Raw genomic sequence first — 60948 nt, forward strand, 5'->3', positions numbered from 1 at the left:
CCTTCTTTGAATGTGAGGAACACAAGAAAGTCTGTAGGGGCACGATTAGGGAAGTAGGGTGGGTGGAGTAAAGTTTCCTAACAAAATACTCCTGGCACAGTGCTTGCCACTTTTGACAAATGAACAGATAGATCCATTGTTTTGATGGAATTCCCTCCCCCACCAGTACCACTTTCCTGCATCCACATAGGCCTCCACTTTCTTAAAACATCTTCCTAATAAACCCCCGTGATTGTGTCCTTCGAGAAAATCTCTCACAAGAGTACTCCTAAAGAATTCCAAAAGACAGTTGCCATAACCTCCTGAGCTGATCTTTCCGCCTTGCATTTCACTGATCGGGCAGATCCCCTCAGAAGTTACGTAATTGTTTGGACTTTTTTGTTTTGTTTTTTTGACACCTAATGGATCCCTGGTGGTGAAGTGGTTACAAGGTGGGCTGCAGTTCGAGACCACCAGCCACTCTTGACCAACAGCTGCTCTTCTGGAAAAAGAAGAGGTTTTGCACTCCAGTAAAGAGTCACAGGCTCAGAAACTCAGGGGCAATTCTACCCTGTCCTGTAGTCACTCTGAGTTGGCATCTAGCGATAGCGGAGAATTTGAAAGAGACTAAAAGGAGTGGTATCACTGAGAATCTTGTCCGCAGCCATCCCCGATTACAGAAACATGTTTTAACACTTTTGATTTTCAATAATCCCAGGCTCATATGAAAGGAAGTTCCAGCAGCAACAGTTTTGACTTACCCTCCTATGCCCTGTCGGCTAGAATAACCATTGTGAGGGTGGCGCAGGAGTTGGCAGCATGTCATTCTGGTGGACATAAGGTTGCTATGAGATGGAGCTGACAGTGTCTCCACCTACGGACAAGGAGTCCTGGTGGTGCAGTATTTAAGTGCTTGGTTGCTAACCAAAAGCTTGTTGGTTGAAGGCCACCATCGTGTGCACAGAGGTAAGATACAGCACGTTGCTTCAGGAAAGATGGCAACCCTTTGGGAGGGGGCACTCATGGGGCAGCTGGAGCCAGAATGGATTCTACAGCAATGGTTAAGGAGAGGGGGAGAAGAGGTTATTATGTGTTATGTTAACTAAATTATTATCTCTGTAGGGTGAGTCTTAAACTAGTCACTTTTGAGGTTAGACCCAGAGGTGTAAAAATACACTAAGGGGTCGCAAGATCCCACACCTCCAGAGGATCATCAAGGAGGCTCCAAAGAGTCAAGCTCCATCTCCCAGAGCCCACAGAGATGCAAACCCTGCTCCTGGAATGTTTTCACAGTCATCTGTCAATTCCGACCCCACAGTGACCCAGCGGGCCTGGTAGAACTGCCCCATGAGCGTCTGAGACAACTCCTTACGGGAAGAGAAAGCCCCATTGTCGTTCTCCCTCAGAGCTGTCTGGTGGTTTCGCACTGCTGACGTGACGTGTAACCACTATGCCACCAGGTTCCTCTGAAGAGACCAATGTGTATTTGTGAAAGCCACTGACTTACAGTATTTCTGTTATAGTAGCACTAGATAGCTAAAACCTCAGGATAAGACATTTTTCAAAGTGGGTTAATGTAGCTATTATTTAATATTTGATCATATATATATATATATATATATATGAAACAATGTGTATCTTAACAAGGCTATGACGGTGATTAGGAAAGACTTTCCAACATGGTGATAATCCCCTTATTTCCCAGGCTTATCCACTCCAAGTATGGTATCTTTTTGGAGGCATGCTTGACATTTTTTCTCTTTTTAAAAAAAACACAGGAACAATAAAGTTTATTGGGCTGTACAGATGCTGGGGTTGGCCCTTGGTGCTCTTCGTGGACAAAGCACACCCTCCTGCCACGTCTTCTTTAGCAACGAAGCCAACAGGTTGACAGCCGGCATGTTCGCCTCTGTCATCTATATACGTTTTTCATCTGGAACTTGATGGTGGCCTTCACCTCATCGACTTTGGCCACCAAGTTCTCATGGTGGGCCAGCAGGGAACGGAATTTGTCGGCCTCATTCAGGCCTGGCCCCAGAATTTGAGGAATCTGCTTGATCAGAGACTCTGAGACCAGAAAGGCATCAAACTTCTTGGCCAGCATTTTTGACGAGCTTCTTGTTGAGATTTTTCAGCACCTCGGTGTCCATGCGAGGGATATCCACATAGCCTTGGCTTCACCGTAGTGCTGCTGGTATCCCCAAGGACATACTCAGAGAACTTGGGGTGGTGTGTGAACTTAAACCTGGTGGTTCCAGAGAAGCGTTTGTCCTTCTGAAGATCATGGGTTCTTCAAGCTGATCTGCCCCTCCACCATCTCTAAAAACTTCCCGCCCCACCTCAGAGAGGGTGTCATGATTCACTGTGCTACCCCTGCCCCGTAATTATCAAAGGAAGGCAACACTGTTCTACAAGATCCAAGGCGAAGAGCTCTGTACAGAGCAGATCTTCTCCAAACAGCTGACCCTGGAGCTGCAGGCACCCAGAGAGACCATGGCCAGTCCGTGGTGGCTTCTGTACTCGGGGGCAGCAGGGGTGGCCCTGTGAGAGAACAAGGTGTAACAGTCGGAGGGCTGGGAGGACCTCCAGGGACAGGATGACAAGTCCAGGGAGGAAGGGGGCCTAAGAAAGGTGGAATTGGCAACAATATTGGATGCAGTAAAGGTTCAGTTGGATTGGGGATAAAGAGTTGAGAAACTAGAAGCTTCTGGTAAAAATAGATTCCGTGAGAAAGTACACAATGTTGCTAGGAGCTCATGAAGAGGTAAATAAATGGTGAAATATGCTCCGTGCTCATGGAACAAGAGTGTGTCTATATACATACATCCTTGGTGGCAAGGTGGTTACCTCAAGGTGAGCAGTTCCAGACCACCAGCCGCTCTGCATGAGAAACATGAGGCTTTCTACTCCTGTAAAGAGTTCTTGGAAATTCCCAGAGGCAGTTCAACTTATAATGTGTTTGGGTTTTTATTTTGAGATATACACGCACATGCATCATATATCTCTGGGTAAACTAGGGAAACAAATCCACAGAAACTCATATGTATAAGAGAGAGTTTTATAGAAAGGGTAAGTGCACATCAAGGAAATATCCCAACCCAGTACTGCCCAAGCCCGCAAATCCAACATTAACCCATATGCCTGACACCAATCCACAAAGTCCTCCTCCATCTCACAAAACACACGCAATGTTGCCGAGCACAAGAGAAGCTGAATCAGTGAGCATGTAAGCATCTCAGCGCTGGCAGGGTCTCCACAAGGATGCTCCAGCACCCAGGATTGCATCGGGGTAGGTCCATGTGGCTTCGCCTCAGTAATGTCTTGTAGGATGTGAGCCTTGCAAGCTGAAGCGGGGGACTGGTTAAGGCAATTGAACCTTGGTCCGACCATCAGAAAGCAAGAGACCCGAGAACTAGAAAGGTGAGGTTCACTGAGCCATTTATCCCTCCGCTCTTCAATTAACCCCACATGTGTTTATCAGCCAGTTTGACACAATAAACTAACTATCTCAGACATCAAGTCAATTCTGACATACAGTGATCCTTTAGAAAGTTTCTGAGGCTGTTGATCTTTATGGGAGCAGACAGCCTCATCTTTCTCTCTGGGAATGGCTGATGAGCTTGACCCTGACTGTTACCATGGAGATGAATGAGCTAGCTCCACTAACTTCTGCACGCAGATACCTGAACTTTACAAAAGCCCCTCCTTTTTCTCCTTCAGTAATGCTCAGTAGGTCTGCTGATGCACCCCTTGTTGTAGAATATAAAATTTTGGAGAAGGGACACTTACAAAGTATTTGACTCCCAAGATTTAAGACGCACTTAAATCTTAGACACACCTAAAAGCTCAAATCCAACAAAATAAAACAAAGTTCTTGGAGAACTGCTTCTGAGATGCAAGTGGACACTTGAGCCTTTCTGTTACCAAATCTGTACCACTGAGTACATATCTAAAGAGACCTGGTGGTGAAATGGTTATGTGTTGGGCTGCGATACACAGGGCTGACAGTTTGAAACCAGCAGCCACTCCTAGGGAGAAAGATTGGGCTTTTTACTCCCGTCAAGAGTTACAGTCTGGGAAACCCACAGGAGGTCACCAGGAGCCAGCACTGACTCGATGACAGAGAGTACATATGTACATATTGTTTTCTATAAACAATATTTTTCACCATTCTCCTAAGATTTATTTGAGAAGAGTTCAAAGTCAAATCTGTTAATATAAAAACACACACATACACACTGTGCATGTCTTTGTCCTGGCAATTCCTTCTAGGGCTCTGTCCCCCATGGGAGCTGCTTTACAGGTAACAGAGACTCTGGAAGCATGTTCCCCACATGGAATGGGAGTAACTCAGATCATAGTGCCCACCACGGAGATGCTGGCTGTCACTCTTCTCTTCAGGCACCTTGCTGAGGTGGACAGTGATCATCTTGAGCCCTGCCATCACAAGGAAGAGTTCTCATGCCCCCTGGCATCTCCACTTCCCTTCTCCCTGGGACACATATCCCAAGACAATCTGTTCGTTGGCTTTCAGCATGTCCCTGTTTGGGGTTAGACATCTTGTCCTTATTCCTGCACGGGTCAGCCAGCAGTGCTTGGGCCAATTCCATTCTCATTTATCAGAGCATCTAAGACACAGGGCTGCTGCAGACCTGGCCACAGGGAACCAGCAGCTGTCAAACATGCCGAGCTTTTTATTTGTTGACTATTGACTCCAAAACAAAACAAAACTCGCTGGCCCAAGAGGAATTGACAGAAGGGCGGAAACGAAGGGCGGAAACATGAGAACCATTGGGAGGCTGGCACAGAATGGGCTAGTGTCTGGTTCCATTGTACATAGGACACTATGACTCTGAACCGACTCAATGGTGTCTAACAATGACAGCAAGCACACAATGGCAAACAACATTCCTTTATTCCCCATGTCCCTATAGCCCAACATTTTGATGACTGCCAAGCCCAGCAAAATCTTCACACGTCCACATCTGACAAGAACATGCAGATACTCTACAAATCCATAAAACACACCTGTCTTGGAGGAAGAACAGCCAGAATGCTCCTCAGAAGAAAAGATGGCAAGACTTTATCTAATGTACTTTGGACGTGTCATTAGGATAGACAAGTCCTTGGAAAAGGACATCATGCTCAGTAGATGAGGGGAGAAAGGGAAGGCCCTCCACAAGATGGATCAACACTGACGCCTGTGGTGGCCTCAAACATGACAGATAAGAGTTGTGAGGATGGTGCAGGAACGGACAGGGTTTCCTTGTGTTGTTCACAGCATTGTTATGAATCAGAACCAACTGGATGGCATCTCACAACCACAACTTCCTGGGTGTTCGCTTTTTAAAGTGACCAATACTCTGCACAGTCCAGTGCGGTGATCCATTTTCACTTGCCACCTTACTTGACCCATCAGCAGTGTGGCTCGAGCCTTTCTCTCTTCTCCTGGATGTTCTTCTTCCCCTGGTTTCCAGGAAGCCATTCTTTCCAGACTGTCTTCTTACTTCATCGGCATTTCCTTCTTGGCTTCTATTTCTTTTAAAAAATGCTTTTATTGGGGGCTCTTACATCTCTTCTTGCAATCCATACATTCATCCAGTGTGTCAAGCTTACTTGCGCATATGCTGCCATGATCATTTTCAAACATTCTCTTCCCGCTTGATCCCCTGATATCAGTTCCCCATTTCTCTCCCCTCCCTCCCTCACAAACCCTTGATAACGTATAGGTTATTGTTTCCGTATGTTACATCGTCCGTCCTCCATTGCCCCTCACCCACTTTTCCGCTATTCGTCCCTCTGGGAGGGGTTCTAGATCGATCCTTGTGATCGATTCCCCCTTGACTTCCTCCATTTCTTTCTTTTTTTTTAAGCTTTTATTGTAAATTGGGTGAAGGTTTACAGAGCAAATCATTTTTTATTCAACAATTCCATATACATTTTGTTCATGCACATTGCAGTTGTCACTGATTTCCATACCTACAGTGTGACATACCTTAGTTCCCTACTTCCCGGCGTTTCCCCTTTCTCTTTTTCCTTCCTGACTCTTGTGAACCTTGTCCTCGGGCTAATGCTCCTCTTTTGATAGCAAATGTTGATGATTGGAAGAAGTCCATGCCTCCTTTGAGTTGTGGTTCACCTTCTGGAACTGTCTTTTGTTTGGCTGACAATGGAGGCGAGTTCAGTTAGCAGCCTGAAGGGTAACTAAGGACCATAGTTCCCTGGTGTCCCACTAGTCCCTCTGACTAGTAACTCTCATCTTTATTATGGTGTGAGGTTTTGTTTCACATTTCCCACCACTCTATTCAGGGTCTTCTAATGGGATCCCTTTCAGAGCAGCCAGTAGTGGTAGCCGGGCACCATCTAATTTTTCTAGTCTCAGGTGGAAGCTGAGATTTGTGCGGCCCATTCATGCATTGCACTCATAAAACCACAAATTTCTTAGAAGAAAATGCAAGTGCAGTGCTGTAGGCGAGTCCAGCTTTCAACAATGGAATAGCTAGTGTAATAGTGAAAGGACAAATGATCCCTCTCCTGCTCTGGCTTTTGGTTCGGCTGCTGCCGCTCCTCTGCCACTGCCTGTGGTCACAGCTCTGCCTACTGGACTGAGAAGTTTCATCATGCCGGGTCTCTGGGTCCAGAAGATATGCTCTGCTCCTGTGTCTTCTTTCTAGATGGCATTCGGCTTCTACTTCTTGACTACTCTTCTCTTCACCTCTTAATGTTGAACTACCCCATGGCTCACTTCTTTATCTACACTCCTTAGGCAATTTCATGGCTTTAAGGATCTTCTCTTTCATTGAGAAGGATCCCCCTCTGCCCCTGTGGCCTACTGGGTTATACATCGAATTGCTAACTGCAAGGTTGGCAGTTCAAGCCCACCAGCCCAGCCACGCCTCAGGAGAAAGAGGTGGCTTTCCACTCTCGTAAAGCTTTACAGCCTAGGAAACCCTAGGGAGCAGTTGACTGCCGAATATTGATCTCCAATCCACACTGCTCTCTCCAACCTTAATCTTGTGTTTGACTCTCAATGCAAAATCTCCACTTGGATGTTTAAAACCCAACCAAACTTACTATCATCAAGTCGATGCTAGCTCATAGCAGACCCTATAAGACAGGGTAGAACTCATTGGGCTGAGCTGAAGCAGGTAAGGGCCCCACTTCCCTGCAAGGCTGCAGAGGTGAGCAGCTGCCCCCCTGAAATGAGGAGACTGAAGAATCATGCATGGATTGCCTGACTCCCTGAGAACCGGTGGGCCTGCCCGCCAGAGCTGATAAACTACATCCTGGGCCATAAACCTTGCTGCTGCAGCATGGAGCTCCCTCTCCCCACTTTCCTTTAAAAGCCCCAGACCCCGGGCAAAGCCTGGGATTCCCCTGGGCTACTTGCCAGGCCATGGGGTTTCATCCGGGAGCTTGCCCCCAGTAAAGCTATTTCTGTTTCTGCTCTCCCTCTGTCCTATCAGCCATCTTTGTCCATCTCTCTCTGTGCCTCAGTTTACCTCTCAAGAACTGCTCCCTGGGAGTTTCCAAGATGGCAACTCTTTACCAGAGTAGAAAGTCTTATCTTTCTCTGTTGGATGTTTAAGGACATATTAAATTCCACAGGCCTCAAGCGAAACCCTGTATCCCCTACCCCGAATTTACCTACCAAAAGCATGTCATGCCAATCCTTCCAGTTATTCAAGTCATTCCAGACTCCGTGCTTTTCTCATTCCCCACATTCTGCGGCTCTACTTTCAAATATATCCCAAACCAAACAGCTCTCATCTTTCCCCTACTAAGACTCTGGTCCAAATGGCTATCACGTCTGACCTGGATTATTGCAGTAGCCTGCTACCTGGTCTTCCTGCTATTTCGCTGTCCCACTCTCACCGTAGATACACATCATGCCTACTGGTCAGATCATGTCACACCTGGGCTCAAATGCTGTAGTGGTTTCAATTTAAGCCAATGAAAGCCAAAGTATTCCCAGTGGCCTGTAGGGCCCAATATTCCCCTTTGCTCCCTTGGCTGTAGCCAATTTGCTCTGTCTTGGCCTGCTCTCTTGAAGTTCCCTAACATCCCACAATGGGTACCTTAGTTATTCCTGTCATTTCTACTTGCTGGACTGTCAGCTGCATGAAGTGCAGCCCAAGAACGGTGGTGCCTGGCACTTAGCAGGTGCTCTGGGGCTGTCTGATGAAAAAAATGAATTTAAACAGATAGGGATTTTGATGAACACCATTGGGTGTATGCTCACCCTTTCCCCAAAATTGGTGTTGCACATTTCTTAACAAACTATGAATCTGTTAGGGATTGAATTGTGTCCTCCCAAAATCCGTGTTGAAATTTTATCCCTGAATCTGTTTGGAAATAGGATTTTCTCCCTTATGTTCATGAAGGCATATCCAAGGAGGAGGAATTATACAGCATGATGTGGCTGGATACAGAAACACGAAAGGAAAGGAAGACAGAAATGGAGACAGATGCATCTGCAGGGGCCACGGGGAGTCATTCAAGTGCCAAGCTCAAGGCTGTGGAGTTCATTCTGATAGATAATGATCCTGTAGGACAGAGTAGAACTGACCCAGGGAGTGGGGGGTGGTTCTGAGACTGTACTTAAAAAAATAAATCATTTTATTGGGGCTCTTATAGCTCTTATAACAATCCCTTGATCAATTGTATCAAGCACATTTGTACATTTGTTGCCACCATCATTTTCAAAACATTTTCTTTCTACTTGAGACCTTGGTATCACTCCTCTTTTCCTCCCTCCCTCCCCCACTCTCATGACCCCTTGATAAATTATAAATTTTTATTATTTTCATATCTTACACCATCTGCTGTCTTCCCCCACCCATGTTTCTGTTGTTCGCCTCCTCAAGAATGCACATTTTTATGGGAGTAGAATGCTTCTTTCTTCTGAGGAGCAGCCAGTGGTTTCAAACTGCTGACCTTGGGCTTAGCAGCCCGACATGTTAGCCACCACACCACCGGGCTCCTGTGGCAGAAACTGACATAGATAAGGAAGGACCTCACAACTCCTCGCTATGACCTGAATTCTGACTTTTAGTTTCTTGAACTATGAGAATATAAACTTTGATTCTCTAAACAAGACACCCACAAATGGTATTTGCATTAGGACAGCCAGGGTACCTGCGACACTATCCCATGATGGTAGTGGAATCAAGGACTCTACTCGGAGTCTAATTGAAGAGAGCAGTGAGAACCGATTGCATGAAAGCATCGCAACTCTATTTATTTCCAATACTGTTTGTCCCCATTTTCTCTCTTCTAGTACTTTTTCTTTTTAAAGTTATTTTATTGGGGGATGTACAACTCTTTATTTATTTATTTATTTATTTATTTATTTATTTATTTATTTTAACAATTTATTGGGGCTGATACAATTCTTTTCACAGTTCATACATATTACATACATCAATTGTATAAAGCACATCTGTACAGTCTTTGCCCTAATCATTTTTTTCTCTTTTCTTCTTTTACATTTTATTAGGGACTCAAACAACTCTTACCACAATCCATACATATACATACATCAATTGTATAAAGCACACCCATACATTCCCTGCCCCAATCATTCTCAAGGCATTTGCTCTCCACTTAAGCCCCTTGCATCAGGTCCTCTTTTTTTTCCCCTCCCTCCCCCTTTCCCCCCTCCCTCATGTGCCCTTGGTAATTTATACATCGTTATTTTGTCATATCTTGCCCTATCCAGAGTCTCCCTTCCCCCCTTCTCTGCTGTCCCTCTCCCAGGGAAGAGGTCACATGTGGATCCTTGTAATCAGTTCCCCCTTTCCAACCCACTCACCCTCCACTCTCCCAGCATCGTCCCTCACACCCTTGGTCCTGAAGGTATCATCCACCCTGGATTCCCTGTACCTCCAACCCTCATATGTACCAGTGTACAGCCTCTGTCCTATCCAGCCCTTCAAGGTAGAATTCGGATCATGGTAGTTGGGGGGAGGAAGCATTCAGGATCTGGGAGAAAGCTGTGTTCTTCATCGATACTACCTCACGCCCTAATTAACCCATCTCCTCTCCTAAACCCCTCTATGAGGGGATCTCCATTGGCCGACACTTGGGTCTTGGGTCTCCACTCTGCACTTCCCCCTTCATTTAATATGATATATATATATACATATATACACATACATATATACATATACACATATATACACATACATACACACACACATATCTTTTTTTTTTTTTTGCATGATGCCTTATACCTGGTCCCTTGGGCACCTCGTGATCGCACTAGCCGGTGTGCTTCTTCCATGTGGGCTTATTTGCTTCTGAGCTAGATGGCCGCTTGTTCACCTTCAAGCCTTTAAGACCCCAGACACTATCTCTTTTGATAGCCGGGCACCATCAGCTTTCTTCACCACATTTGCTTATGCACCCATTTGTCTTCAGTGATCCTATCATGGAGGTGTGCAGTCAATGATATGATTTTTTGTTCTTTGATGCCTGGTAACTGATCCCTTTGGGACCACTCGATCACACAGGCTGGTGTGTTCTTCCATGTGGACTTTGTTGCTTCTGAGCTAGATGGCCGCTTGTTTATCTTCAAGCCTTTAAGACCCCAGTCACTATCTCTTTTGATAGCCGGGCACCATCAGCTTTCTTCACCACATTTATTTGTTCACCCACTTTGGTTCCAGCCGTTGTGTCGGGAGAGTGAGCATCATAGAGTTCCAATTTAATAAAAGAAGTTATCCATGCATTGAGGGAGTGTTTGAGTAGAGGCCCAAGGTCCGTCTGTCATCTTAATACTTGACCTATAAATATAGACACATAGATCTATTTCCCCATCCTCCTATATATATTTGCATGTACATGTCTTTGTCTAGACCTCCATGAATGCCCTTTGACTCCTAGCTCTTTCCTCCATCTCCCTTGACCTTCCTCCTGCCCTACTACCATGCTTCATCGCCACCTGGGCTAGAGTATACCTCTTCTCTAAGCAACCTTACCCTTGATCATTTCCCACCAGGCCTGCCACTCCCCCTTCTCTACCATTTGGGGTCCCATGTTTTTCCCTTGTCCCTGGGTTTGTTAACACCACTTCCTTACCCCCCCTACCTCCCCACCCCAAGTCCCCCCGGAACTGTCGGTCCCGTTGTTTTTCCTCCAGATAGTTCATCCAGCCTGTCCTATTCAGACCGACCTGTGGAGTCACTAACATGCACGAAAACTAGACAGAGGAAAACAAAGCAACAGTATACAACCAGACAACAAAACAACAAAAACAAACCACTGACAAAGAACAGAACAAAACAGTTCACAAGAGAAAAGCTTGTAGTTAGTTCAGGGATCGTTTGCTGGCCCTTAGGAGCATTTTCCAGTCCAGTCTGTTGGGGCACCACGCCCTGGCCCCAAAGTCCACTTTCAGCATTCCACAACTCTTTTTTAAAATCATTTTATTGGGAGCTTTTACAACTCCTATCACAATCCATCCATCCATCCTTGTGTCAAGCACATTTGCACATACGTTGGCATCATCATTTTCAAACATTTTATTTCTACTTGGAGTCCTTGGTATCAGTTCTTTCCCTCCCTCATGAACCCTAGGTAATTTATAAATTATCGTTTTTTTCCTGTCTTACACTGACTGCTGTCTCCCTTCATCTACTTTTCTGTTGTCCATTAACCTGGGAGGGGTTTATATATAGACCATTGTGATTGGTTCCCCCTTTCTCACTTGATCTTCCCCTTTTTCCCTTACTATCACTACTTTCATTAGTGGCCCTGAGGGTTTTATCTGTCCTGGATTCCCTGTGTCTTGAGCTCTTTTCTGTACCACTGTATATGCTCTGGTCTAGCCAGATTTGTAAGGTAGAATTTGGATCATGATAGTGGGGAGGGGTAGGAAGCATTAAAAAACTAGAGGAAAGTTTTATGTTTTGCACCCTGACTGGCTTGTCTTTTCCTTGTGACCCTTCTGTGAATTGTTTACAGGAATTTTGGTCTCCACTCCAATCTCCCCCTCATTTAAATCCATATGATTTATTGTTCTGAGTCTTTGATGCCTGATACCTGATCCCATCGATAGCTCATGATCACACAGGCTGGTGTGCTTCTTCCGTGTGGGCTTGGTTGCTTCTCAGCTAGATGACTGCTTGTTTATCTTCAAGCCTTTAAGACCCCAGATGTTATAGCTTTTGATAGCCGGGCACCATCAGCTTTCTTCACCACATTTGCTATGCACCCATTTTGTCTTCAGTGATCATGTCAAGAAGGTGACCATCACAGAATGCTGGGTCATTAGAACAAAGTGTTCTTGCATTGAGGGAGTACTTGAGCAGAAGCTCAATGTCCATATGCTACCTTAATATTTAATATTATGTACATCGATCTATTTCCCTGTCATTATATATATATATATATATATTCATATGTACATTCCTGTATTTAGACTTCTATAAATATCCATTGCCTCTTAGTTCTTTCCTCTATTTCCTTTTACTTTCCTCTTGTCCCACTATCGTGTTCGACTTTCATTCAGGTTACAGTAATTGCTCTCAGCTACATTGCACTTAATCAAACCCCACCAGGCATCCTATGCTATCCTCGCCATCGATTTTAGATCACTTGTTCCCTTGTTCCTGGGTTTGTTGGCACCCCTCTTCCTTTCCCCTGCCTCCCCCTCTCCTGTGTCCCTCCAGAACCGTCGGTCCCATTGTTTTCTCCTTCGAATGGTTTCCTGCCTATCTCATATAGATAGATATTAAAAAATAATAAGCACAAAAGCAAAGCAAAACAACAAGAAGAACAACAAAACAGCAAAAAGCAAGCATATAAATAGCTCCAGGTCAGTTTGTTGACCTTTATGAGATGAGTGTTCTCCGGTCGAGTCTGATGGGGTGCCATGCCCCGGTCCCAAAGGCTATTTTTGGTATTCCCCAGGGACTTCATTATACACCCTTAGTGTTTTGCCCCGGTGTGATGAGGTCAAATCAAGCACAATTCCCACACTGTGTCTTCAGTGTGGTCCTCTGTAGTGGTATTTGTCAGTGAGGGACCTTGTATCTCATGGTGGGTCCAGCCCTATGGTCCTCTCTGTGCATTGGCTGCTCCGAGCCAGAATATCATCCTTGGGGCTCGGTGGGCCAGGACGTGTTTCTCTCTCTCTCTCTCCTTCCCTCTCAGTTTGCTCCTGTGTGCTCCTCTCCCTGAGCTGTAGCTTCAGTGCTGTCTTCTGTAGTGGATTCTTCTGGGGTGGGGGTGGGGAGTGTCTTCTAGTACATTTTCAAAGAGCTTCAGACTTATAAACAAAAACTACAACAGAAGTGCACATGATAAGTTTTATCAGTATATATCTTTTCTGAATTAGAAAAGATATGAAAAGCTAATGCCAATTAAAGAAATCAATGACGTTCATTCTGATTTGATTCATTTTAATTATTCTCAAAGCTGCACAGTGGCAGCTAACTTATACACACTCATATGGCTACCATGAGTTTACTGTGCACTTTGTGCCATAAGAAATTTATCATTTTGGTTGTGTGTTATATTGAAACACAATAATTAAACAATGAAAAGCAACATTTGGTTTGTCTTTTCATAACTTACTATGAAATGGATAAAAAGTTGTTACCTTCACATCCACAGTCATTTTAGCAATAGTCACATTTGCAAAAAGACGCAAACCACCCAGGTGCCCACCAGTGGATGACAGGATAAATGAATTGTTGTCTTGTTGTTAGGCGTGGTCAAGACGGTTACAACCCTACGTACAAAGAATGAAATACTGTCCCCTCCTATGTCATCCTCACAATTATTGCTATGTTTGTGTCCATTGTTATAGCTGCTGTGTCAATTCATTTTTTCGAAGGCCTTCTCTTTTTTTCTTTTGCCCATTCTCTACTTTACTAAGCAGACTGTCCTTCTCCAGGGACTGGTCTCTTCTGCTAACATGCCCAAAGTGCACAAGCGGGAGTTTTGTCATCCTCACTTCGAAGGAGCATGCTGGCTATACTTCTCCCAAGATGGATTTGTTTGTTCTTTTGACAGCTCATGGGATATTCCATATTCTTCACCAACACCAACATTCAAAGGCTTCAATGCTTCTTCAGTCTTCCTTACTTGAGGTCCAGCTCTTGCTGACCTATGAGAAGACTTTTAAGAAGTTCCTAGAAAAATTGAGTTAAAAATAAAATTACAAAATATAAACTTTATTTCCCACCATGAGCTAGTTCCATGAAGTTCAAGACACTCTTGTAAACAATGACATGAACCATTTAGTCCAGCCCTGGTGGCATAGTGTTTACATCTTGCGGGGCTAGTTGCAAGGTCTGCAGTTCAAAACCACCAGCCACTTCTTGAGAGAGAGAAGAGGGGTTGGGGCAATTCTATTCTATGAGTTGGCATCGACTCGATGGCAGTGAGGTTTTTATATATAAAGATTAGGAAACAAAAAAAGAGTCAGAAAGAGTCAAAGCAAGATAGTAAGGTTGATACCAAATGATTGCCCTTGGAAAATCTTACAAACTTGCTCGTTTGGTGAGAGGGATGAGCAGCAGCATTGTCATGGTGGAAGAAGGGCTCTCTCAGGAAGCTTTTCCTGGGCATTTTTTGCCACTGTTTTGGGAAACTTTCTCAAAACACTCTCCTAAGAAACGGACAATGAGCCCTGGTGCGGAGTGGATCATGAGTTGGGCTGCTATGTTAGACAGGGTTCTCTAGAAAACAAAACCAGGACACTAATGATTTTATATATATTTATAGAGGTAGAAAACATAAGAAATAAACAGTTAATTAATCTATAAAGCAGTACAAATGGCTCAGTGTAACTCACTTCCGCGAGACAGCTAGTACACTGGCAGTCCTGCAAGTCCTGAGGGTCGCTGGATAGTCCTCTGTAGAGCAATTCAGGTTATCCAGGCACAGGCAACAAACAGCAAGGCAGGTCACTACAGTCAGCCAGATGACAGGGTCTGACAGTCCCCAGCTCAAGAGCGGTATACTCCAGTAGCATGGAGAAGCGGGTCTTGAAGGCACCTCCAACTACAGTGACACAGTCCTCAGGTTAGGTGTCCCACAGGTAGTGTAGCTTGCAAACTGAGGCAGAGAACAAGCAAGGCAGCCACACACTGGCCCAATCATCAAAGAGCAAGAGACAAGAAAGGCAAGGCTCACCGAGCCATTTATCTCTCTACCCTTCCATTAATCCCACATGCATTTACTGGCCACGGTGGCACAAAGAACCTACCTATCACAGCTGCTAACTGCAGTGCAAAACCGGGAATCGATCTGTGGGAGAAAGGTGAGGTTCTCTGCTTCTGTATAATGTCCAACTTCAGAAACCCACAGGGGCAGCAGTTCTACTCTGCCCTGTGGAGTGGCTATGCGTTGACTCAATGGCAGTGAATTTAATAAGCAAATTTTATTGTTCTTTGGCCCTCCAGAAATCAACAAGAAAAATGCCTTAAGCACCCCCCAACCTGTTGTCATAACCTTTGCTTTGGATCAGTCCACTTTTGCAAAGTAGAAGGGCAGACGGGAGCATTTCTAACTCTTGGTAGCCATGCTTTGATTGTGCTTTATCTTCAAGAATCTCCTGTTACAGTTCTTCGAAGAAATGCTTCCGGATCTTGATTCCACTTGTTTAACATTTCCATTGGAAGCTGTTTTTGTCTGCGGCTGCTCTTGGTGCCACCTTTTTGGTTTGCATTCAATGGAAAGTTTGTTCAACTTCAATTTCTCAGTCAGAATTATGTGAACTGAACCAGTTTAGCTATCTATGGTGTGGTTATTGTTTCTGCTGGGATTTACTGGTCCTCTTCAATTAGGGAATGAACAAGATTAAGGTTTCCCTTAAAAACTGATGTGCATAGCTTGCCACTGTGGGCTTCATTTTCAACATTGTCTCGTTTCCTCTTGAAGCTGCTGATTTTCTTGGGACATTGTCTCATAAAGCATCAATCATTTCCCCTTTCTTTCATCCACGCTTCATCATAAATTTCCTGTTGGTCCTTGCTTCAGTTATAGCAAAATTCATGTTGCTTTGATAGACTTTTCTTCAAAATGTTGTCCTACCCTCTCTGTCTCAAGCTAGATTCTGTTCAGACATTATAATAGATTAATACAAGTGTGCTGTGGTGAGAGGGAAAAAACCAAAATCCATGCATAGTTTTTCATAACATATATTTTTCTGTAGACTTTTCAAAGAACTATTCTTGACTTTTTATTTAAATGTTATACAACATTTGTCCTTTGTGATTGACTTGAGGGATGTAGCATAAAGTCCTCTATAGTTATCCATATTATATGATGTTTTGCAGACACATTATTTTTTATGGTTGCAGAGTATTTCATTGTATGCATATACCACAAATTTAAAGCATTGATTCTTTTTGGGAAAACACTCTAAGAATATACAAGGAACATATGTTCTCCATCTACAAATATTTACATACATGCAGACACACCCCAAATCAGTTACAGGAGCAAAAAAAAACTATAGATGCTCCGTTTAAAATGCAGAGCATATAAATAAAATGAACAGCTAAGAGTGGAGGCCCTGTGGTGGGAGCGAAGTCACAGGCATGTGGGACCAATCAACACGTACATTGTGGGTATCTGGATGCGTGTGAAAGTTGGACGTTGAAGAAGGAAGCCTGAAGAAGAATGGAGGGAGGCATTTGAGTTATGGTGCCGGTGAGGAATAATGGAAGTACCACGGACCGCCAAAAGAACAAACACATCTCTCTGCCCAAATGCTCCTGAGGGAAAGAAGACTTCATCTCAGGGCACTCTGGACATGTTGTCAGGAGAGGTCAGTGCCCGGAGTAGGAGGTCATGCTTGGCAGCCAGTGGAGAGGGAGAGACCTTCAACAAGATGGATTGACACCGAGGCAATAACGAGGGGCTCCAGCACAGGAACAATTGTGGGGGCGACAAAGGACCGGTCAGTATTTGGTTCAGTTGTGCATAGGGTCGCAGCCGACTCGATGGCACCTAACAACATAATACGGGTAGGGTCGCTGAGGCGCATGGCTAGGAACGGACAGGTAGGCCTATGGAACCTGCTCTGCCACGAAGATGTGGCAACCGGCTTCCGTAAGTATTCTGTAGGTTTTTCTCGGAGTCCCTTAGCAAGCCTGGGTTTGTGACCCAGGTGGACACAGGAGGCGGACTTCCAGGTGGAAAAGGCCACGGGAGGAACGACGGCCAGGGGGCGCTCGTGCACGTCTCCGAGTCCGTGGCGCCCCCTGGAGCCGCGCGGCCGCTCGGCGCCGCAGCCCCCGCGCTTCCTGCCCGGCGCGCCTGCCGCCTCCGCCCCGCCCGCCGCCAGGGGGCGCCGCAGGCTGCCCGCCGCGCGGCTCGTGGCCCGGGAGCGCCGGCGCGGGCGGGCGGGCGAGCGAACGGGCGAGCGGCGGAGGCCGGCCTGGCGGCCATGGACCGGTTCCTGTGGGCCAGCGGCCTCCTGGAGATCAACGAGACCCTGGTGATCCAGCAGCGCGGGGTGCGCATCTACGACGGCGAGGAAAAGGTAAGGCGGTGGCCCGGCTGGCGGAAGAGGCCCCCGGGCCGGCGCGGGTCGCAGCCGCCTCGCTCTTCCGCCCGCCCCGGCCGCCCGGGCCTCGCCCAGGCCCCTCCGCGTCCCCGCCCGCGCGCGGCCTCGCTGGCCCGGCGCGTCTGTGCGGGGGCAGGAGAGGGCCCGCCTCGCCCCGCTCGTCGCCGGCGCCCACACCCCGCGGGCCCGAGCGCTGGGCGCCTCCCCCGCGCCTGCCACCCGGCCCAGTCCGCCGCGCCGTCTCCAACTTTGGAAGCGTGCCCAGCGAGCGCCCAAGGTGGCACCGTCCCCTCCGCGCCCACCCCACGCAGGGATGCCCCTGGTCCCGCAGCCTGGGTCTGCCCGTGCGGATTCTGCTTTGTTTTCACGCCGTGGACGAGCGCCGGACCACAGCGGTCTCTGGCAGGAGTTCAGAACCCCTAATTGCCCCGGGGATGCAGCAAGAGAACCGGGCCCGGCCTGTCTGCAGCCGTTTGCTGGGAGAATGCGTGTCCGCGGCTGGGAACCCACCCCAGCGCAGCGGGAGCTTCAGGTGGCCCCTTCTGGGAGCCGATCCGATCCGTCCCTGGGGAAGGAAGAGGGCGGGGGATTCATTGGAAAGGGTTTCTGAAAAAGTTATCCGTCTCTTTCCTCGTCGGACCGACTTTGCTAAAAGGCCCTTGGCTTATTACTGTGCTTTTTAAATTACTGTAGAGAAAGCGTTTTGAGCGTTGGTTGTTTTCCCAGAGTAAGACAGAAACAAGCCTTAGGAGACGCATTTGCAAATTCAGAGGAGAAATATTAACTGGAAGTAAACAGTTTTGTGAATACTGGTGTGAAACGCCCAAATCTCATCCTGTTCTGCATGGAAGGAATTAGCTCGCGTTTCAATGTATTTATTACCCACAACCAACCTCTTTGATCCCCAGAAGTTAGCACCCCTTCTCTCTCCTCCCTTTTTGTGTATGTGCCTTGATTCCTAGCTTCTCTTGCTTAATGCTTGTAGAAGCTTTCATTCTCCTCCTTGCAGAGGTCAGGGATCCACAGCGATTGAATGGCACCCCTGAAATCGGTGCCAGGTCCTCGGACTCCCTTAGGGCATTTAAAACTTTCACACACTCACACACAAACGCAAACAAACAAAACGTCTTGACACACTGGGGTTATTCAGAGTCAGGGTTGGCTTGACGGCAGTTTTGTAAGCCACCAGGCTTTTCTTCCTAGTCTCTCTTGACCAGGAAATGCTCCCAAACCTATTATTGCAGGTTAGTGCTCTTCAAGCCTCTGCTGAAGGTGTCTGGAGATGGAACCTGAGTCACTCCAGTTTGCTGCCTCCACACTTTTATGAACCAGATCTCAAATTGAGTTACACTTTTGTGTTTTGAGTAGAGTGACAAGTTGCTTTTTAAAATTTTTCCCCCACCAGGTTTACACCTTTGGGATGGTTTTAACTGAGCCTGGTGGTTGGCTTATGCCCCTGCACTAAGAAGAACTGAATGCTGCCCATGATAGGTTGACTTGCAAAGACTCCCGCAGAAGCACCTGGAAACCAGGCTTTTGTAGCGTGCGCTGCTCTATTCTGTGTATTAGGTAGGGCTTCCCTTAGGACACCTTTGCCTCCAGACAGTGTAACTGATAAGTTAAACCCAGCACTAAACCGGTGGCCCTGTTAATTCGGACACATGACAACCTTATGTCGGGTGCCCAAAGCTGTCTAAAGATGAGCAGACAGCCTCATCTTTCTCACTGGCTGGTGCATCTGAACTATCGACCGTGTGGTTAGCAGCCCATTGAATGGCCCCCAGTAGCTCCCAGGGCTCTTGTGATAAGTTACAACAATATAAAATCACAACCGTTAGTACTTGTATGGCAGAACATTGCTGAGCCAGCAAATTCTAGTTGTTCCCCAAAATGTTTGTTGTTGGTTTTAGCAGAGAAGTTGGGTGAGGTGGGGGGGTGGGGGACTCTTGGGCAGGCTTTTTGTGAATCCCTGGTAGCTGATCAGGAATTCTGAACTTCTGAAGGCTGGGGTGGGGGTGAGCGATCCTGGAATTATAAAAGGTGTTTCTTTCTGGTGGTCCAGGGCTGGACCTGTTTAAACAGGTAGTTGCTGAGCTGTCTGCCGCTACGGCCCCTCGGCTGATTGAGGCCCATACTGGTTGACTCCTGACTGATTGCTGGGGAGAGAGCTGGGTCCTGCCTTCCGCCATCTGCTGCCAGGTTCCCAGACCTCATGCCGGGCTGCAGGCTCTGGAAAGTTACACGTAGGCCTCTGAAAAGAAAAACAACAACAAAAACTCAGTCCCATTGGAGTCAACTCTTGATTTGTAGCAGCCCTGTAGGACAGGCTCAAACTGTCTCTGTGGGTGCCTGAGGCTGTCTCTTGTGGAGTGGCTAGTGGGTTCAAACTGCTGACCTCGAGGTTAACAGTCCAGTGCACTCATTCAATAGGCAGGAGTGTATGTGGCTGTCTTTCATAGACCAGTTGGAGGCTCCTGGAGGCCAGAAAGTGTGTCCTACTCATCCTTTTGTCTTCAGACCGTGATGCGGTGTGAAACGCATGTTTTTGACTGAAGATTGTGCCAGGAGGCGTCCCCGAAATGGCAGAAATGGTTAAGTGCTCGGCTGCTAACTGAAAGGTTAGTGGTTTAAGTCCACTGAGAGGCCCCTGGGAAACTGTGTGGCGCACAGTTCTGCTCTGACATCCGTGGCAGCTCGCCATGGTCATTCAGAAATGGCTGCCCCGGGGAGCGGTGAGAAAACCAGGCCCGATTCAGAAGAGATGAGGAACGGGGGACAGCATTGTTGGTGTCGGGTGGATCTTGATCTGAATGCAGGGGATCCCAGAGAGATGTTTCCTTGGGTTATTGACTATGGAATAGCAGCTGACTGTGGATCCTAACAAACTGAATAATGGCGAGAAGCATGGAAATCCTGGAGCACTCCATCACCCTCATGCAGATACTGTACATGGAACAGGATAAGGAAATAAATACAGCGGAGTTTAAAATCAGGAAAGGCCTATATGAGGACGAAGAGAAAGAAAAAAAGGGAAAATTGGGGCAGAGCAGCCCATTGGGAGACTTGATAACTTGTTGAATATAAAATCTAAAATGTGCCCTACACCTAGTAATTCCCAATAAACAGTTTTTTGTTTTCAGTTTTTTTTAAATCAGGAAAGGTGGCCATCAGGGTTGTAGCCTTTCATCATACTTAGTCTGTATGTTGAGCTAATAATCAGAGAAACTGCAATCTATGAAGGAAAACATGGCACCAGAATGGGAGGAAGGCTTAAGAACTTCGTTCTGCAGGTGACATGACCTTGCTTGCCGAGAACAGGCGGACTTGAAGCACGTGTTGAGAAATGTAGAAGACTGCAGTTTTCATTATGGATGGCAAATCAAGGAAATCCCAAAGCCTCACAGCTGGACCAATCGACAGCATCAGGAGGAATGGAGGAAAGGTTGATATTGTCGAGGATTTAATTGTGCTTGGATCCATAATCCAAGTTCATGGAAGCAGCGGTCAAATCAAACCTGCACAAGACCTCTTGAAAGGGTTGAAGAGCAAGGATGCCACTTGGAGGACCAAGGCGCACCTGATCCAACCAGCCAAGGTGTTCTTGGTGGCCTCGTGCGCATGTGAAGATTGGACAAGGGCTCCAGTTGCTCACAGGAAGGTGGATGCGTTTGCGTTGTGGTGTTGGTGAAAAGAAAGTACCATGACTGACTGAAAAACAGACACATCTGTCTTGGAAGACATACAGCCAGAATGCTCCTTAGATGTGAGGATGGCCAGACTTGGCTCCACCCACTTTAGACCCGCTCTCAGGAGAGATCAGTCCCTGCGAAAAAGCCGTCATGCTTGATAAAGGCGAGGGTGTGGGGGGAAAGTTGAAGACGTTGGTGAGATGGATTGACAGTGGTTGCAACAATGAGCTTAAACATAACAGTTGGGGGGATGGTGCAGGACTCGGCCTTGTTTGGTTCTGTCGTACACAGGATTGCTATGAATTGGAACCAGCTTGATGGCACCTAGCAACCGTCTTAAACCGAGTTTAAGAACGATGTCCCTTGTGGAGGAAATGCATGTTTTAGATAAGCTGCTTTCAAGCATGAGTTACAGTGCTGTTGGGTGTGTGTTGGATGCTAATTAAGCAACACTGTGTCATATCCAGGAAAAGGAAGAGGAAATGTGTTAATTTATATGAGGCTGCTCCACTCCAGAGCATTAAGAACCTTTATAGTACTTGACCGAAAAGTAGCTTAATTTGTGGATCTTGATATGATGATTGATCAAAATAGCACCCCAAACCAACCGCTCGCCATCAAGTCAATTCTGGCTCAGAATCATCCGGCAGCACGCAGTAGAACTGCCTCCTAAGGTTGCAGATACTTCATGGGAGCTCCTGTCGCATTTTTCTCCCATGGAATGGCTGCCGCCCTCTCAGCAGTCAGGTGCTTAACCACTGCGCCACCAGGGATCCTTAAAAACAGCGTAGTGGGCGTAAAAGTAGTGTAGTTGACAGCATTTTTGAGGCTAAAAGCCAAAAATATTTACTGTCACGCAAACTTACAGTCATATCCAGGGTCAGGAAAACGTTAAGCCATTCTTGGTTAGTGTGTGCTTATTTAAAAAATATTGCTTATTACTAACTATTTATTAGAAATAGATATTTTAAAAAGATGTATTGAGACAAAAACACCTAAAACAAGGTTACGTGTTTATTATTGCCAAAAATATGACCAGAGGCTTGCAGGAACTTAACCCTTTATTTCATCTGGGGACTCCTCGCTACCAAAAAACCAAACTCCCCACCACCAAGTCAGTTCTAGCTCATAGTGACCTTACTAGGATGGGGTAGAGAGCTGCCGCTTGGGTTTCCACACTTTATATCTGTATGGGAGTTCTCAGCCTCGTCTTTCTCCCACCGAGAGGGTCCTGGGCTTGAACCATGACTGTGGTTAGCAGCTCTGAGCATAGCCCACTGCGCCACTGGGGCTCTGTCAGTATTCCCTGTGGTCGAGTCAGTTCCAGCTCACAGCAGAGATGGACAGCAGTCAACACTGCCCGGTCCTGCGCCATCCTCTCCATTGTTGAGTTACAGCCCTTTGTTGCCCCCAGGGGTCCGTACATCTTGAGGATCGCCCTCTTTTTCGCTGCCCCTCTGCGAAGCTTTAATAGTGACTATAGAACTTTATGGATCACAGCTACCACGAACAGTGTGTGTGTGTGTGTGTGTGTGTGTGTGTGTGTGTGTGAGAAAGAGAGAGAGAGAGAGAGAGAGAGAGAGAGAGAGAGAGAGAGAGAGAGAGAGAGGAGAATGATACTAATAATGTATAATTTGGAAAGACGGGAGAAAGATAGGCTTCCCACTCTTATAAAGAGTGACAGTTTCGGAAGCCCACAGGGACAGTTCTCTGTCCTGTGGGGTGGCTATGAGTCAGAATCGACGGGGCGGCAGGGGGTCAGCGAGGATGTCCTAAACGGCTAGCATTAGCATTTAACACTGGCCTCTAGAATTATGAGAGATTTTACTTACTCTTTTAGACGTAAAACAATTTTCCCTCACCCTCTCAGGAGTGAACACATGTTCATACGTAGGACAGTGTGAAATAAACAAAATCAGGGAAGAACTTACTCACGCACTACAGCTTTCAAGTAGTTAAAATGATCCCAGTTTTCAGTGGTAGAAGCCGACCAGCCGAAACTTGCCTATCAGGTTTAGATCATAATCCACTGGAACACCTGAGAGGCCACTTGCACAATTCCTCACTTACAATAGCAGCATTTTACATTTGCATCTCGCTGATTGACAGAGCAGTGAAATAGACCCTGGCTGGCTGGAGGTTTAAATGCGCATCCCTATCCCGGGGTTCCAGTGAGATAACAGGCAGCGTTTTTCTTAATCAGAACAATTGGGCTCTCATGTAGCACCATGTACGCTCATAGGAACAATACATTCAGATGTAGTTTCAGAAAAGGAAACTCTCCACTGATTGGCAAAATAGAGATTTAAAAAAACATTTTCAGCTCAGTTGGTCTTGTTTTGCATATTAAACCAGATCAACGAAAACACATGAAGCCGGACTAAAGCAAGCGCCCGTGGCAGGTAGACGTGTTTTTCCTGATTCAAAAACATGTCGTCAGTCTTTTCTCGGAACAGGTGGAAGCTCTTGGATGGAATAATCTCTCCCTGAGGGCATTTCAGCTAGATGGTTTAGCAGGACGCCTTTATCATGAACATTTATTCATCGTTTTATTTAATGCATATGATGAAGACAATACTATAATCAGGAGCCTCGGCATAGTGGGATCATGTTGGGCTGCAAATTGCAGGATCAGTAGTTCGAAACCACCAGCTGCTCTGCAGAATAAAGATGAGGCTTTCTCCTCTATAAAGACTTACAGCCTCGGAAACCTACTGGGGCTCCGAGTTCTGCTCCCTACTTGCAGGGTCACTCTGAGTCAGAATTGACTTGATGGCACGGAGGAGTGTGTGTGTGTGTGTGTGTGTGTGTGTGTGTGTGTGTGTGACACAGAATCATAGCTTAAAAAGACAACTAGATTGCAGCTGATTGGGACCCTCTGTGAATCTTTCTTTTTTTAAAATTAACCATTTTATTGGTGGCTCATACAGATTTTTTAAAATCATTTTATTTGGGGCTCGTACAATTCTTATCACAATCCATACATAAACATCCATTGTGTCAAGCACATTTGTCCATTTGTTGCCATCATCCTTCTCAAAATATTTTCTTTCTACTTGAGCCCTTGGTAGCAGCTCCTCATTTTTCCCCTCCCTCCCCGTTCCCCCTCCCTCATGAACCCTTGATAATTTATAACTTAATTATTATTTTTGTCATGTCTTATGCTGTTGGATGTCTCCCTTCGTCCACTGTTCTGTTGTTTGTCCCCCAGGGAGGTGGTTATATGTAGATCCTTGTAATCAGTTCCCCTTTCTACCCCACCTTCGCTCCACCCTCCCAGTATCACCACTCTCACCACTAGTCCTGAGGGGTTCATCTGTCTTGATTTCCCTCTGTTTCTAGTTCTTATCTGGTCTACCCGGATTTGTAAGGTAGAATTGGGATCATGATAGTGGTGGTCAGGTGGGGGGCGGGGGGGTGGTGGTGGTAAGGAAGCATTTAGGAACTAGAGGAAAGTTATATGTTTAATCATTGCTACACTGCACTCTGACTGGCTCGTCTCCTCCCTGTGGCCCTTTTGTAAGGGGATGTCCTGTTGCCTACAGATGGGTCTTGGGTCCCTAATCTGTATTCCCCCTCATTCACAATGATTTGATTTTTTGTTCTTTGATGCCTGATACCTATCCCTTCAACACCTGGGATCACACAGGCTAGTGTGTTTCTTCCAAGTGGGCTTTGTTGCTTCGGAGCCAAATTGCCACTTGTTTACCTACAAGTTTTTAAAACCTTAGAAACTATATTTTTGGTAGCGGGGCACCATCAGCTTTCTTCACCACATTTGCTTATTCACCCACTTTATCTTCAGTGATCATGTAGGGAAGGTGAGCATCATGGAATGCCAGTTTAATAAAACAAAGTATTCTTGCATTGAGGAAGTATTTGAGTGGAGGCCCAATGTCCTTCTGCTACCTTAATACTAAACCTATAAATATATGCACATAGATCTATTTCCCCATTCTCACATAAATATATTTACATATGTACATGCCTTTATTTAGACCTCTATAAATGCCCTTTGCCTCCTAGTTCTTTCCTCTATTTCCTTTTACTTTCCTCTTGTCCCACTATCATGCTCAGTCTTCATTTGGGTTTCAGTAATTCCTGTCGGTTACATTACCCTTGATCAAGCCCTTCCAGGCCTCCTACACCCTCCTCACCACCAATTTTGGATCGCTGGTTGTTCCCTTGTTCCTGGGTTTTCTAACCCCACCTTCTTTCCCCCCAACTCTCCCTCTCCCATATCCCCCTGGAACTGTGGATCCCATTGTTTTCTCCTCCAGATTGTTCATCCAGCCTATCTTATTTAGACAGACCTGTATCCTGCCTATCTTATCTAAATAGATCTGCAGAGATAATAATATGCATAAAAACAAGACAGAGCAAAACAAAGCAATAAAAGAAAACAAAAGCAACAAAACAATGACAAAAAAAAAGTAAAACCTGTAAATAGTTTGAGGTCTGTTTGTTGATCTTTAGGAGTGTTTTCCAGTTGAGTCTGATGGGGTGCCAAGCTGCGATAGTTTATTGTGCCAGCCTGGCCGATAAACACAAGTAGGATTAACTGAAGGGCAGAGGGATAAATGGCTCGGTGAGCCTCGCCTTGCTTGTTCTGTGCCTCAGTTTAAAGGGGTACACTACCTGTGGGATGCCTAGCCTGTGGACTGTGTCACTGTAAGTTGAGGTCCCTTTAAGCCCACATGATGGAATGTTCATCTCTGGAGCTGGGGGCAGATAGTTGATGACAGTTGGGGACCTGCTTTGCTGTTTGCTGCCTGGGTTTATATAGCCCAGCTCTCTCTACAGAAGGGGACTGGCAACTGGCGGCTCTCAAGCCTTAAAGGACTGCTAGTGTCTCACTGCTTTATAATTTAACTGTTAATTTCTTGTATTATCTATCTGTATATAATTTAACGGTTCATTTCTGTATTATATATCTATTTTTATAAATATATTTATATATAATTACTAGCAGTCTGGTTTGTCTCTCTAGAGAACCCTGTGCAACACACAAGCCCTGGCCCCAAAGTCTGTTTTTGGTATTCCCTGGGGACTTCCTTGCTCTGTGCCCCTTGCTGTTCTGTGCATGCCCTTAGTGTTTTGCCTCGGCATGGCGGGGTCAGATCAGGCGCTATTCCCACACTGTCTCCAGTGTTGTCCCCTGTTGGACTATGGGTCAGTGAGGGATGTTGTGTTTCGTAGTGGGGCCAGTCATATGATCCTCTGTGCGTTGCTTGCCCTGAGCAGGGATATCGTCCTCAAGGCTTGGTGGGCCAGGATGTGCTTCACCCTCTCTTCCGACCCTTTCATGTGTTCCCGTGTGTTCTGATCAGACATGTCCCTCTCCCTGAGCTGTAGCTTCAGTGCTGTCCTCTGAAGTATGTTCTAGGGGGAGGGGCGGCTGTCCAGATAGTTGGCTTTGGGGCCGGCCCCTCACACTTCTCTACTGGTGAGGCTGTGGATCTTTGTGGAAGCAGCCAGCCTCATCTCTTTTCTCTGGAGCAGCTAGTGATTCCAGTTGCTGACCTTTCTGGTTAGCAGCCAGGTGCTTTAACCCATGTGCCTTTATAGCCCAGTCATAGAAAACCATCCTATACAATTCATGTGAAAAAACAAAACAGTGTATTGGTTATTATGCAAGACCTGTTTTGACCAATGGTTCTGTGTGTGTTTGCTTTAACAAAAAAACAATTGCATGCATTGCAGGGTTATGTGAAGTTTTATATTCCTGTATCAAACATAGCTTTTTATATTTTATTGGACAAATAACAAAATTGTTCAATATAGATAAAGCAAAGAAGAAATTTTAAATATTCAGTTTTCCTAAAACTACAGGCAATTATTTTTTCATATTCTCTGTGTATCTGATTGTACATGTGTGTGATCATGTTACATTAACAAATTTGAAGTCCATTTTTATGTGAATATTATGAATATCTTATATTGCCAACTACACACATAAGTAAATGTATGATTTTTTTTATTGGAATGACACAGTGGCTAAGCGCTTTGGCTGCTATTTTTTATAGAGTTTAAATCTACTTGGTGGCAATGCTCTCTGTGTATGTGTTTTTAATGATATCCCGGGAACATGGAATTTTAGAAATGTACAATTTTGCGTGAACGTTTTAAAAGTCCCCTTGTGTAATGTTCTTATTTTTAAAAACTTGTTAAACCTTTTAACCACGTTTGGTTAAACTCAAGTTATTTATGATAAACTGCCCCCTCATTGAAATGCTTTTCTCACCGTTTGTGTTGTGAGGCCGCCATATAAAAGGGTCCAGTCTTTTCACTTTCAAAATCACCAAAGACTCTTGGAAAAGGTCGAGGCATGCCATGTCTTGTGGCTAATTGCGCTTTCAAGTAATCAGAGTGAATAGAAGCTTCCAGTAGATTCCTTGTGTTAACAAAAACACACAGGTTTGATTTGCTAATCTCTTGGATTTAGATTCCAAAACTTGATTTATTAATATGGCTTTCAGTGCACAGGAACAAATTATGAGGATTAAGCATTTGGGGTGACAGACCTAAAGACGTACCTTATGATTGTATTGTAGCTTTATAAAAGTTTTAAATGCCACTTTTGAGTAGGTAGGGAGCTTTGGGTGTGTAAAGGTTACACTTTGGGCTGTTAACTACCAGGTCAGCAGTTTAAAACCATCATCTGCTCTTTGGGAGAGTAGCTTTCTATTCCTTTAGAGGGTTACAGTTTTAGAAACCCACAGGAGCAGTTCTCTCCTGTCCTATAGGGTCACTGTGCATCAGAATCGACTATGGCAGTGAGCTTGGTTTTTGAGAAGGTAGTATAAAAAGGGAAAAGATACTTATGTTTTCACTGAAATTACTAAAGGAAGCAAATTCAAGTTTGGAGTTTCTGTATGGACAGATTCTATGGGCAAAATATTGAATGATGCAGTAAGCATGAAAAGAAGATGGCAAAGCTAAACAGAGTCACTGTGCCAAGGAGAATTAGTCAGCATTGAACCATTTCAAGATGTGCCAAGGAGAATTAGTCAGCATTGAACCATTTCAAGATGTAGCATATATGATCAAGAACCATTGGTCCTGAGGGAGGAAGCCCAAGCTGCACTGAAGACATTAGACAAAAACAAGACTTCAGGCATTGACAGAATACCAATTGGAATGAAGCCCTGGAAACAATCATTCATCTGTGCCTGGAAATTTGGATGACAGCTACCTAGCCAATTGATTGGAAACGATCCATCTCAAGAAAGGTACCCATTCTCGAGAAAGGTGACCCAACAGAATGTTGTGTTATGGAACAATATCTTTAATATCACATGCAAGTAAAATTTTGCTGAAGCTCATCCAACAATGGTTGCAGCGGTATGGAGCTGCCAGGCGTTCAGGCCAGATTCAGAGGAAGTTGTGGATCAAGGGATATCATTGCTGATGTCAGATGGGTCTTGAAACAGAGACTACCAGACAACATGTTGACTTGTGTTTCACTGACGATGTAAAGGCATTCTCAACTGTGTGGATCTTAACAAACTGCCGACAGCCTTGAGCAGAATGAGAATCTCAGAACACTACATTGTGCTCGTGCAGAACCTGCACACAGATCAAGAGGCAGTTGTGCCCAAGGGAATGCTACATGGTTTAAAATCAGGGAAGGTGCGTGTCAAGTGTTGTAGCTTCTAATTATACTTATTCAATCTGTGTGCTTAGACACTGGATTGCAGGAAGACTTATGAACAGATTTTGACCTGAAGAAGACACAACATTGCTTGCTGAAAGTGAGGAGGACACGAGCCACTTGGTCATTGAAGATCATGGATTGCAGTCATCAGTGTGGATTACAATTCAATGTAAAGAAAATCAAAATCACCCTAACTTGACCAATAGGTAACATCATGATAAATGGAGAATAGGTTTGTTTCAAGGATTTTATCTGGAAGCAGCAGTCAGGATATGAAATGACACATTGTATTGAGTAAATCTGTAACACAAAAACTCTTTAAAGTGTTGAAAAGCAAGGATGTTATTCTGTGGACCCAAGTGTGTCTGACCCCAGCCTGGTATGTTCAGTCACCTTATGTGCATCATGTGAAAGGTGAACATTGGACAAGGAAAATCCAAGAAGAATCGATGTATTTGATGGTGCTGGTGAAGAATATTGGAAGTATCATGGAAGTATATTTTGCCAAAAGGATAAACAGATCTGTCTTGGAAGAGGTACAGCCGAAATGCTCCGTAGAAGCAAGGATGAGGAAACGTTGTCTCAGGTGCCTGGGGCATATTATCAGGAGAGACCAGTTCCTGGAAAAGGACATGATGCTTGGTAAAGTAGCGGGGCAGTGAAAACAGACCCTTAGCAAGTGGATTGACACCGTGCCTTCAACAATGGGCTCAAACCTATTGTACACAATGGGTTTCTATTGTACAAAATGGGTCAAACCTGACTTGACAGCACCTAACAATAACAACAACAACAACAAAGTATAGTTCCATATCAAATCTTGAAAAGATCCTGAAGAGTATAAAGTTAAAACTGTCTCTTGGCCAGCAGATTGTTTGAGAATCAACTAGCATTACCATTCTGGAGAGCACTGTATGTGGACGCAACAAGTATTTATATTTAAAATATATTGTTTCTTCTTTTTAAAACAATGAATTACTGAGATTATTAAGTTTACTGTGCCATCCTGGCCGGTAAACACATGTGGGGTTAATTAAAGGGTAGAGAGAGAAATAGCTCGGTGAGCCTCACCTTTCTAGTTCTTGGGTCTCTTGCTTTCTGATGGTTGGACCAGGGTGCAGCTGCCTTAGCCAGTTCCCTGCTTCAGCTGGCAAGGCTCACTTCCTGCAAGACATCCCTGAGGAGAAGCCACATGGAACTACCCTGATGCAGCCCTGGGTGCTGGAGCAGCTGTGTGGAAACCCTGCCAGCGCTGAGATGCTTACATGCTCACTGACTCGGCTTTCTTCCTGCAGTTGGCGTCATTGTGTGTGTTTTGTGAGAAGGAGGAGGACTCTGTGGATTGGTGTTGGACATATGGGCTAATGTTGGATTTGTGGGCTTGGGCAGCACTGGGTTGGGATGTTTTCTTGATGTGCACTTACCCTTTATATAAAACTCTCTTTTATACATATGATTTTCTGTGGATTTATTTCTCTAATGTATCCAGACTAACCCAATTACCAACATACTATGCATTTTGTTCTTAGCCTGGCTTTTTTTTCATTTAATCTACTAACAGTATCATATTTTGATTGAAAATACATTGTTTCCACATTCTTAACAACTTACCTGAATTGTAAGGTAATCTGACAGTTATATTTTGTCAAATGCAGTATGTACATTAATGCCCAGTCTGTAACTATTCTTTTCATGGATGCCTGTGAGTACATTGTCTGTCCAACAAAGTCCTTTATGAGTTGGAATTGAGTCCATGGCAGTGGTTTGTTTTTTATATCCTTCACTAGGGACCTGAGGAGCCCTGTTGGTGTAGTGGTTATGTGTTGGGCCAACTGCAAGGTCAGCAGTTCAAAATCACCAGCCACTGTGTGGGAGAACAAAGAGGCTTTCTACTCTAGTAAAGCTGTATAGTCTTGGTTCTACTCTGTCCTATAGGGTTGCTTTGAGTTGGAATTGACTTGATGGCAGTAAGTTGGTTTGTTTCTGGTTATTGTTACACATCTAGGTTATTTCCACTTAGTTCTTAACTATGAAAACTATATATATGACACACACATGTGTTATATAATACACACATATACATATGTGTAAGGCACTGTCCGGTAAGTATTGAACTGCTCACTGCGAGGTTGGGAGTTTAAGACTACTGCTCTGCTAGAGAAAGATGAGGCTGTCTGTTCCAGTAAAGATTTACAGCCTCAGAAACCCTCTACAGGGTGCTGTGAGTTGGAATTAACTTGAGGGCATTGATCTTTTCTTCACTTTAAAAAAAATATACTTATGAAATGTGTAATATTGCTTTGTTATAACTTGTGGTCAACTTAATTCTAAAATGTTCATCCATGATTTACTCAGAATAGTACAAGTCACAAGGACATCTGGACAACAGTGACGCTGCTAATAATCCGTGATGCTCTTATCTTCCTAGGTAAAAGTGGATGCTGGGACCCTCCTTCTTAGTACACACCGACTGCTTTGGAGAGACCAGAAAAATCATGTAAGTCAGCTCTTTGCATCTGCTGTAGGTTTTAAAGCACTAAGCTTTGTTTGCTTGCTTTATTTTTGGCAAAACTATAACTAGATAAAATATATATTCATTTTCAGAACTTCAGTTTTACCCTGCCCTATAGGGTCACTATGAGTCACTATGAAATCTCACTGGATGGCAGTGAGATTTCAGTATTTTTGGTTAAATATTCTATGTGTTTATAAGTGAAATACAGAAAATGATAAATAAGAAAAATTTCCCATTTAATACACACTTAAAATGAGTTTGATTTATCTGTTGAGTTATTGTTTTCCATGGAAGTAAATATTACATATATATTTTTTCCAAATATTATTTTAAAAAAGTACCCTGCCATTCCTACTCACTAGGGATGTCTATGATCAGAAAAATATAAAAGAGCAAGTCGTGGTGAGAAGGGGAGAAACTGACATCACTGGGCTTTGCTGATGGCGATGTAATACGGCACCGCTGCTGGGCTGAATAGTTTGGCAGCTTTTTAAAAATTTGGCCATGGCTTGAAGAGAAACATGTGACCATCTAGCTGAGAAGCAACAAAGCCCACATGAAGAAGCACACCAGCCTGCGTCACCATGAGGTGGTGATGGATCAGGTAGCAGGCGTCTTAAGACCTATAAAAATATCATACCAATATGAATGGGGCGGAGGGTGGTGGGGAGGCGTGGAGTGGAGACCGAAAGCCCATCTGTAGACAGTTGGACATCCCCTCACAGAAGGGTCACAAGAAAGAGATGAGCCAGTCAGGGTGCAGTACAGCACTGATGAAACATACAACTTTCTTCCTGTTCTTTAATGCTTCCTCCTCCCCATCATCATGACCTCAGTTCTACCTTACAAATGGGATTAGACCAGAGCATGCACACTGCTACAGATAAGAGCCCGCAACACAGGGAATCCAGGATAGATAAACCCCTCAGGGCCAACAAGGGGAAGAGATCCAGGAGGATAAGGGGAAGGTCAGGAGAGAAAGAGGGAATTGATCACAAGGATCAACATATAACCCTCTCCCAGGGGGATGAACAACAGAAAAGTGGGTGAATGGTGACAGAGGACAATGTAAGATATGAAAATAATAATCTATAACGTATCAAGGGTTCATGAGGGAGCGTGTTTGGGGGAAGGAGAGAGAAAAATGAACTGATATCAAGGTCTCAAGTTGAAAGAAAGTGCTCTAAAAATGGTGATGGCAACATATGTACAAATGTGCTTGACCTACTGGATGGATGTATGGATTGTGATAAGAGATGTAAGGGCCACAAATAAAAGTATTTAATGATAAAAAATTCGGCCATTGAATTCCACTTGAGTCAGTGATTCCACTCAGGTGTATTCCCCAAAGAGTGGTAGGATGTGGCACAATGGAATAGTATTCAAATAGTACTAGAAAGTGAGAGGAAACTCTGATCCAGGCTACGACATAGGTAAACCTCAAACACATCATGTCAAGTGAAGTAAGCCAGACACAAAAGGACTCATATTGTGGGAGATAAATCACCAAAACCTCAAAATTTCACTGCTATCGAGTGAATTCCAACTCATAACGCGCCAGTGGAGCACAGAACTGCCCCAGTGGGTTTTGGAGACTGCAACTCTTTAGGAGCGTAGAAAGACCTGTCTTTCTCTTGAGGAGCGACTGCCTGGTGGTTTCTAACTGCAAACTTTGAGGTTAGGAGTCCAGTATGTAACCCACTATATCGCCAGGGATCCTAGGAGATACCTAGACTAGGTAAATGCAGGAGACAGAAGTTGTGACCAGGGCCAGAGAGGGAGAGGAAATGGGAGTTGTTGCTGAAGGGGGCAGTAAGTTCCTATGTAAGGTGCTGAAAAACCTTTAGAAATGTGTAATGGTGATGTTACACATCCTATGGTGAGTGTAGTTGATGTCACTGAATTGTACACTTCAAAAGGGTTAACATGCCATTTTTTGTTGTTGCTGATTATATGAGGGGGTACCCAAAGTGAAATGGAAAAGTGCCAGTGGGCAGAGCTTTCGTAGTACGCGTTTTCCCCACTAGGCTAGCATCCAGCTACCAGCTCTGAGTTATTGCATTCAGTGGCGTCGCCTGGGAAGGTTCTCTCTGGTCACAGTGAATTTTTTGGTAAAAGCAATTTTGCTCAAACCTTCTTTTTTGTGATGACCAATTTAAGAGAGTAGCGTGCATCTGTGAAAGTTTGTTTCCTGCTCAGGAAGAGTGCTGCAGAAACTGCTGAGATGTTGAACAGAGATTACAAGGACAGAGCTATGGGAAACAATGTATGAATGGGCTTCTCATTTCAAAAAGGTCAAATGTCGATGGATGACAAACCTCATTCTGGACGTCTGTCCACTTTCCAAAGGGACAAAAATGTTGACAGACTTGTGCACTTGTGCTCAAAGACTGATGACAGACCATTGAAAAGATGGGGAAGTTATCTGGACTATCTTGGGGGCTTGTTTCAGTGAATTTTAACAGAAGATTTGGGAATGAGGAAGGTTGCTTCGAAATTTGTGCCTTGAGTTCTGACTGACCAGCAAAAAGCAAGTGAAACATGCCATGCTTTGAAAGAACAGGTAAGAAGTGACCCAGATAATTTTCCCAAGGTCATTACTGGTGATGAGACATGGTGCTATTCTTACGACCCCCAAAGCAAACATCAATCAATCCAGTGGAAAATGCCATCGTCACCTCACCCCAAAGAAGCTCACCAAGTGAAATCAAAGATCAAGATGAGGCTCATTTGTTTTTTTAATGGGAGGGATATGGTGCATTTGTAGTTCATTCCAACAGGTCAAACTGTTAATCAAGCTTTCTATTTAGAGGTTCTGAAAAGATTGTGTAACTGCAACAACAAAGGCCTGATTTGTGGTAGACGGGGGACTAGTTTTGCCACCACAATGCACCTGCTTATGAAGCCATCTCAGTGCATCAGTTTTGGCAAAAAAAAAAAAAAAAAAAAGCATCCTCTCTTGCCCTATGCACCTTTACTCATCAGACCTCACTCCGCGTGACTTCTTTTTGTTTCCACGAATGACGAGGAACATGGAAGGACAGCGATTGGATAAAGTACAGAGGTGAAGGAAAAAATGAGGGAGGTACTGTTAGTCGTCCAAACAGATGAGTTTGAACAATGTTTCCAAGAATGGAGTTGCAAATTTGACAAATGTATTAAGTGTGATGGAGGGTACTTTGAAAAATTTAAATAAAGTAGCTTTGAAAAAAATTTCTGATTTTCTTTGGGTACCCCTTCCTATGTTACCAAAATAAAACTAAAATGAAAAGTGTACATACTACAAAACAAAGTACCGTATATACTCAAGTATAAGCTGACCTGAATATCAGCCGAGGCACCTAATTTTACTACAAAAACTACATTAAAAATGTGCTGAAAAACTTGGCTAATTCATGATAATACACGGTAGTTACAGATGTCATTGCACCCAGCAAGAGTGTTTGTTTGCCCTTGCACTATTGATTTTTTTAGTTTTTCTGTAAGTGTATTTAAGGAACAAAATGACATTTTAAATCTTTTCATTAAGTACCTTGTGGACTTCTGACATTCAAACTATCCAGAACCAGAATGTCTGATGAGTCTTATGACTCTTGATCTTGATTGGTTTCTTCCCAGGAATGCTGTATGGCCATTCCGCTTTCTCAAATTGTGTTCATTGAAGAACAGGCAGCTGGAATTGGGAAAAGGTACGTTCTCTCTCATTGTTTGCCTAAAGTGGGCAATACACCCGGGGGTGTGGGTGGGGGACAGGCAGTGCGACACTGGCACGCTCAGCACTCACTGTCACCGAGTCCATGTGACCCTACAGGACAGGGTAAAACTGCTTCTGTGTATTTCCGAGACTGTAACTCTCTATGGGGGTAGAAAACCTCCTTGTTCTTCCTCAGAGTGGCTGGTAGTTTCGAACTGCTGACCTTACCTTTAGCAACCCACTACACCACCAGGGCTCCATTTCTCTAGATTCAGAGACAAAAGCTTTGCTTAGGATAAATCTAGATCTGTTACCCTGTAGGTACCAAGGCAGTGGTTCTCAACCTTCCTCATGTCGCGACCCTTTAATACAGTTTCTCATGTGGTGGTGACCCCCAGCCATAAGATTATTTTTGTTGCTACTTAATGACTGTCATTTTGCTACTGTTATGAATAGGGTGGTCCCCATGAAAGGGTCGTTTGACCCCCAAAGGGGTCTTGACCCACAGGTTGAGAACTGCTGTTCTAAGGTGTGTGCACGTATCTCTGTGTGTGTATTGGTCACTTTACAATCTAAGCTAATGATACATCTTTCATTTGGTGGATGATAAATTTGATGACATGTAGTAATTGAATGACCCAATAAATGAGTACCTATATACTTGAGTATAAGCCGAACTGAATATCAGCCGAGGCAACCAATTTTACCACAAAAACTGCATAAAAAATGTGCTGAAGCAGAGCAGCAGGGGGAGCAGAGTGATGAAATCCCCAGGGAATACCAAAAATAGACTTGGGAGACAACGTGTGGCACCCCATCAGACTCAACTGGAAAACACTCATAAAGGCCAACAAACAGACCTTGAACTATTTATAGGCTTTTCCATTTTTGTCAGTGGCTCTCCTTTTGTTGTTTTATTTTCTGTTGGTTTTGACTTCCTTTGTTGTTTTAGTTGGCTTTGCCTGTTTTGCACTTATTAATGTATCTGCATGTCTTTCTAGATAAGATAGGCAGGATAACTAATTCAGAGTTGAAAAGAGTGGAACCAATGGTTTGGAGGTTCGGGGAATACGGGAGAAGGGGAAGTAGGAGAAAGGAAGGGGAGGGGGCAACCAACCCAGGGACAAGGAAACAACAAATAAACTAAAATCAGTGGAGGGAAGGTTGTAGGATGCCTAGTGGGGCTCAATCAAGAGCAATGTAGCAGTGAGGAATTATTAAACCCAAGTGAAGACCGAACATGATGGTGGGACAAGCGGAAAGTAAAAGGAAATAGAGGAAAGAACTAGGAGGCAAAGGACATTTATAGAGGCCAAAATAGAGGAATGTACATATGTAAATATATATAAAATGAGAGGGGAACCGAACTATGTACTTATATCTATATGTCAAGAATTAAGGTTGCAGATGGGCATTGAGTCTCAACTCAAGTACTCCCTCAACACAAGAACACTTTGTTCTAACAATCCGGCATTCCGTGATGCTCACCTTCCCTGACATGATCCCTGAAGACAGAATGGGTACATAAGCAAATGTGGTGAAGAAAGCTCATGGTGCCTGGCTATCAAAAGATACAGTGTCTGGGGTCTTAAAGGCTTGAAGATAAACAAGCGGCCATCTGGCTCAGAAGCAACCAAGCCCACATGGAAGAAGCACACCAGCCTGTGTGATCATGAGGTGTCAATGGGATCAGGTATCAGGCATCAAAGACCCAAGAACAAAATCATACCCAATGTGAATGAAGGGGTCGCATGGATTGGAGACCCAATGCCCATCTGTAGACAATTGGACATCCTCTCTTGGAGGGTCACAGGGGAGAGATGAGCCAGTCAGGGTGCAGTAAAACACCGATGAAACATACTTTCCTCTAGTTCTTTGGTTCTTCCTTCACCCCATTATCATGACCTCAGTTTTACCTTACAAATCGGATTAAACCAGAACATGCACACTGCTACAGATAAGAGCCCACAACACAGGGAATCCAGGATAGATAAAAACCCCTGAGAGCCAACAATGAGAATAGAGATACCAGGAAGATTTGGGGAGGGTGGGGGGAGAACGGCGGAATCGATCACAAGGATAAACTAGAACCCCCCTCCCAAGGGGACAAATAATGGAAAAATGAGTGAGGGGCGACAGAAGACGATGTAAGATCAAGGGTTCATGAGGGAGGACGGGGGAAGGAGGGGGAAGAAATAGGGAGCTCATAGCGAACTCAGGTGGGAAGAGAATGCTTTGAAAATGATGAGGGCGGCATATGTATAAATGTGCTTGACCCACTGGACGAATGTATGGATTGTGATAAGACAGGTAAGAGCCCCCAATAAAAGTATTTGGGGGGGAATGTGCTGAAAAACTCAGTATATGGTATATGCAAAATCAGCATGTTTTTTTTTATGCTTCCTTGGAGATTTTTAGGCTTATTTTGCTTCGTAATCTTTTAGCTTCTCATTAGCTTTCCTTTGGCAGAATCTGATCGTAGGGCTGGGGTTGTTTTAGTTTGTTTTTTTTTATTATTAAAAAACATTTTATTAGGGGCTCATATAACTCTTATCACAATCCATACATATACATACATCAATTGTATAAAACACATCTGTACATTCTTTGCCCTAATCATTTTCTTTTTCTTTTTTTGTTTTTTAATCTTTTTTTTTTTAATTTTAACAATCTATTAGGGGCTCATACAATTCTTATCACAGTTCATACATATACATACATCAATTGTATAAAGCACATCTGTACAGTCCCTGCCCTAATCATTTTTTTCTCCTCTTTTCTTTTTTTACATTTTATTAGGGACCCATACAACTCTTATCACCATCCATACATATACATACATCAATTGTATAAAGCACATCCATACATTCCCTGCCCCAATCATTCTCAAAGCATTTGCTCTCCACTTAAGCCCCTTGCATCAGGTCCTCTTTTTTTTTTGGTTGTTTTAGTTTTACAGAGTGTTGATGGATGCTTTACCTCAGGCCTCCTCATCCTAAAGTGTCATAGTCTTGGTGCTTAATAGTTTACTTCGAAAAGCCCTCTGACTCTGCTGGGCCCGTTTATGTGTTCCTCTTACTTAATAGTGTTCACCGCCCAGAAGGACATCTGAAGAGGTCATCTGAGGCTCGCCCCAGTCCATTAGCTAAAGTACTCATTCTATTGAGAAAGGGCCATGATGTGGTGTTTCCATTTTATAGTGTATCAGGCCTAATATCTCAGCCTGAGGAGCCGTGCTGGCGTAGTGGCTACACATTGGGCTATTAACCACAAGGTCAGCACTTCAAAACCTCCAGCCACTCTTACCAAGAATCATGGCCTCGGAAACCCGCCTGGCCAGTTCTGCTCTGGCCTAGAAGGTTGCCGTGAAGCGTTCATCGACTCAATGGCAGAACGTTTTGAGTTTATATGAGCCTAAACAAAGAAAATTAAAATCGAGCGAAAGATGTATGTATAATGTGATCAGAAGGAAAAAGCTCTGACGTAGTCATCCAAGGTATTTTGGCTGCCTGAATGTTTTGCATTTTGATAGATCTTTTATTGAACAGGCTGACCAAAAAAAGCAGAGGGATGGAAAGGGAGGAAACTGATTTGTAAAGCCAGACAAACATAGTGATATTTTTCATAGCAATAGATGATGATGGTGGTCAAAAAGATAATGACAGTTTGTATTCCTACAGTAAAAACAATTTTGAGAATTGTTCTTGCTTGTGGGTATCTTTCCAGAGCATGCTGTCGATTGAGTTTTACATTTCAACAAACGTCAGTGTAGAATGTTAGTTTTGGACGGAGTTTTAATAAAACGTCAGCCGGCCAGCTTTACACAGATAAGTTTTCGCATTTTGTTTTCAAATGAATAAGGTAGTATGTATGCTTTGGCAGACAATATAAACCCCCTTGGAAACTCAGGGGATGATGGAAAACTCCAATTATGTCCCACCCCAAAGTTAGCAAATTCACATTGAACGTACTCTCTAAAACCACATTTGTATTTGATTCAAAGAGCCCGTGATGGGAACTGTTTTGGTGCATGGGACATTTGAAATGGAGATCTCCTTGAAAGGCCGTTAGTCCTGCCATCTTGCTTGGTTCTTTGTTCATCCTGAGTTACTTTGTAAAAGGTCGCACTTCAGAAGGTCTTTGTTTCTACATGAATTTGAAAGGCGATCTGAAATGTATTGAAAGTTATGCAGCCAGCATTGATGTGTTTTACTTTTTAAAGGCAATTAACTCCACCACACTTGTTCTTTCTTTAGTGCCAAAATAGTGGTTCATCTTCACCCAGCTCCACCTAACAAAGAACCGGGCCCGTTCCAGAGCAGTAAGAATTCCTACATCAAGCTCTCCTTCAAAGAACATGGCCAGATTGAAGTAAGTTTCAACATGTACAAAGTTGGGCTGGAAATTTGTGTCTGTATAGTTTTGTTTATTACTGTTGATTGTTCATGTGGTAGGAGAATGGAGGCTTTCTACTCCTGTGACAGGGTTCTACTCTGTCCTACAGGGGCGTTGGAATTGACTCAGTGGCACTGAGTTTGGTTTTTAAGGTGTTTTGGGTAAATGTGATGGAAGGCAATATTGTAGAATATTTTCCCCCATGTTGTACATACTTGTAAAACTTTTTTTTTAATGATATCTTTTAAGCCTTTTATCAGAGAGTGGTGAATATGAAGTTCAGGTTATAGTGGGAATAGCAAGGTGTGGCCACAAGGAAGCCTTGGAATGTTGACCCAGGCTGGCAGATTGTAAAGTTTTCAATGATATGGTTTGGTTCAAGGGACAGAGTCTGATGTAGTAAAACGTTTTTCCCTCCATATGTTTGAAATGAACTCGTCTGTCACTAAAGACTCCAAGTCCACTGCCATTTTACTTTTCCTCCTTTTTCAGCCACTCAGACTGATATGTAGATCAGAAGGGTAAGGAATCTGGAGGGTTTTTTTCATGGAGCATTTTTTATTTTATCTTTCTGTCTATATATCTACCTATCTGCTTATCTATCTATCTATTTATTTATTTCCTGTTAATCTCTATCCCCCTTTTGTTGGCTTCCCTCTCCCATCCCTGCCCTCTCCAAGTCCCCACCCCTGCCCCTGGCTCCTCATAGTCATGAAAGTCTTATCTGTTGGGGTATAAGCCATGTTTAATTTTCTTTGTTATTCCTTATAACAATGGTGCTATTAAATATTTATGTTTGTAAGACTGACTGAGTTTGCTACGCCTCATGTTCTCTAGCTTGGTCAATGTGTTGCAGTGTTTAAGAGAGTTATCATTGTTTTTTATTGATCCACTGTGGATATTGTTGCAATGAACACAGGCATCCATATGTCCGTGTGTGTAATATTCCTCATTTCTGTAAGATATGCACCTAGCAGAGAGAGCTCGCTGTATCATAAGGTTCTTGGGTTTGCATTTGTTTAAGGACGTGCCATACGATTTCCAGAATGGTTGTTCAGCCTACACTCCCACGGCAGTGTGAAACCATTCTTATCTCGCCACGTCCTCTCCAGCATTTGATATTTTCTGTTTCATTGGCTTTTGCTAAAAGTGTCGGTGTGAGGTGCTATCTCACTGTTGTGTTATTGTAGAGTTCTCGTGATCTCAAACATAAGGGAAGCAGTAAAACATGGTACCTGACTCACGGCATCGTGTGAGTCGGTTTCGACGCATAGCCAGCCTGCAGGACAGGGTAGCAGGGCCGCTGTGGGTGTCCGCGGCTCTTCACGGGAGGAGAAAGCCTCGTTTTTCTCTCATGGAATGAATGGTTGCTTCAAACGGTTGACTTTATGGTTAGCAGCCCCAGGTGTAACTCAGTACTCTTACCAGGGTTCCTTTTAAAGTTACCTCAATATCTGAAAACGTCCCAGCCCTAAATCAGATGGTCTACTTTGATCAGGAGCAAAGAGTGAAGTTGTCACGGATTTCATCTTGGTTGAATCCACAATCAGTGCTCATGGGAGCAGCCGTTAAGAGACCAAATTTTAAAAGAGAGACACCAAATATCGCATCGCATTGGGCAAATCTGCTGCACAGCTCTCGTCAAAGTCTTGGAAAGCAAAGATGCTGCTTTGAGGACGAGGGTTGCACCTCATCCAAGCTACGGTATTTTCAGTTCCCTCCCACGTGTGTGAAAGTTGGACATTGAATAAGGAAGACCAGAGAAGAATTGAAACATTCTAATTATGGTGCTGGCAAAGACTATGGAGAGTACTGTGGACTGCCAAAAGAACACACATCTGTCTTGGACGAAACACAGCCAGAAGGTTCCTTGGGAGTGAGAGTGACGGGACTTCTTCACGTGAACTTTGGACCTGTCGAGGGCCATTGAAAAAGATGGACTGACGCAGTGGCTGCAACAGAAGAAAAACAGAAGAAGCTTGGTTCGCATGGTGCAGGAGCATGCAGTGTTTTCTTCTCAGGGACACTGGGTTGCTATGAGTGGGAGCCAAGTAGGCAGTACCCAGCAGCAGCCACATCATCTTGACGACCTCACTGACGTATTTATTCCACAATGTCCCAGTTCACACCTCTGCTTGATAAGTCACTACACTCGTGTTCTTCAGATGTTTCCAATTCACCTTCCCATCAATTTCCCAAATTGAACCTACCGTACATACTCGAATATAAGCCGAGGTACCTAATTATTACCTGGGAAACCAGAAAAACTGATTGACTCGAGTATAAACCTGAGGTAGAAAATGCAGCAGCTGTTGGTGAGTTTCAATAATAAAAAAAAAGAAAAGAAAATTACTAAAAATTGAGACATCAGTGGGTAATGTATTTAAATATTTATTTTAAATAAAAAACACAAATAAAAAGGACAAGTCATTTAACATTAGTAAACCAACACAGTAAATGGAAAATAGGTTCAACCAAAACAATAAGGTATCAACAATGATACCTTAAGAGTACTATTCCCTGAGCTCAATCGGCAACCAGATAAAATGTAAAGAGTTAAAATCCTTCAAAACTGGATTCGTCATCATAGACGCTGTCCTCGCTGGGGTACCACTGACCCGTGTATAAGCCGAACCCCAGTTTTTCAGAACATTTTTTGTGCTGAAAAACTCGGCTTATACACGAGTATATAGTGTATATATAAATAGATAGTCTGCATCTTCTCCGTCTGCTCCTCACCCAGTCGGCAACAGGCACAGACAAGTGGCCGACTGAAGCCATTCTCCCCGGAGTTGAAATACAGATCTGTTGTCACTTGTGAGTGTAGGAAAGTTCTGGGCCTCGCTTTTCGCATCCAATTTTAAGTAGACCAGTTATTTTCTGCTTCCTTCATAGAACATGGTTGTGTATTGCCCCCATCACAGTGTTTCTTCCCCCAAGATGGAAAACAGTCTGCCTGTGCAGGACTGTCTAAGGTTACGCCCGTTGCCTCCCTTGCCAAACTCCTTGTTTGAAGTGGCAGGTCACCTCTTTTGTTGCTTTGTTAATTGGTTCCTCCCCTTTGTGCTCCCTGCGGCTGCCCTAAGAAAAGAACTTCTTTGGTTTCCTTTGCTGAATGGGAGGGTTCCAGGCCGGTGCAGATGACCCAGCAGACCTTTAAACTGAGGAAGTGTTTAGTAATGATGTGTACCAGGATGTGCCCACCTGACTGACTCGTGTCTGCATGGACCTAACAGTTTTACAGGCGCTTATCGGAGGAAATGACCCAGAGAAGATGGGAGAATACGCCGGGGTCCCAGTCATTACAAGCCAATAAAGGATCCCAGGTATTTTTATAACTGTTAATATGGACCCTCCAACTCGGTGCTACCTTGTTTCTTCCTTCAGGAAGATTCTTAGGATAGAACGCTTCAGAAGCAAAAGAATGATATTCTGATGACAGTTATTTCCCCGCACTTAATTAGCTTCCTGTTGACAGTAGACACTTTGTCAGCATAACTGATTCCCCTCATTGCTTTTTGGTCTCAGAATCCAGAGTGGTATCGTCTAAGTTTGTGTTTGCCCAAGTGGACAAGACTGCCACTCTGGGTGGTGCTAGAACGAACCAGGGCTCTGCAAAAGCTCTATCCAGGATGATGGGTTGTAATGCACAAGGTTTTCATTGCCAGGGGGTGCTGAGAATTTTTTTTTTTAATGAAAAAGGAGGCAGTAACCCACGTAAGGTTCCCAAGTGGTCTAAATGAACTATCAACTATGGATGGACACTATGTCCCATGCCAAAATTTGAAGTGTGATTTCTTTTTCACCGTTGAGACTGTGTTAAAAGTCTGGTACACAGTAGCTTGTTAAGGAGCAAAAATGAAGAGCTGTGCTATTTAGATCTACAGTAGAAGGTCAAGCCTGACATTCCTTGTGTGCTAGTGTTTTCTGTAGTCATCTGAAGCTCAGTCTGTGCAGTAAGAAACACTTGGAGAGGAAGCTGGACGCAGTTGCAGGCCCTTTTTCTTTGTTTGCCGGAGGGCCTTTCCCACCATTGAAATCACAATGTGGCGGGCCAGAAGAGATGGTTTCCTTCCATTTGTTTTTTTTTTTCAAAAATGTTCCACTCTTGTTTTTCAGCCAGGAAGAATAAGGGCTGTAGGAATTGTAGGCATTGAAAGGAAACTGGAAGAAAAAAGAAAAGAAACGGACAAGAACATTTCTGAGGTAACCCTTCACCGACGTTCAGACCCGCCATGCTCCTCAGCCATTTGTGATGATGCTTTCTGGTCACAGCTGGGATCAGCTCCAGCCTGTCATTCGGGATGTCCTCTCACTGACTCACTGCCGCCAGGCTGATTCTGACTCACAGTGACCCGAGGGTGGAGCTGCCCCTGCGAGTTTCTGAGACTGTCCCTCTTGACAGGAGTAGAAAGCCTCAACTTTCTCCACCTCTGTTCTGTCGGGTCACTATAAGTCAGAATCGACTCGCTGGTAGGGAGGTGAGTTTGGTTTCTCGTTGTTAATAAAATAGCATCCAGAGAGTGGCTTCTGAGAATGGAGGTTTGTTGTCTCACCGTTTGGGGGCAGACGTCCACTACAGGGTATTGGCCATTTAGGCCTCTTCCTGAGGTCTCAGAGAGACGGTCCATGCCTTGCTCGTGACTCTTGCTGGCACACGTCCATGATGCCTTTCCCTGTGTCTTTGTAGTTCTATAAGACTTCATTCAGACGAGATTAGGACTCACCTCACTACAGGGGAACTCAGGTACACCAACTGAACCAATCACATCTGTAAACAATCAAGCCCCAATAAAAGCTCACTGACATCCAGTCGATTCTGACTTAGAGCGGTTCTCGAGAGCAGAGTAGAACTGCTCCTGTGAACTCCCAAGACGGTAACTGTGAGTGTAGAAAGCCTCAGCTTTCTCCCTTGGAGCGGCTGCTGCTTTCGAACTGCTGACCTTGCCGTTAGCAGCCCAACAAGGAACCCACACAATCCCTTGTAACATCTTCAAAGAAAGAGCCTTTTTCCAACCAAGTCATGTTCAGGGTTAGGCACAAGGAACAGGGGAAGAACTTCACACTGGAAGGAGTGTCACTGCAGCTGTGGGTTGCCATTTTTACGGGTACAATTTAATCCTGAACACTTTGGCTTCTGTATTTCCTATAAATTGAAAGATGGAATCAGAGGCTTCGTTAGATTCATGTTGGTTCATTTGAAAAGACTTAAGGTGATGCTTTTTCTGTGGACAGACAGAACCAGGGTTAAAAGTTGGTGGTGGTTTTCTGTTTCTTTTTTTTTTCTTAGTGTAACACACCTCATGAGATCACACTGACACTTCATATTTAGATTCAAGGCAACGGTGCCAGATAATTACTAAACCAGTTAAAAAAAGAATGTTTGCATATACTCTCTCTCCGCTTCCCCCATGATAAGCAGGTGAACTAGCATGGTCGTTGTCAGTAAATATCGCAATGTGTAGTGTGCTCGCAGAGTGTTGGTGTGCTTCAGTTTTGAGGACAGGTTGGCATGTGATTTGCCCTCAGTGTGAATGTTGGATTCAGTCAGGTTCAGGGCTGATGACCAGAGGTTCCCACAAAAGGTTTCCTGCATCTGCTGTGTGTTGCTGATAAGAGCCCTGTGTTTAAGCTTTTGTTTATCTGAGGAAATTCCTGTTAGGTGTGTACACATTCCCCTTTGTTTTCAGTATTAGCCCTGGTCAGTCGGCCACAAGAATTTTATACAGTACTCTATTCTTCTAGCAAACTCCTTTTACAGATGGGGGGGCGGGGGATACATTCCAGCAAGTAGTTAAGACGGGCCTATGCTGGGCACAGCCTGGTGGCTCCTACTCTGTGTACTGAACGTTTTTTCCATTAAAGACAAAGTGCAGAATCGAGCTTTAAACCTAAGCTGTGCACCTCCTAAGATGACAAGCTATACTGACATAAGCTAGTTGACACTAAAGGCATGCAGCAAGGGCTTCAAAAAATTCCATCATCTTTAATGATCTCCGTTTCCCATGAAGGCTCATATGCCTCGTAGTTGGCAGAACTTATAAATATGCCAATCTGAAGAGACCTTTGAGGCATCTGCTCCTTGGCATCAACTGAACAGTTGAAAGGTCTTACGTAATTTTTGGCCAGCGTCTGCGTGTTTTCCTCCCGTGATACCCCCCCCCCCCCCCCCGACACCAAACTAACTGCAAGTAGAGCCCTTCTTATTCTGGGGCCTTGGTTTACCACGTCGCTCACAGCACGCCTGCTACGAGAGCCTGCCCTGTGCTCGAAGGAGGCTCACTGCAGCTGCGGGTTGCCGGGCAGTGCCTCTGCCTCCTGACTTCCTGTCGGGAAATGGTTTGGGAAAAGCCAATGACAAGTTTCTTACTCGTGTCAAAGAACAGCCCATCAGGCTTCCTGAACTATCACCAATGTGACTTTTTACTTACTCGACCGACAATAACTGTTTTCTCTGAGAACACTGAGCGGCTCGGTTGGTCGGTTGCGGTGTGTTGTGGAGGGCTTACAAAGGGAAGGATTAGGGTGTGGTAGCGTGATGACTTGGCGAGGAGCCCTGGCTGTACGCTGGTTAAACCCTAGACTGACCAGGGAAAGAATGTCGGCAGTTTGAGCCCACGGACCGCTCCCCGGGGGCAAAGACCAGGTGACTCTGCTCCTATAAAGATTACAGCGGCCCTGTCAGTCAAAATCTGCTTAACCACACCAGACACCGACAGGACTTGGATAGCTTTTTATATAAGTAAATTGGTACTTCGAAGACAGTGCCTTACCTTTGTACCACAGGGGATAAAGCAGAGTGCGTCATTGCAAAGGGAGCCCAACAGAGCCGTCAGGGGAACAAAGCAAAGAAGTCCCCGAGGAATCCCGAAAATAGACGTCTGACTTGGGGTGGGGGGCAGGGCTTGGCATCTTAGCAGACCCGATGGGCAATCATTCATAAGGGCCAGCAGACAGGCCTGGAACTATTAATAGGCTACTTTTTTCTTACTCTTGTTTCTTTGTCTATATAAGTAAGATAAGCAGGGTAAACAATCCCGAGGAGAAAACAATGGGACTAACAGTTCCAGGGGGACATGGGAGAAGGGGAGGTGAGGGAAAAAGGAGGGAGGAGCCAACAAACTCAGGGTGAAGGGAACAACAAGAGATCTAAAATCGATGGTGAGGAGGGTGTAGAATGCTGCTGGGGTTTGATCAAGTGCAGTGTAGTCGATAGGAAGTAGGGACAGCCTAATGAAGGTCGAACGTGATAATGGGACAGGAGGTAAGTAAAAGGAAATAGAGGAAAGAATTAGGAGGCAAAAGACATTTATAGGGCTATAAATAGAGGCATGTCCATTTGTAAATATAATAGTATCTAACAATAGGGATATAGGTCTATGTACATATATTTATATGTTAAGTGTTAGGTAGCAGGTGGACATTGGGTCCTACTCAAGCCCTCCCTCAACACAAGAACACTTTGTTCTAATAACCCGGCATTCCATGATGCTCACCTTCCTGACATGATCACTGAAGACAAAGTGGATGTATAAGCAAATGTGGTGAAGAAAGCTGATGGTTTCCGGCTATTAGAAGACATAGTATCTGGGGTCTAAACACTTGAATTTAAACAAGTGACCATCTAGCAACAAAGTCCACGTGAAAGAAGTGCACCAGCCTGTGTGATCACAAGGTGTCGAAAGAAACATTTTCTTTCTATTTGAGCCCTTGGTATCAGCTCCTCATTTTAAATTTCTCTAGTTCTTAAATGCTTCCTCATTCCCCACTATCATGACCCAGTTCTACCTTACAAATCTGGCTACACCAGACGATATGCCCTGGTACACATAAGAGCTCTGGACACATGGAATCCAGGACAGAAAAACCCCCCAGGAACAGTAATGGGAGTAGCGATACCATGAGGGGAGGGCAAGGTTGGGGGAGAAGGAAGAAAAAAGAGAAACCAATCGCAATGATCAGTGTGTAACCCCACCCCTCCCCAGGGGGTGAAGGGAGAAAGCAGAAGGTGTAAGATATGAAAGTAACAATAATTTATCAAGGGTTTACGACGGTGGGATGATGGGGAAGGAAGGAAGAAAAGAGAAGCTGATACCAAGGGCTGAAGTAGAAAGAAAATGTTTTGAAAATGATGATGGCAACATGTACAAATGTGCTTGATATGATTGATGTATGGATTGTTAAAAGAGCTGTAAGAAACCCTAATAAAATGATTTTAAAAAGAAAGAAAATATTTCAGTCCTTAAGGTCGCTGCTTACAAAAACTCCTTTCTCATTTCAGGCCTTCAAAGACCTCAGCAAGCTCATGATCAAGGTATATGTCTGTCTATATTCCTTCTAATTATGATCCCATTTTGAACATATATTTGGTCAGCACACACTTTGGGGACAAATTTCTCTTAGAGATCTTTTGTTTTCTTTTCTTGACAGGCTAAGGAAATGGTGGAGTTATCAAAGTCAATAGCTAATAAAATTAAAGACAAACAAGGGGACATCACGGAAGATGAGGTACATTGTGTTGCTTTTGTGAGGCTTGAAAAACTAGATGGCCCATACAACACAACTGTGTTGCTAGTTTGCCTGTTTTCTCTCTCAGTGTGATAAATGCACTTTCTTTTTTGCACTGCCAACTCCAGAGTCAAATGTGAAAGCTCTGTTTGCTCTAGGAGGGTGTGGGTTACTTCAGCCCTGTTCTCGAGGATTACAGAAAGCAGATAACTTATACGGAGCTGTGGCTGTTGTATACGTATCTATAGGTTCTGATACTTCTTCTCATTCAGTGTCTTCAGTTGGGTTGTGTCACTTGGTTGACATTACATGTAGCACGGCTGTTAAACTAAATCTCTGGCACCAAACGTGTGGTGCAAATGGTGGATGCCATGGCAAGATAGTTGTTGTTAGGTGCCATGGAGTCGGTTCTGACCCACAACGAACCTGTGCACAAGAAAACGAAATACAGAAGGGTCCTGCCCCATCCTCACCATTGGTGCTATGCCAGAGCTCCCTGATGCAGCCATTGTGTCCCTGTGTCCATCCATCTCCTTGAGGGCCGTCCTCTTTTTTGCCGCCCCTCCACTTTACCAAACATGATGTCCTTCTCCAGGGACTGGTCCCTCCTGACAAGATGTCCAAAGTCTGTGAGACGAAGTGTTGCCATCCTTGCCTCTCAGGAGCACTGCGGTCACACTCCTTCCAAGACAGACGTGCTTGTCCTTGGAGCAGTCCATGGTGATTTCAGGATTCTCCTCCAGCTCCACAGTTCAAATGCATCGAGTTTTCTATGCAATGCCCTTATCCATTGCCCACATTTCACATGCGTATGATGCCAAGATAAAAGGAAGGAAGTCATTAGATTTATGCAAGGAACTATGAGAAGTCTGCTTCCTTCATAGTTCACAGCAAAGGAACATAGTAGAAGAAATGGGCAAATACAGAGTTGAATTTTTGGTGGATTTGAAATGTTGGGGTCGGGGAGAATTTAATTCTTCTGCATCTTCTTATGCCTCGTCTCCTGTTGCATAGACCATCCGGTTTAAATCCTACCTGCTGAGCATGGGAATAGCTAACCCAGTGACCAGAGAAACCTACGGCTCAGGCACTCAGTACCACATGCAGCTGGCCAAACAGCTGGTTGGGATCTTGCAGGTGCCTTTAGAGGTAAGAACCAAACCTTGCAAGTGTGCTTTCACTGCGGTATTAAATTGTTTTCCTGTCATAAGAAATGTTAACAAGGGCATAATGCTTTATTACAGTGTACCTACTGCTCAAACGATGTGCCAATATTTCTTTCAGGTATGTTAAATTAGTCTAGTGTACTTACTATTATTATTTTGGGGCGGGTCCCTAAGTCTGAGGAGTTTTCAACCTCCAGTTGATTGGAGGCAGCTGTAGATTGCTGTCGTGGCTTTTGGCAGTGGTTGCTCATGTCCTCCCCTCTGTTGGGGTGTTACTGTTTAGTTCATAGGCTGGTCTATTCCTTGGCTGAAAGGTGACCTCTGAGAGTGGCTTCAGTTCCAGGGTAAAACGGGTCTTGGGACAATAGTCTCGGGGGTTCCTCCAGTGTCTTTCTGGCTAATTTGTCTCTTGCTCTGCATGTTCTCCCATTCTAACTGGGGCCTGGTCGGAGAGGTAGGCAGTGGGAGCTGCCACCGTCTAGTTTCAGTGGTTCGCATGGGCCATCCGCCCTGTGGAGTGGTCGCTTTGGTGGGTCTTAGGTTTCCTTCTCTTGCCTCTTCTTCAGAGCGGAGGGGCCAGTGGTTGCATCTTAACCGGCCAGTTGTAAGCGTTTAAGACCTCAGATGCTATTCATCTAACTAGAATGTAAATACAACCTGGTCTCCAAGAGCTGTGTGATGGCAGTTGACCGAGCTGTTCCCCCAGACAGTGGGGCTTAGTCTTCCAGCCCCTTCACTTGATGCCTCAAGGTGTTTGATGGCATCTAAGAAACCTCCTTAACAGCCCTCTCTCTGCTTAATCTACCAAGCTTCTTCTTAAACTGCGGCCAACTGAATGAGGGGAATGGGGGGTGTCGTGAAAACTTTAGCAGCGATAAAAAGTTTCTGAAAGTGCAGCGATCAAAAAGTAATTCAAAATCCAACAAGTTAGGAATCGAGTGTTTCTGGCAGCGCCTCCTGTGTTGCAGATTTGCGGATTTCTTGAGTAGAAAGGGATCAGGAGTAGAAAGCGTTGGAAGAAGCCTGGCCTCTGTCATGTATGAAGGGGCTTCAACAGATTTGTGGAAAGTGGACTTAAAATAGAATGGATTTTCTTACCAACTTTTTGCAGCCTCCTCGTATGTGATAGATAGGTGCTTTTCGGATTCATCATTCCCTATCTCTCTGCAGCACCCTGTCGGACAGATGTACCACAGTTTGTCTGCCTCCTCATCTACTGATGGGCATTTACATTGTTTGCCCCTGGGACTAACAGGGCAGTGAACGTGGTGAGCAGCCATGTCACAGGCCCTGCTTCTCTAGGATACATCCCTGGGAGTGCGGCTGCTGGATCATACAGTTTGTTTGTTTGTTTCTTTTTGAGGAAGTCCCCTACTGTTTTCCATAATGACGGTATCATTTTACAATTCCATCAGCAGATGTAAGAGTTATAATCTCCTACTTGCATTTGTTGCCTTATTTATTTATTTTTAAAAGAGCATTTTATTGAGGGCTGTTACAGCTCTTATAACAATCCATGCATCAATTATATCAAGCGGATTTGTACATAAGTTCCCATCATTTTGGGGATTTTTTTTTTTTGGTAATTTTATTCGAGGCTTTTATAGCTCTTATCACAATCCATCCACCCATCCATTGTGTCAGGCACACTTAGGTTGCCCTCATCATTCTCAGAACATCTTCTTTCTACTTGAGCCCTTGATATCAGCTCCTCATTCCCCCCTCCCTCCCGAACCCTTGATAAGTTATAAATTATTATTTTTTCATGTCTTACACTGACCAGTGTCCTCCTTCACCCACTTTTCTGTTGTCTGTTCCTCTGGGAGGGGGTTATATGTAGATTGTTGTGGTCGATTTCTCCTTTCTCCCCCCACCTTCCCCTTCCCCTTTGGTATCTCTATTCTCATTGTTGGTCCTGAGGGCTTTATCTGCCCTGGATTCCCTGTGTTGCAAGCTGTTACCTGTAGCAGTGTACATTCTCTGGTCTAGCCAGGTTTGTAAGGTAGAATTGAGGTCAGAATAGTGGAGGGAAGGAAGCATTAAAGAACTAGAGGAAAGTTGTATGTTTCATTGGTGCTATACTAGATCCTGACTGGCTCATTTCTTCCTTGTGACCCTTCTGTAAGGTGATGTCCAAGTGTCTACAGATGGACTTTGAGTCTCAACTCAGTGCCTCCACCCCCACCCTCATTCACATAGGTATGATTTTTTGTTCTGGGTCTTTGATGCCTGATACCTGATCCCATCAACACCTCATGATTACACAGGCTGGTGTGCTTATTCCGTGTGGTGCTTGATTGCTTCTCAAACAAAACCTCTTGTTTACCTTCAAGCCTTTAAGACCCCACACACTGTATCTTTTGATAGCTGGGCCCCATCAGCTTTCTCCACCACATTTGTTATACATCCATTTTGTCTTCAGTAGTCGTGTCAGGGAAGGTGAGCATCATGGAATGCCAGGTCGTTAGAACAAAGTGTTCTTGTGTTAAGAGAGGACTTGAAGAGAAGCCCAATGTCCGTCTGCTACCTTAATACTTAACCTATAAATATATGTATATAGATCTATTTCCCTATCATTACATATAAATATATTACCTGTATGTGCATGCCTGTATTTAGACCTCTGTAAATGTTCTTTGCCTCCTAGTTCTTTCCTCTGTTTCCTTTTACTTTCCTCTTGTTCCACTATCATGTTCGACCTTCATTCGGGTTTCAGTAATTCCTCTCAGCTATACTGCACTTGATCAAGCCCCACGAGGCATCCTATACCCTCTTTGCCATCGATGTTAGATCACTTGTTGTTCCCTTGTCCCTGGGTTGGTTGATCCCTCCTTTCTTTCCCCTGCCTCCCTCTCCCGTGTCCCCCTGGAACTGTTGGTCCTGTTGATTCTTCTCTGCATTGTTTATCCTGCCTATCTTATCTAGATGGACATGCAGTCAGTAATAAGCACAAATACAAGACAGAGCAAAACAAGACAATAAAAAGAAAAGAAAACAACAACAAAAAAGAAAAGCCTATGAATAGCTCCAGGTCTGTTTGTTGACCTTTAGGAGTGTTTTCCAGTTGAGTCTGATGGGGTGCTGTGCCCTGGCCCCAAAGACTATTTTTGGTATTCCCCGAGGACTTCATTGCTTTGCACCCCTTGCTGCTCTGTTGCACGCTCTTAGTGTTTCGCCCCATTGTGGTGGGGTCAGATGGGTCACAATTCCCGCACTGTGTCTCCAGTGTTGTCCCCTGTAGCACTGTGGGTCAGTGAGCGACGTTGCGTCTGTGTCTTTTGGTGAGGCCAACTCTGTGGTCCTCTCTGTGCATTGGCTGCTCTGAGCGGGAATATCATGCTTGGGGCTTGGTGGTTCAGAATGTGCTCCACTCTCTCTCCTTCCTCTTTCGTTTACTCCTGTGTGCTCTGATCAGACATGCCCCTCTCCCTGAGCTGGAGCTTCAGTGCTGTCCTCTGAAGTGAATTCTTGTGGGGGGGGTGGGCGGGGGACTGTCCACGTGGTTGGGATTGAGGCCGGCCTGGCAACTTAAATTTTTTTTAATCTGTGCCATTTTCCAGGGGTGAGATGGTATCTTGTTTTAGTTTTGATTGGCATAGCGAGGGAACTCCTTTATAAATCTCTCCAAAGAGCTACCATAGCCACAAGGCCAGCAGTTCAAACTCCCCAGCTGCCCCCATGGGACAGATGAGACTGTTTACTCCTGTAAGGATTCACAGGTTCCGAAACCCAAAGGGCAGTTCTATTCAATCCAATGTCGTTGGGTCAAAGATGACTCAATGGCAGTGAGTCTGGTTTAGGGCGTCGATGGGGCTAATGATCGCAAACATCTTCGCGTGTATTTGCTAGCCACCTGAATGCTTTCTTTGGTGATTTGTCTGTTCATGTTTTTTGTTCATTTTGGTTTGGATTGTTTGTCTTTTAATTGTTGGAATGTTGAAAATTTCTATCTATTTTAGAGATTAGTCCCTTGTTTGATATTTTGTTGCCATTTCTTGCCCCCCCCCCCCAATCTTACTACTGTGTTGGTGATGCCTTTTGATGAACATAATTCTGTATTTAATTTTTAACAACTCGCAGTTATCTAGCTTATCTTCTGTTGTTTATGTATTTTAAGTTATGTCTGCTAGTGTATTTATACCATCTGTTAGGATTCCTAGCTTTGTCTCTATGTTATTTTATATAAATATATTTTCATATGTGTGTGCTTTATATAGATATATTTTCATATGCCCGAGGAGGCTTCAAAAGCACGTAGAAAAATGAAATTAAAAGACCATGGAATCTTTGTACCACATTTTTGTAGCCTCTTAGTATATATATAAATAGCATCCTTCCGTAATGACATATTACAGATTCATATTGTAGTCTAACATAATTCAGGCCGTTTCACAGGCCGTTGAAGTACCTTTACGATGAAATATTTGAAACACCTGCCAAAATAGTAGCAGGAATTCTTCCTCATGTACTCGTCATCAGTCTGCAAACCAGCCTCCACGCATAAGCATTTTCAGGCAAATCCCAGACATGTTATCACTTTATCTCTGAATAGTTCAGTATGTAATTATAAAAGATAGATTCCTTTTAATATACCTATAATCCCATTTTCATACCCAGAACATAGAAAATGTTTTCTTTAAAATCATATTTTTATTCTAACAGCTTTATTGACACTTCTTCATATCATACAATTCAATAGTTTGAAAATAATTTCTTATGTCTGACTCCTGGTCGTATTTTCCTGAGAGTTTCTTTGGCTCAGGATAGGTTGCTGTCGGTTAGCTTGCAGCAGGTTGTTGCCTTGTGTACCTGATGATGTCAGCTCGCCTCCTGGTTTTTCCTTAAATTATGGGCAACAAGGGGTGACATTCTTCTGCCACTTTATGATTTCTAACTCATTTATCAGTTGGCACAACTTCTCAAAAGTTTTGTAAGTACACTTTTAAAAATGTGATACAAGTACCTATTTTCAGTGTGATCATGTAAGTAAATGGTAAGATAGAAATAAATGTTCCTAAAGTGGAAATGTTGAATTTGAAAGGTCTCATGGTACCTGAATAGGTTTCCTTGTGTCTAAACACCGGGTTCAGAAAGCCTCCCAAGTGAGGTTCGGAGTGCTGATTTCACTGAGTCTGAATCCAAGTTCTGTTACGCAGGACCGACTGATCTAACTGTAACGTGACTCATTGATACCCCATCTTTTCACAGGAACGCGGGGGCATTATGTCACTGACAGAGGTCTACTGCCTAGTAAACCGTGCTCGAGGGATGGAGGTAAGATATGCTTTTGACTTTAAAAAGAGACTTTTAACTCAAATATTTTAATTAAAAATTTTTAAGTAAAAATACTTTTAATTAAAAAATAGATTTTCTTGATATTTACCGTATATACTTGAGTTTAAGCTGAGTTTTTCAGCACATTTCTAATGCAGTTTTTGTGGTAAAATTAGGTCAGATATTTGGGTTGGCTTATACTTAAGTGTGTACAGAGTATGTTAAACTGTATAGTTATATAATTATATGACAATATGAAATATAAAACATCATATATTTAATATATAATTTAAATGTTCAGTTAAATTATATACATAATAATCTATCATGATATAATTTATATTTTAATATATAATTATATATTAAATTATACATAATTGTATAATTTTATATAATTCTATAATATGAACTTATATAATTTAACTGAACATTTATATAAAATGATACTTTTAAACATCTTAAATCTAAAATTTTAGAATTTTAGATTAAAAATAGACAACTTAAAAGTAGACTTCCTTGATTCAACACAAATTCCCCGAGAGCAGTGGTTCTCAACCTTCCTAATGCCACGACCCTTTAATACAGTTCCTCACGTTGTGGTGACCCCCAACCATCGTAAAGATATGTTTTCTGATAGTCCTAGGTGACCCCTGTGGAAGGGTCGTTGGACCCCCAAAGGGATTGCGACCCACAGGCTGAGAACCACTGGCCTAGAATGAATACAGTTTGAGGAAGGGGTGTGAATACCAAAGCTATTTGGAGAAGTGGGTGGTACAGTGACCCAGTTACTGCCCCGGCCGGAGGGCGTCTCCCCAGGGATTTTCCACGTGACCTGGAGCAGCTAGTCTCGCCTCCCTGGGAGGGACTCAGATCGCCTGCCTTTCCAAGCAGGCTCTGGCCCTCGCAGAGCTAGCTCTGTGATTGTGTTGGGATGAGTGGAGCTGGGCACGAGGCCCTCTCTCCGTCACGGTCAAATGCAAAAGGAGTCGACTCAGTTGAACACGCATTGGCGCCTGCTTCCTTGGCTTTGTATCAGCAGTGACTGTCCTTCAGCTCTCCTTGTCCCTGTATGCCCGTTGCCCTTGGCCGCCCAGGTTCTGCCGAGGTGCTTTTTGTGCCCGGGCAGCCACGCCCATTATGTGTGTCAGCAGTCACCTGCAGGCAGGTAACTCAGACACACATGCGTCTTTCCCGCAGTGTTCACAGCCTCAGTCCCGCCTCTGCTCCGCGTTGTCACTTGAGTGGACACAGTAGCTGGGTGAGGGAGTCGGCGCTCTGCCAGGCGCGCTGCCAAGTGTATTATCTCAGCCACTCAGGGAGGCTGTCCGCACGAGGGCTAATGTGAGGAGACAGATTGAGAAAGACGGAGTCATGCCCACACCTCCCCGCCCCCCCCAGGTGACCGTGTTTAGACAGGGTCCTGACCTGGGCAGGGCTGGCCGGGAGCTGTGGCTTGGGCCTCTCATGGCAGACTGCCCCTCAGGTGACTCTGTTCTGACAGAGCCCTGGCACACCTCCAGCAGAGTTTCAGGTGGCGCTGGACTGAATTGCACCCCCTGCAATCCATGCCCACCCAGAACTTCAGCAGGAGACCTTGTTCAGAGAAGAGGGTCTCTCTGCAGGTGTACGTGGTTCCGGGTGATGACATCATACTTGTGTCCTTTCAGAGAGAGACACAGCGGGAGAATGTGGTGGATGACGGAGGCAGAGATGGGAGTGAGGCATCTATAAGCTAAGGGACACCACAGATTGCCAAAAAGCACCAGAAGTTAGGGATAGGCAGGCAAGGAAAGACTCGCCCCTGCTCCCTGCAGAAGGAACGCAGGTCTGCTGGCACCTTGTTTTGGACTTGTGACTTCCAGAATTGTGAGGGAGCCGGTCCTGTGCTTTCCAGCCCCTTCGTTTGTGGCCACGGGAACTCGAACACGGTCTTTGCCCCTAATCCTGCCCTTCTTACAGGTCCGCGTTCCTCCCTCTCTCGTTCTTGACATTCTCCCCACCAGTCCCTCTTCTCCAGTGACTCTTATATCGTCGCCAGTGTGGCTTTCTGAAAACAAAAGTTCCAATTAGTCTTGAATGCCCTCAGGAGGCCTTCCCTGGCCGCAGAATCATTCCAGACCCTCCTCAGGCTTGCCTTGATTGCCAATTACCCTGCCAGAGGTCCTCGTGCTTCCTTGCATTTTGGGCAACGCAGTTCCTTAACTGTTTTCTCGGAAATACTGCTGGGAAGTTCTTCGTGGCTCCCAGTGCAGCAAAACCAGCGCTGGTGAGAGCAGTCCCGGAAGGATTTAGCTTTTAAGACAGAAGGTTATTAATCACCATGCTGTTGCTCTTGGTTTCGGCACATCTGCTCTCTAAGGAGGAGCCCTGGTGGGGTAGCGGGTTACACACTGGCTGCTAACCTCAGGTCAGCAGTGCGAAACTACCAGTCACTGCACAGGAGAAAGATGGGTCTCTCTACTCTTGTCAATATGTACCGTCTGGAAAGCCCACAGAGGCATGCTGCTCTGTCCGGTAGGGTCACGACTAGTCAGAATCAGCTCCTTTGCAGCGAGGGAACAGCTGCTCTGCATGAGGGCGCTTCAGAAAGGTAGTGGGAAAATCCCTCTCTCTTCTCATTCTGTTTCCCGCACACTTGCAGAGGCCTGTGGCATAGTTGGGCTGTGCATTAGGGTGCTAACCAGAGGGTCAGCAGTTTGCAGTCACCAGCTGCTCTGGGGGAGAAAGGGAGGGATTTCCGGAGTCTCAGAAACCTACAGGGCCGTTCTCATTTGTCCTGTAAGGTCTTTATGAGTCGGAATCGACTCAGTGGCAATGAATCTAGTTTTTTGAATTTTGTATTTCCAGTCCCAATCAAATAGCATCCTATTTTATAGGATAGATTCATAAGTGTCAGTGATGCATAGCTATATATAAACGTGCACACACATATGTATTTGTTTTTACTTTTTATTTTCGACTGTAGTTGCTAGAAAGTTTTAATAAAAGCCATATATGGCTCGCGTAATATAACATAGTCTTACTTCTGTAAGCAGTGTTGCTTTAACTAATGAAGTCCTTTGCTGCTTCGTTAATCCTTTCTGCCCGGCGGGGACCGAGCCATCTGAAACCCTTGGTGGGTGGTAATGTTTTATTGCCACTCTGTCTCCATGCTGATTAGAGTTATGTAGCACCCGTCTATGCGCTTGCATCCCAACTGGCTTTTTCTCCCCATTAGTTGCTCTCACCTGAAGATTTAGTGAATGCCTGCAAGATGCTGGATGCCCTGAAATTGCCTCTCAGGTAAAGGAACCTCCATGGGATGTGTGCCAGCTGTCACCACCGTTCTGCGCAGGGTAGAGAGTGCAGCCCCACCAGGTCTGCTGTCCTGTGTGCTGAGCTCAGAGATTGCCCTGGTGTAATATATTCTTTGTGTGGCCATCTGACACTATTGTTCTAGCTTCCACTGTTAGCAGAGGCAGGTGTTGGGGGCTAGAAGTTGAACCTCGTTGATTTGGGGCACTTAGCTGAGAATGTGCTCTCCTGCCAGGAGGTCAGAATGATCAGACTTCTTCTTCTGCACATTTGATTGTTAGGGAGAAGCCCCGAGTGGTGTAATGAGTTATGTGTTGGGCTGCTAGACAAAAGGTTGGCAGTTTGAAACCACCTGGGAGACAGTTGAGGCTTTCTGCCCCCGTACATGACTACAGAAATCCACAGGGGCAGTTCTGCTGGGCTCTGTAGGTGACCCAGTGGAATGGCAGTTAGGAGCACTGGAAGGCTGCAGCTCATTCATTGCTGGCCCTCCTCTCTGCATTTCAGACTCCGAGTCTTTGATAGTGGAGTCATGGTGATTGAGCTTCAGTCGCACAAGGAAGAGGAAATGGTGGCCTCAGCCCTGGAGACGGTAGGTGACCTCAATTTCCGTCAGTCATTGGAGCCATCCATGAAGACTTGAATGCTTGAAAACTTGAGGCAAGCAGGATTTCCTTTTGAACTTAGCTTTCCTTAACAAGTCCTATTCCACACTAAAAAACGGCTTAAGAATAATAAATATTTATCAGTTTTTATACCTGAAAAGGTCTTTTGAAAATCTTCTGTATTGACACGTATTTTAAACTAAATATGTATCATGTGTCTTTATTGTAAAATGTAACATGACCTTGATTAGAATTTGATATATGTTCCTTTTTAGATATGGAATATTTCTTTTTAAGAGTTATCATTATTGTGTTGTTAGGTTTATTGAATGGATTTTCAATTCAAATCGATTCAGTGTGACATAGTAGACTCGCACGAAGGGTTTTATAATCTTACAGTCTTTGTAAGGACAGGTATCACCAAGTCGTTTCCCTCAGAGAGGTGCCCATGATGCCAACCACTGATTCTGGCTGGCACCTAGTGCTTAACCGTGGTGCGACAGGGACTTCCCTTTAAGCTCTAAGTATAGTGTATTTGAGATGTCTTCAGGCACAGCGGGTTGGCTGCTAACTGAGAGGATGGTGTTGTAACCCACCTGCTGTTCCGCGGAATAAAGGTGTGACTACCTGTTTCTATTAAGGGTCCAACCTTGGAAACCCTAAGGGGCGGTTCTGCTCTGGCCAGCAGGATCAGTCTGAGTTGGAATTACTCTAGGGCAACTTGTTTATATTGCATTTGATACATGATAGAGGCTTTTACTTTACTGCCTTCGTTTCTGTTATCTTGTTCCCGAGTCTTTCCAATTTTGTAAAATTCAATGTTAGTGAAGAAGGCTTAGTTCTGTGTTGCATGTCCTTTATTGTTTAGTGGGCCCTTCAGAACCTTTGATTCCCTAAGTTTACTAGCAGACGGTCCCTTGGATAGTGCTAGTACTCACGTGTCCTAAACGGTCACTTTTGTTTTCTCTGCCATGTGCCTGTTAGGTTTCAGAAAAGGGATCCTTAACGTCGGAAGAGTTTGCCAAGCTTGTGGGGATGTCTGTCCTTCTTGCCAAAGAAAGGTAAACAGGGCTTGTGTTTCACGGCCGCGCCCGCGAGCACCACCATCTCTGAAAGGGCAGGTCCTGACTCTGGCTTCCTTTTGTCGTCCTCCCTGTGTTTCTAGATTGCTTCTTGCTGAGAAGATGGGCCACCTTTGCCGAGACGACTCCGTGGAAGGGTTGCGGTTTTATCCCAATTTGTTTATGACCCAGGGCTGAGGGATTTTCTTATTTGGAATAGCTGTCATAATGGAGAGGCCGTGCACAGCACTGATCCAAGAGCTAAACTTTGAGAAATGGAGAATCCACGGGGCTCTGGCCTTGTTTTATTAAACTCCCTTAATTCCTTTCTAAATGGTATGGTCTAGGACACTTATGAAGGAGAACTGATAGAAAAATGCAGGTCGCTGAATGCCAGGGTGAATTTGAAACCATGCTGCGGAGGACTGATGTTGAACCTGCAATCTGCTGGATTATGACTCGATCCTCAAATCGAACCCATTTCAAAGACGGAAATTTAGCTCAGGGGGCAGGAAGAAAGGAATGCTGCATCCTTGAGCAGGTTGGCCCATCGCGTTGGCGTGACTAAAATTCCCTGCCTGTACCTGAGGCAATCCTCTGTGTCTCATGTCCCTGATTCGGGGGTCCTCACGTAGTTAAGAACACAGACCGGCACAGCTGGCTGCATCACGTGGAGTTGGGCTCCTCCCATCGGCAGACCAAATAAAGCACCGTTTCAGAGGAGAGAGTTTTACTTGGTTTTTGTATGTATCCTATGACTGACTCTCCCCGCTCCCCGCTCCCTCATCCCAAAGAGATGATTTCATGGCTGGCATTTAAAGAATCCAACTATGTCATTTTGTTTCACAAATGCTGTGGACTTTGAGCCCGAGGGAAAGAGCCGTCTGGACATGCCCAGAGCTTGGATTACACATCGGGGAGGGAGATGGCCCAGGCATCCTCTCAGTGTGCTGTGCTGGCGGTGGCCGGGCTGGGGGACCTAGCGCTCTTGGACCTGGCAGCTGAGGACACAAAAGTACTATGTTTCCTTTTTGACTTCTTGAAGGAGTTTGACCACCAAACGTGAAAAAACACACACCACCATCTTAGCATCTTGAGGCCAGCAGTATTTTTTGCTTGGTCTTTGCCTTACACGCTGTAAAGTTGTGTGGAGAAGCCATCTCTCCAAACCAGCGGTTCTCAACCTGTGGGTCAAGACCCCTTTTGGGCGGGGGCGGGTGGGTGAACGACCCTTTCACAGGGGTCGCCCAATTCATAACAGTAGCAAAATTATAGTTATGAAGTAGCAATGAAAATAATACTATGTTTGGGGGGGGGGTCACCCATATAAGAAACTGTATGAAAGGGTCGTGGCATTAGGTAGAGTCTACAGTATCACCAGGGTACTAAAAACCGGCCAATAGTGGATGTAGCTGGCTTGAGTTCTAAAGTGAGCTTTTTATGTGACTGTAGTCCCACATACAGGGAGATCTGAGTTACTAGGAGTGACTCCCATTTCACGACATAGTGATGGTTCTTAGTTGTCTGCAAACCTACAGACTGGTAGTATGCCTCGTGACGTCAGAGAGACAGTGCCACGAAGCG

At 44.6% G+C, this 60948-nt stretch overlaps 1 protein-coding gene across 1 annotated transcript; it reads left to right on the plus strand.

Annotated features, from left to right (window-relative positions):
• Positions 1-17305: 17305 nt before the first annotated feature.
• VPS36 (vacuolar protein sorting 36 homolog) lies at positions 17306-60082 on the plus strand. The gene is made up of 14 exons (XM_075562884.1): positions 17306-17482; positions 31281-31349; positions 34986-35056; positions 39318-39432; positions 42693-42782; positions 43576-43662; positions 47738-47770; positions 47887-47964; positions 48979-49113; positions 54339-54404; positions 57622-57686; positions 58206-58290; positions 59288-59364; positions 59469-60082. The coding sequence occupies exons 1-14, from the start codon at positions 17387-17389 to the stop codon at positions 59560-59562; spliced, it is 1161 nt and encodes a 386-aa protein (XP_075418999.1). The 5' UTR covers positions 17306-17386; the 3' UTR covers positions 59563-60082.
• Positions 60083-60948: the final 866 nt, after the last annotated feature.

Source organism: Tenrec ecaudatus, chromosome 11, assembly GCF_050624435.1.
Source record: "Tenrec ecaudatus isolate mTenEca1 chromosome 11, mTenEca1.hap1, whole genome shotgun sequence".
NCBI lineage: Eukaryota > Metazoa > Chordata > Mammalia > Afrosoricida > Tenrecidae > Tenrec > Tenrec ecaudatus.

Coding starts and splice junctions, on each gene's coding strand:
- VPS36 (XM_075562884.1), top strand. CDS start 17,387: ATGGACCGGTTCCTGTGGGCCAGCGGCCTCCTGGAGATCAACGAGACC. Junction 17,483..31,280: donor TCTACGACGGCGAGGAAAAG/GTAAGGCGGTGG, acceptor TTATCTTCCTAG/GTAAAAGTGGATGCTGGGAC. Junction 59,365..59,468: donor GTCCTTCTTGCCAAAGAAAG/GTAAACAGGGCT, acceptor CTGTGTTTCTAG/ATTGCTTCTTGCTGAGAAGA.